A 60,948-nucleotide genomic window follows, 5' to 3' on the forward strand; every position below is an offset into this window, starting at 1 on the left:
TTGGGTCAGCCTTTATTAAATCCTCCCCAGGAGCTGATATTTTGGGAACAAAATATTACTGGTAAAGAGAAGCATGTGAAGTTTCCAAAAGCAAGGGAGTATGTAACCAATGAAAGGATAAAATTTCAAGGCCTGTACAGTAAAGCAGCTGTTAGATGATTTACTGGAAAATTCCTCCAAAACATAACAGAGGCTTCCTACTACAAAGGAAATATTTTCCTTCAAATCCATAATATTAAAGTTCACGATGTTATGTACTCAAAAGACCTCTCTAATAAAACCTGGGATTTTCACAATAACCTCCACCTTAGGGACTTGACTTTCTTTCCATCCCTCCGAGCAGCCAGGGCGCCACTGGTGTGAGAGTCACGATGTGTGTTCTCAACTTCAGAGATTCGTTCCTTTTGTGCAGTTTCCAGTGTCAATAACAGGCTAGGACTTCACATCTCAGACATACCAGTGACTCACGCTAAACTAAGCAAAGGAGATAACCTCTCACTTTCAATTAGAGGAATTATCTTAGACCCGCCAGCATGTGTGGATTTACAAGGCAGCAAGGACAAGTGCACAGCAATACTTGGGAGGGGAGGGGAGGGGTGAGGGAGAGAAAAACAGACTCTGGCCAGTACCTCCCCTTAGCTTTCTCCATGGGTGACCAACACGCAGGCGGACTTTCTCAGATGCTCCAGCACCTGAGCGCTTTGGCCAAGTCCTGGTCGAGGCCTGTGAAAGTGACCAGAGAGGGAAGGCGACTCCACAGAGCGGTGACTGTGGGAGCACCCCCGTGACCGAATGGGCCAAAAAGCTCTTAATAATTCCCCAAACCCAAACTTCCCCATCTAACCTCATCCTCGACTCTGCTGACCCACAAGACCGTTTATTAGGAGTTATCAGAAACCACTTGGGCTCTTAAGGTCGTATTTGCACATAAAATACCCTCTGGCTCAAACTTCAAGGAGGAGCCCACCTGTACAAAGGGCACTACTGAGCTTGCTGAGGGGTAATCACTCCCAGGACTTTGATCAACAAGAGAAAAGCAGAACGGTAGTGGAGGAAAGAGATGCTGTGACACAGGTCGAGGTGAGAACCAGAGGTGGCCCCTGCCACTTGCCTCCTTTCGGATTTTGAATGTGCCAACCAGTTCCAGCCCTCCTGTCCCTGGATGTGCCAGAGGTGTGGGCTAGGCCATCACAGCAGGAGCAGTGCTCCCCAGAAGACAGCCCTTTATCTGCTTACTGATCAATGGCAAGGAGGCTGCTCTGAGCCTTGTTTGGATATTCAGACGGTCAGAAGGGACACGGCTTCAATATGCTCATCTAGTTGATTGAACCTCCAGGCTAAACAATCCTACTTTTCTTAAGAAATGAACGTGGAAATGGTCCATTGGCAACAGGAACACTGATGCTGGAATGATCTGTTCAATAACTCTGACACGCCTCTATGACACATGAGTCAAACGTCCGGAGTTGGATTCTGACCTAAGCCGATACTGTGGGAGCAGGAGAACTGAGCTCTCCACGCACAGAGGCTCTGCCTTGGCCCCCGAGGCCACAAGGCAGTGAAGGTTTGAGTCCCTGTGTCGGTGACTCAGCTCTGCCTCTGCTCTGGGAAGATAAATTAGGCACCACGTGCTTTACTCTAGGTAAAATAGGTTATTCAGGGAAAAATGTAAAAAGACTTCAAAAAGATTCCGGTCAATATGAAAGGTCCCCTATCAGGAAAGGTGCATATTGGGGCCATGACAAGAACTTCTTCCTTCCTTGTGAAAAAATAGTATCCTCCAAGTTGCTGACAACTGTTTACTGCAGGGGTCCTTTGAGTTGGGCTGATAAGGAGGGAGGCAAACCCCACTTCCACTGATACTCTGCAGGCTGTGAGGGCAGCACGCCCCCTGCCCTGCAGCACGTGCTACCACCCCTGTCCCAGCTGAGGAGCAGCTATGAAGTCTGTTCTCTTCACAGCAGCGAATGGGCCCGGGGCCTATTATTTCCACGTGGTAGGAGATACCCTGGGATCGGCTGGAGAGTCGTTTGTCATAAGTGTGTTGGGCAGCTTCCCTTCTGCACTCTGTGAGGGTACGTGTCCCAGGCAGCATGCCCCCTTGTCTCCCTCTCACCCCCCTGTGCTGACAGACCCGTGGCCTCATTCAGGGCTCAGGCAGCAATGTGCTCACAGTAGTTAGGCTCAGGCCCAGGGATGACTCATGACTGGCCATTCCCCTTGGCCAGTCATGAGTGTAGGGATCAAGTCCAAAAGAAAAACAAAACAAAACAAACAAACAAAAAAAAACACAGCTTACAGGCTTTGGGAAAGGCTTTCCTCCCTCATAAAAGGAACCTTGACATGGCTGAGCAGCTGAATTAACCCTTCCCGCAGCCCTGCCTCTGAACTTCTTGTTTAGGGAGAGGATATACTTCCTATTGTTTAAACCCCATTGGATATGGTGAAAATTGCAATGAAAGGCATCCTTACTGGCCTTACTGGTTCTCAGTGGTAGGAACCTGAAGTTACTTTCCATCTCTGGAAGAGTGCTACAAGCCACAGGCTACCAGCTTCTACATAAGTAGAGAAAATAAGCACTCACTCGTGGTAAGCTGCGTGAATCGAGGCAATTGCAGCTGAATTTGCTCATCTGTAAAATGGTTTTAGCAGTAGCAACAACTGCAGAGGCTTATGATGATTAGTTAGTGCGGATAAAGTTCTTAAAATAGAGCACAGAGTAGAGACTCAATTTAAATGTCAAATGTCATTATTATGGAGATGAGGCAAGAAGGACTGATCATCCTGGGCTAGATTAGGGCTACCAACTAGAAAGCAAGAGAAGATTACAGCAGACACTGGTAAGATAAAGGAGACAAAAATTGCAGTTTAACAATGTCTTCCTCACACTCATTCTCTCCACAAGAGTATACGGGTGACCTGGCTGTGACAGCAGTTCTTGTCCCTTTCGTGTCCAGGGTTGGCTCAGTTTACCTGAAGTGGTAGACTGAAAGATGTCCCCAAAGATGGCCATGCCCTAATCCCCGGAACCTGTGACTGTGTTACCTCACATGACAAGAAGGACTTTGCATCTGGAGATGGGGAGGCTACCCTGGACCAGGGATCCCCAGCCCTCCTGTTAGGAACCGGCCTGCACAGCAGGATCCCCATCGCTTGTATTACACCCCCCAGGTCTGTGGAAAAAACTGTCTTCCACAAAACTGGTCCCTGGTGCTAAAAGGATGGGGATCGCTGCCCTGAACTATCCAGGGAGGCCCAGTGCCCTTATAAGAGGGCAAAGGAGATCAGAGTCAGCAATGGGAGGGTGCTGATGGGAACAAGAGCCCGCAGTGATGGGAGGAAGGGGCCACAGCCAAGGAATACAGGCAGCCTTTAGAAGCCGGAAGAGGCAAGGAATCTGATTCTCTCCTAAACTTCCAGAAGGAACTCAGCCCTGCCAGCAGCTCGAATTTAGACTTTTGAAGTCCAGAATTGTAAGAGAAAAAAAATTGTGCTGTTCTAAGCCAAAGTTTGTAGAAATGTGTTACACCAGAAATAAGAAACTAATATTTCTGGCTAACCAGGTGAGACATGCCCCCTACCTCCTTGTCTTCGTTTAGATATTCCTGCTGCAAGTAACAGAAGTCTCAACCCAAAGTGGCTTAAGGGATATGTTATCTTACATATTAAAATCAGAGTAACAGAGCCAAGGTGTTATAGGTTGGCTAATTCAGCAGCTCAGAGACCTCATTAGAGATCAAGTGTTTTGTTTTTCCAAATTCCTGCTCTGCCATCCTCAGCATGAAGGTTTATCTTTTCAGGTTGGTCCACTCATGGTCAAAAATGGTGGCTGTGCTTCAAATCACTATATCCCTCCACATTAATGTCCAAAGGTTGGAAGATAAAGTCACTTCTTTCATGTGTCCCTTTTTAGGTAACAGGAATAATTTCCCAGAAGTTCCCAAGTAAACTTTGCCTCTAGTGGCATTAGCAAGAATTGAATGATTCCTCTATTTCTAAATCAGTCACTGAGGAGAATGGAATTAACATTCAGCTCTGGGATAACAGAAGGGCCAGCCCCTCCTGAAAGTACTTGGCAGCCTACTTTCTAGGCTGTATCAGTAAGGAGAAGAGGGATGGTAGGTGATGTGTGTAGCAAACATACACATCCTCCATTCCCTCCCCAAGGTCCCCTTTGAGCAGACAACTGCATCAGAGAGAAAAACCTTCCAAAATAGAGGAAGGCTGTCCTTCCGGTGAAGTGTGCTAATGTCTGTAACCCTCACTCTCTTGCTCAAAATCTTCTGACCTGGAAGCACATTCATTTATTTAATATTTTTCTTTGCTCAGAGTAACTACTAAATAAATGTTTATGAATCAAGGGTCAATAATTGTCATTTTGTGCCTCTAGTGGTATTATTTTCTGATTGTTTGTTTCTCAACAGTCGGGAGGTATTTAGAACCTACTGGAGATTTTGTTAGCATAGATATTTGTATTAGGTGGAATAAAAATAAAAATACTAACTCATATAACATTTTCTCTGAGCCTGTCATTACACTAAGGACTTGATGTAACTCATTCAACCTTAGCTATATGAAGTGGTACTGTTTTTAATCTCCATTTTACAGATGAAGAGATTCAAACACAGAGAGAAAAACCATTGCTAATCCATAAATTCCTCTGAGGATAAGGTTAAGCGATGGCAAAGACTGGTCGTCTAATGATATTTTAAAAGGAAATAAAAACAATTTAGGACAAGTGGCCTGATCCATTGATATAAACTACAGGAGAATTTTATATTTCAAAAACATTGTTTTTGGTGTAAAATTAAATGACACAAGCAGCATTCAAACCTATACCAAGGGGTGGATGAAAACATAGGGCAAAGTGAAAAGTGTGTCTGTCTGTGGGAAAGATACCAAAAGAAAAAATAAAAACTTTATAAATTATGATCCAACAGTCATGAACTAGTGAAAAAACTTGGGATTTCAAAGAGTTGATTTGGAAGCAAGATCTTTTGGCTTCCCCTAGCTGAAGACCAATATTTTGAATGGCTTTTATCTGTTTCTATAATTATCTTGACCTTTCTCTGAACTAACACCTTCTTTTAAAAACACGTATGGGACACTGTGTTACAACCATTCTAGACAAAAAGGCGTATATTATGTTTTGGCTATTGGGCTTTTCTAATCACTATTGACTCATTTTGTTGTTATTGATTTTGGATATAATGGAGCAATGGTTACATTGGAGTGGTTACATTCCATCAGTTCTTGCATACAGATATAGTCAGTACTAAACTCCATGTTAAATTTGTTAGGATTCCCTTCAGGAGAGATGATGCCTGCAGATTCCATTGTGCTTTGTGGGTTGGCACTGCAATGGAGACTGAGATGTTTTTTCAATACTCTATAGAACAGTAGGCATTTTTACACCAAGGGAACAAAAATTACCTCATCTGAATCCTTTTAGAGGTGACAGGGTTTCAGTGAAGTTAGGTAGTTATTTAAAGATAAGACATTGTAGATTTCATGATGCAAAGTAAACGGAAGAATGCCTTCAAGAACACAAAATCCTGAAATACATAAAGGGAAGTAGGAGGCTAATTTATGGTAAATGCAAAGCATGAAACTCAAAAATTCCCAAAACAATTTGCATTGTGGCAGTATGTTGATTTAATTCTGGTTCTACTTAAACTGATCAAACATCCAGAAAGAAAAATAGAAAATGTTGTTCATTTATCTGGATGATTCTAAACAGTCATATACTTGACATAGTAGAACTAAAATAGTAATGATCCAGGTTTTCTTGTTTTAATACTTGACATCTAAAATTGTTCTTGTTTCAACATTTCCTAAAAGGAGTCAATGTAAAGACTTCATTGATGATTGTTAAGTGTATTACTCTTTTGCATTTAATTTTCCCAGACCAATTTATTGTTGCCAAGCATGTCTGGCTTGGCAGACATGTTCTATCCTCTGAATACCCAGATTTTAATTTGGTATTTCTATGGTACTCTGAATCATTGCTGGTAGAGTTTTAATTAGTCCAATGCATTGGAAACTAATTTGGCAGTATATACAAGAGTCCTACAATGTTTGGGTATTTGACTCAGGGGTTCTGCTTCTGGAAATCATTTTCAGGAAAGAACACAAAATTCACAAAACATATTTATGTTCAATAATATTTGTTTACATGGTAGTTGTGTTAGCCAAGATGAGATACAACCTAAACGCCTGATAATAGCAAGATGGTTAAGTAAATTATGATATATCCACTGAAGGATGTTACTGTCTCTAAAATTTATAATAAAATGAGAAAATTCTTAAATATAATGACAAGTACAGAGGTGGGCAGAAGGCAGAAGCAAAATTGTGTTCAGCATTTGATCATACAACATTAAAAAACATATTAAAGACTGAAAGAAATGTATCTCCCAATGTCCATTACAAAAGAAAGGATAAATAAGTTGTGGTATAGGCACATGATAAAATATTATAAAATTGTTAAATGAGTGGACTTGAGTCATATAAGACAACATGGATGAATCTTAATAAATATACCAAAACAAACTAAACAAAATATTACATTATTTAGATACACATATGTATACATGTGCATGTGTGTGCATTACGAAATTAAGAAAAGGAGTGGTGATAAACACAAAAATGTGGGACAGTAGTTATCTCTGGCAGGGAGGCACAGGGTTAGGAGGAACAGGGAAAAAACAAGTAGATAGAGGTCAGTTACTGGTAGCATTCTATTTCCTGACAGGGCAGGGGGTCTTTTGCTATTCATTATGTTATATAGTAATGAATAAACAAAATAAAAGATGTCCATGCCCGAGCCCATGACAACAGTGTGCCACAACTGAGAATTATGATTTATCCATTTCTTAACTTTGTTAGAAGATGAGATTATAAATGACTTTTTTCCCTTTATACATTTCTACAATTTCTATCATTAGCACTATACTTTAATTTTTTAAACACAATAAACAAATCTAGAAAGCCTGTAGATATAAAAATTCAAAAGACAAACTATACCTGAGGCTGGATGAGCTAGAATTACCAAATTTAAGTCAGGCAATTGAACCAAAAGCTTGGGTTTAATTAACAGTAACCTGCAGTTAGTGGTTACATTATGTAGACCTGATTTTATTTTCTTAATCCTGATGATTCCAATTCTTCTCTGAGAAAGTGACCACACTGGGGCCTAACTGTAAAGATCTAAAAATGTTATATTTTCTTATAATTAATTATAATAGCTAGTATCAATTATTACTATGTGCCAAGTACGGTGTTAAGTGCTTTTCATCCATAGTCAGATTTAATGCTCACACTAAACATATGATAGTTACTAGTATTGTCAAAATTCAACAGATGAGGAAACTGAGTCACAAAGAAGATAGGTGCCTTGCCCAAGATCACACGACCAGTAAATAAGGGAGATCAAAATTTGAGCCTAGACTTACAATGGATCAAGCCGCCTCCTGAGAACTAAAAAAGTCTTATCAAACGCTGATCTCAATAAATATGTACATATGAAAGTGGAAGTGTAATAAGTCTGAGAGAGGGCCCTAGAGTTTGGTTCTCAGAACCATGTGTGAGGGTAGATGTAGGGGCATGGTTTCCCAGGGCAAGGATCTGAAGATAGAAGTCGGAGAAGTATAGACCCCAAGGATACCTAAAAGGCGGGCTAGCTCGGTCCCTTGAGCAGGGCTCTGAAGGCCACGACTACGTAGGTTTATAGCCAGGCCTCACCACATACTAGCTTTGTGACCTGAGAAAGTTACTGGAATTCTCTGTGTTTCATTTCCTACGATTGTAAAATTGTAAAACAGTTGTACCTACCTCACAGAGTCATTGTGTGTATTAAATGAATCAACCTATGTAAAGCACTCAGAACAATTCCTGGCACATAGTACTCATGAAATGTTAGCTATTATAATTCTGGTGTATATTTTCCCAGTACATAATCTTTTCTGTCTCTCTCATTGTACATTCATCGGTTGCTTTGAATTATCTGGGAAATGAGAGAAGTTATAAATAAATACAGAATGGAAAAATAACCTTTATAATATTAATAAATCTACTTTTATGATACTGAATAGAGGCTTAAAAATGCATACGCTGGTTTTCTTTTGCAGTTGAAAGAACATAATTCTAGGACCAGGAGATGTGAATTCAGGTTCTGGCTCTGTCCGTAACTCTACAACCTTGGATAAATCTCAACTCTATCAGCCTCTGTCTTCTTGCCTGACAGTGGAGGTGATGATGCCAGGATCACCTCCCTGAATGCTTGATTCTGGCGTGCGTCAGCAGGTTTGTGCTTTCATTTCATGATCCACACTTGGTGAGCAACTGGTCTGTACCAGACTCAGTGTTGGAGGTGGGACATGAAAAGTTTGGTACCTTGAGGAATTCAGGGCAGAGGAACTGCAATCCTGACTGAAGAGTGTGAGCCTGCATGAGCCCGCAGGGCTGGAGAAGGTATGAAAGCAGATATTCCAATTCAAATGATGATTTTCGAATTCTAGATAGTACACCAACCACACAAGGGGGAATAATAGCTGGCATTATCTTGGCCATTCAGAAACTGGTCCTTTTTTTTTTTCCATCCTGAAACATATGCACATTTCCATGGGACTCTCCACCTATAACTGCCACCATCTGAAATATTTTGTTTTGCATTTGTTTTGAATCCTTTAAGATTCCACAAAACTAACTCACTTTCTCAGGACAGAACATTTGTATTTGTTTGGCAGAAATTTTCCCACCGTTCATGTCCAATTATTAAGTTGTTTAGATAGAAAATAATGATATTACTACTCTTTCATGCTTATCACCCTTGACATTTTCCAAATAGAAACTTTGTTCATTGGCTGAAATCCTGTTTAATACTATCCAACGTCAAAGACAGGTTTGGTACACCAATCTCCTTGGAGAAAAGGATGTGGGTCTCTAATTCAGTTACAGATGGAACTGAATTTGATAGCCCCAGACTATTTGCCAATAATATTTTTGTAGCCACAAATAACCTGGCAACTCAGCATTTTAGTTTTGAGTCAGGTCAGGAAAAGGTCTACTTTGGGTCTGATTAATTATTTGTTTGCACAGTTTTTCAGATGTTCATGTAGTGCCCAGGTGCACGTCCATCCAGAGCAGAAAAGCCCACCAAGCTGACCAAAGCCACAGCTAGGTGTCAAATTTTAAGGTTTGACCCCCCCCAAACCCCAAATTCTATGCCTGTGGCATCTATATAAAGGAATCAGACTCCCCCCCAAAAAATAATCTAAAGCTTTTTTGTTAACCTATCATCACAATATTTGATGTTGCTCAGACTGCACCAAATTTTTTTTTAATTGTTCTTCTCAAAATGTAATAAAAAGAGAAGTACAAATGGCTGATAAACCACAAAAAGATGCCTGGCCTCATAATGATAAAAGAAATGAAAAATAAAATATATTTCTCCTATAAAACTGATAATCTCCTGAAAATTGATAATAACCAACATTGGCAAGGGTGGGGTAACAGGATCTCTCACTTAGCTGTTGGGCCTTAAAATATTAGTAAAATTTTTCCAGAAGGAAAAACACCCTGATATTTTATGTATCCTTTGACCTTGAGATTCTACCTTTAAGAAATTATCTTCAAAGGAAATAATTATGAACGTACGCAAAGATTTGCCTTCAAGGATAATTGCTGTATTGTTTTCAATAATGAACAGTTAAAAAAATTAAATGTCCAAAAATAGGGGATTGAGTAAATAAAAGATGCTATATCCATACAATGATATAGTATATAACCATTAAATATGTTATAATATTTTGTGGCAAGAATATATTTATGATATATTAAGTAAAAGAGTCATCATCATTAGCAGCAGTTATCCCTAAATAAGAGATCTAATTTGATTTGTAAATTTTTTGTTTTTCTGTATTTTCTATGGTGAATGCATTTACCACTTTAATAAAAATTATAAACTATAATATAATTTTTAAAAACATATGAACTATGATGTAATGCTTCTTAAACTTGTATAAATTTCTAAATGTTATTAAAGCAAATAGATATTGGCATTCACCTTATGATCTCTGTGAGAGTAACTTTATTAAAAGTTATACTTTATGAGTTTTTATCAATTTAGTGTCAAGTAATATAGAATGTAATATTTGTTGAAGACACGGTAAACACATAGACATTTTATATAATCTAGTGGTTGTGCACTATTTCAGTGGAGAGCTGAGATTTGCAAACTTGCACTCCTGTCCATGGGAAGCACATGGAAATAATAGGAAGAGCTGACAGATGTAGGTACTTTGTAGTCTAGTCCAAAATAATAGGGGTAGAAAGCCAACACTCATTGGTATCCGGGGAGGCCTGCACTAAATTCCTGCCGCTGCCCCTCATAGGCTGTGTAACCTTGGCCAACTCACTTAACTCCAGCAAAATAGGGATAACAATAACATGCAATATCTACCCCTTCCAGCGGTTGTGAGATTTAAATGAGAAAAGAGGGCTAAAAGTAGAATTTGCACTACACGTGGCAAATAAGTACTCAATAAACTTAAGCTATAATTCCCAGCCATAGGTTCATCATGGGATTGGTACATCCAAAGCCTCCTGCTCAGTCCTCTGTGGCTAAACCAGAGGAGGAACGACAAACAGCAAAATCAGTCAACAACCGCCCACGTTCCTCCACGTTGCTCAGGTTCCCCAGGGAATAAAAAGTGCAGTCCTTGGAAAGGAATTGAACGTGGAAATGCCCTTGCATTCCTACTTTGTGTGTGTGTGTGTGTTTGCCTTAATGGAATCCTTTTGTTTAAAAAAAAAAAAAAAAGCAGTGGAAGAAGAGGCCCCATTCACCATAGTTAATATTGCCAAGCCTTGGGGAGTAATACACTCACTGCTTTGTGACCCAGAGCCCAGCAGGAGTTAGGCTTCAAGGGGTCCTCTTTGAATTTCATGATTTTTTTTCTCTTTTTTTAAGGTTGCTTAAATGTTACCAAACTCTTAAGTCCCTGGATGGATGAAAGTCGCTGAGTGAATTGGTAAATGTTGCTGAAGCCGGGGGATGAGGGTCCCAACACAAGGAAGGGCCTGATTTATTCAGCGCCTGAGCATGAGGAACAGTGACCTCTTTATGTGGTAAAATAACTAACCTGCTAGAACAATGATCACTTACAGGAAAAATGTAAGAAAAGTTGACTTAAACCAGGAAAACGTTGGTAAATTCACAGTTGCCTTTGTGTCAAATCAGTAATTGAAAACTCTAGCTCCATGTTCTTAAAGTAAAACCCCTCAGTCCTGAGCAGGGCAGGGAAAAAAAAAGTTTGCTTCCTGAGAAACACAAAAGCTTATTTTTTCAGATCTTAAAAAGAGATATAATTTAGAAAAGGGATAATCACAAGCAACACTTTCTGCTGAGAACAAAAACCAAAGCAAAAAAATATTTATGGACATTCCCAAGAAACCGCTATGGCAAATCTCACTGGAACTTTAATTCATGTGGAGGCTTTGAAACATCAGCACACAGCAGGAAATGAAAGGGCATTTGAAAAATAAAGGACAACTCCAGCTTCTCCTCTACCCATACCTCTATAAGTTGCAAAGAAAGTCCTTATTTTTAGCAAAATTGCTATCACATTTACAAACTGCAGTCTGGACCTGTGTCCACATCTTGGTGCCAACATGGCTCTATCACCGCGGATCCAAACCCACCAGAACATTTTGTTTTTCAGAAGTCAGTTTTCCCTTAAAATACATTCACGTGGAGAGCGGGGAATGAGAGCTGTCGTGGATAATGAGAAGTGGGGGCCTGAGGACAAGAGAAATCTGCTGGAGAGCTCAAGGAGTATACGGTGAAGAAAAGTTCTTTTTTAGCTCCCAGTGAATTCCTCAGCAATTAGTGGTTTGTCATGAAATGATAGCAGTTGCAAGAACTGTGGCCAGAGACCCATGGCCTGCCTGCATCATGGGAATATCCCTGGCCTCTGAGACAAAAGAAGCTGCATAGAGTTATGGTGGTACAAAATATGTTTTTCAAAGCTCTATAGGCCCCTCTTTCAATAATATATGAAGCAAACAAACAAAGCTAAGCAAAGAAAAATTGTCTTTGATCAGGTTTTAACAGACATTTCAAAGTAGAGGAATGTGTTAATACTGTAAAGTATTGTTTATGAACAAGGAAATATGTTTCAGTGTGCCAAGCTACCCTCCAAGAAGCATCTTAAACTCTTGGAGGAATAAGTCCAAGATAAATGGTTGTGGGATTTTGCAGGTAAGATGACTCTAACTTGCTGGCATTACTCAAAAAGATATATAATAAAGTGCCATGAAGAACTTCCAAAATCATCAGAATTTGTTAAAGACAGTATACTATTTTAGTTTTACATTTTTTGCGTTATTGCTAAAGCAGCTTTGCCCCCTCCCCCCATCAAATGCCTGATTGTAAAAGAAAGGCGTGCTTATCATAGATAACTGGAAAGCATGGGGAAATATCACCTATCATTCCGCTGCCCACGTGCTGATATGATTAGTATACTGGCATATTTTTTCTTGACTTTTTCCTACATGTATTTTTTGAAACTGGGTGAGATTACACTGTCTCTGTGTGTGTATGTGTGCGCAGGCGTTTACACGTAGTGTATCACAGAATTATCCAAGGTCGTGGAGCACACTTCACTATTGGCATTTGCTTAACTGTTTCCTGTTATTGTACATTTCTACACTCTTTGAGTGTTCTGTTGAATTTCAAGTAATGAGGAGCTTTTCTTGCTAAACCATGAAAGAATTGTACCTTATATATATATTTGTACATATAAGTGTGTGTCTCAGTTTTGGGTGCTGACACAAAATATTTCGGTTTATCTTATATTTATTTTCTTTGATGCAGTTCCTCAGAAATTAAGGAGACCCATTTTTATCTAGATTATGTAAAAAACTCCTAAAATCACTAATAGAAGATAAATAACCCAATTTTAAATGGGCAAAAGATCTGAATAGACATTTCATCAAAGAAAATATACCAGTGGCCAGTAAGCACATGACAAGGTGCTCAACATCATTAGTCATCAGGGAAGTGCAAATCAAAACCACAAAGAGATTTAACTTTATACCTACTAGGATGGCAATTATCAAGAAGACAATAACAAGTATAGGGGAGGATGTGGAGAAATTGGAATCCACATACTGCTGGTGGGAATGTAATTTGATGTAGTCACTTTGGAAAACATGGTGGTTCTTCAATGGTTAAACATAAAGTTACCATATGACCCAGCAATTCTACTCCTAGTTATACACTCAAGATAAATGAAAACATATATCCACACAAAAACTTGTACACAGCAACGCTATTCTTAACAGCCAGAGTAAAAACAACCTAAATGTTCAATAACTGATGAATGGGTAAACAAAATGTGATCTATCCATACAGCAGAATATTATTCAGCAATAAAAAGGAATGCAGTGCTGATATATACAACTATATGGATGAACCTTGGAAACATGATGCTAAGTGAAAGAAGCTAGTCACAAAAAATTATTTATTTTATGATTCCATTTATATGAAATGTATACACTAGGCAAAGCCATGGAGACACAAGTAGTTTAGTGGTTGCCTAGAGCTGAGAAGTTTGGGTTTTCTTTGTGGGGAGAGGAAAATGTTCTGGAATTAGATAGCGGTGATGGTTGTACAATTCTGTAAATATATTAAAAACCACTGAATTGTACACTTTAAATAGGTGAACTATTTGGTATGCAAATTATGTTTCAATAAAGCTGTCACTTAAAAAGAGTACTCAGAACATTGTGGGGAATGTTCAGACATTGGCTCATTTTTCATAGTTAAAATGTATCACTAAGGACCCACCATGTTCCTGGCAAGACAGTTTTCCTGGCTGCAAAGCACCGTTGGGTGTCAAATTTCTTTAAATGTGTTTGAGACGTTCTTATAGCCACAGGAGATAATTACTAAAGTTCCTACTCAGAAGGTTGACTTATAAATGCCTGCCTTTTTAAGAACTGGGTTTAGACTATGCATCCTGAGTGAAAGTAAAGAATTATTTTTAAGAGAAATTCATCTAATTCACAGAGGGTTTACTTTAGGTTCAAAGTAAATGTGAACTTTCTGTATCCAGAAACTGGAATAAAATTTATTTACATTTGCTATCATTTTGACAAAAACTCTCTACAAATCTCACATATAGTGAGGTTATTTCCACTTCTAACCATTCTAAGAATAAATGTAGTCTGGCCAGTTTAACTTAGATGGCATTTGTGTATTTGTTTAGTTTTCACAGGCATTTTGGACAGCCCACAAATGACACCTATTTGCGTAGTCACACAGCGGGGACGTGGCCGGGGAAGGGCCAGGTTGTGGAAGAACATGCGGGATCATAAATATTTCTGTGGTTATTTTTCAGAAAATATAATCTGCCTCTAGGGGTGACTTTTAAAGCTTATAATAGTCATTTTCACTTTTGCATGAATATATTTCAGATGCTTTCTGAGACAAGGTTTTCATAAGAGGGACAGAACCTGAGTACAAAGCCTTAAAGGAACTGGGAAGTGGGCAGAGAGGAAAGAAGGAAATGAGGCGCTTACAGAAGTAGAGACAGGTTTTATCTACCACCACTCTGGCAGGGCAACCCACCTTGATTTGTAGCTTCAAGGCTGGCCACACCATTGAGCCAAATTCACATAACCAAAAGCCAGCATCACAGGCAACACATCACAGGTGAACTCATCTTTCTCTCAAACATGCCCCTCCTCTGCTGTTCCCTATATTACTAAATTGACAACCACTGAGATGGTTACTCAAAAGAAAAACTTGAGAATCATCCTTTATATGCTCCATCATCTTACACACCCAAGTAATTAGGGAACTCTATCAGTTCTCTCAAATCTCACTTGAATCTGTCCCTTTCTCTCAGCTTCCTCAGCCACCACCACCTCTTGCCAGGACGACTGAGATAATCCTCCTAAGTGGGTCTCAGCCTTCAGATTTACCCCCTTTCAGATAGCCTCCACACCGTGTCCAAACAATGAAAAACATAAATTACGATTATGTGAAACTCTCATTGAAAACTCTTCACTGGCATCCCATGACCTTAATGTAAAAGCCAAACTGGTTGATACGGCCTCTGCCCACCTCTCCAGCCCCTTGTCTCACCTCTCTCTGGAGATCTTTTGGTTGCTTCAACAAATCAGGCATTTGGTGCCTCGGAGCCCCTTCTGCCTGAAGAAGGTCTTCTTAGGAAGGCTATTTAACAAGAGGTTTCTCAGATGTTATAGATAAAGAATTATGAAATTTTATACCAATTTCTGTTCCACATATAACAAATTGTGTGTGAATACAGGTACTCTGTACAATACCTATTGGCATGGTACAAATGGCTAACTAGGAAACACTAGTGAATTATTCATGTCTCTCTTTCCTATTTAGCAACACTACATTTTGTAATGCTGTAAATATTGCCATTTAGATGATTCAATCCTAAGTTTAACTGACTTTATGATACATTTTTAGTTTTTAATCAAGCATGTATAAATTAAAAGGTAACCCAAACATTTTCTTAAATAATACAGATTCTAATCACTTTCTCCTGTTTTGTAAAATTTAATCCTGGAAAATTTAATTCAAATCTGTTGTGATAGAAAGGGCAAAGGCGGCATTTGAAGTCAGGTAAACTTGAGCTCAAATCCCCACATATGGTAATTAGGTAACTTTGAAAAACTGCTTAACCTTTTTATTTACTTATTTTTTGCCCCACTGTGCAGCATGTGGGATCTTAGTTCCCCAACCAGGAATCAAACCCTCGCCCCCTGCATTGGAAGTGCAGAGTCTTAACCACTGGACCGCCAGGGAAGTCCCTGCCTAACTTTTTTGAGACTCAGTTTCCTCACCTACAAAATGAAGATAATACAGTCAACCCTCAGTATCCACGAAGGATTGATTCTAGGAACCCTGAGAACAGCACAATCTGCAGATGGCCGAGACCTTATAAAAAATGTCATATATGCATATAACCTATGCACAGCCTCCAGTATACTTTAAATCATCTCTAGATTACTTGTAATACCTAATACAATTGTCACAACACAAATTCAAATTCTGCTTTGGGGAAACTTCTGGATTTTTCTTCAAACATTTTCCAACTGCTGTTGGTTGCATCCATGGACGCAGAACCAGTGGCTACAGAGGGCCAACTGTATTCAATTTGCAGAGTTGTGAAGATTCAATGAAAACAGCATGAATAAAAGAGCCAAATATAATTCCTGATTCACAGTGGGGCTTAGTACACTGCATTCTTCCTTCTTTAATTTATATCTTACATATCCCTGAATAGGCATACCCACAGGCGATATTTTTTATACAGACACACACACCCATTCTATAAACACATACCATAAAGACCTTCCAAAATTAAACTGATAATTAGATACAATGTTGCGGGACTATTTGTGCCTGTTGTTTGGGACACGGGGGCAAAGCCAAAGTAATTAAATCTCGTATAAATTTAATGATATAAGTGGCCCCAGCCATTGGCCATTGTGATTATTCTATTTCTGGGAAGAAAGGAGACAGGTTTATTTGCAGTATCCCATGCTTAATCATTAGTATTTAATGAATGAGGACCAGAACTAATCAAAGAAGCAAACAGCTGATTACTGCTGTTTTGTCAAAGAAAGAAGTAATTGATGTTCGTGCAGGTTAAAGCGGCCAAAAAGGCCTCTAAATAAACGGCACAGCTCTTTTTCTCCCTTTATAACTTGTTTTCAATGGTCTTTAGTCTGTGATTACTTAAATATTCACTTATTTCAGAAGACTTTTTGTGCAAATCCCAATTAAAAAACCAATCACGTTCTTAATAAATTGGGCTAACAACATCTTTCAAAGGAAGAAACAAATAAATCTCAATGTTTCATCTCTAAAATTTGATTTTGTATGACTTTACAGGCAGTTAATTTCAATTATAATCAGGAAAGCCTAATAAATTTATTCATGATGATTAATTTATAGGGGAAAATAAGTCTGTGATATGCCTTCTGTGACATGGGGAATCTATTGTTTTCTTTGTTCAATAATACTATCTTATAATTTTCTCCACATACATTTTGCACTCATTTGTTTACTATTCAGTATAACCAGAGTGACTCTACAACCTACAATTGTATCTTTAATTGGTGACCCACTTGCATTTTACCATCTGGCTAGAAATATTGGTATAATTAGTACATATCTTTCTTTTGGCCTTTCAAAAGGGGTATTACAATCACTAAATTTAAATTCCAGTGGTGAACCACAGAGGGCGGAATCCTTCCAACTAATTATAAAACAATCCCTTTTTTTGCTTATTCTGAAAGTTGACCACAGCATAGAGTTGGCATAGGACCTAAATGTGACAGATTATTCATTTGATGCTGACTACACTTGCACCTAGCCTTGTGCATTAGAGAGACTGTTGAACAGTTTCCTTAGTAATATATTTAGAGGAAAGGACTTAATCTATTTCAATAAGCTAGAAGACCTATTTGCTTTCTGTAAGTAAAACTTTTACTTTTCTATATAATAATGATAGGAAATTGTGTGTGTGTGTGTGTGTGTGCATGTGTGTGTGCGTGTGTGTGTGTGTAGTGAGGAAACTATGTATATGGGAAAATGTTGGAACTTCTCTATTCTTATAGGAAGGCTTTGATGAATAAGAAAGAATTCAGAAGATATGGGAAGACCCATGGTGGTTAATTTCATGTGTCAACTTGACAGGGTTAAGGGATGCCCAGATAGCCGGTAAAACATTATTTCTGGGTGTGTCTATGAGGATGTTTCGGGAAGAGATTAGCATTTGAATTGGTAGATTGAGTAAAAATTACCCTTACCAATGCAGGTGAGCATCATCTAATCAGTCGAGGGCCTGAATAAAACAAAAAGGCAGAGGAAGGGATAGTTTGCTCTCTTTGCTTGAGCTGGGACATCCATCTTCTCCTGCCCTCAACATTGACCCTCCTGGTTTTCCGGGCTTCAGACTTGGACTGGGATTTATACTATCAGCTCCTCTGGTTTTCAGGCCTTCAGATGTGGACTGGAATTATACCATGAGCTTTCCTAGTTCTTCAGCTCACAGATGCAGATGGTGGAGGCTCTCAGCAACCAAAATCACATGAGCCATTTTCTATAATAAGTCTCCTCTTATATATATATATCTGTATACTACTGGTTGTGTTTCTGGGGAGATAGCTAATATAAGGCCTTTGCCTTTAGGTGAGGAATATATTACAAATGAGTTAAATTGATAGAGATGAAGGAGCAGTGAGAGTGCAGACTGCTGGTTCTGGAAGCCAAGCAAGGCATGGCCAGCTAAGAGTCCTCAGCAGAAAGCCATACTAATGACTTCCAATCAAGAAAACACCTTCGAGGTGTTGCCAAACCAAACTTGGGTCTGCTGGCTTGACGCACAGCAAAGCCAATCTATTGACACCAAATCGTGGTGAAGGAAAGTACAGTGTTTCTTGCAAGGAACCCAGCAAGGAGCAGAGGCAGCTAATGCTCAAAAGACCCAAACTCCCCAATGGCTATGGAGAAAGACAAAGTGAGGGAGACGGTTGTGGGGAACGTGATCAGCTCCTGTACAATTTTCTGATGGTGGGTGGTAAGGTAGCCAGATGAGGTCACAGGGGTTAACATTATCAATTTTCAGGCTCCAGCCAACTGGGGGACTCCATGCTTATCACCACTCTCTGTCTGGTTGGGGTATGGTTTCTGCAGAAAAACTGACTGCATTAGACCTTATCTTTGCCTTTGAGAGAGAACTGGGAGTCCTTGGGGCTGATTTATTACGTTATGTTTTGTTCTCTGCCTGACTGCCCTGTCTCTGTTTCTGCACTCCTTAGCTTTGCCAGTCATCAAATGCTGGGGCTTGTTTCTTTCTCTCTCTAATCATGGATGGCCTGGGAAGCCACAGTATATTTCCACGGTTTTTCTTCACTAATCACCAGTAAGCAAGGGCCACACTGCGGGTTCTGCCACCAGGAAGGCCTCTACATACGTCTACCTGGTTTCAAAGATACTGAGAATCAGAGTCTGTTGTATCAGAACCTAATGATGATTTCTAATAAAGGTGCAAAGCTCACAGTGCTAAAAAGAGTGCTAGTGAAAATGGTCTTACTTGGATCAAGAATTAGGAACCTGCCCTTTCAAATTCCTTCTCCAATATAAGAGCTGGTTCCCACAAAATAACTTGAATTCTATTCTTGGATAAGCCAGATCTTTAAAGATCTTTGGACTATATTGCTTTGGCATCTAGTACAATGTTTTCCAGTAGGTGTCCACGGATAACTATCCAGAGAGATGTTAGCTTGGTCAAAGTAGTTATAAAACACGATACATGTTAGGTTCCTCACTCGGAGGTTCCCAGTGTAAGGTCCCCAAGCAATCCTGCCGTAAAAATACATGTCTAACACTGTCGAACGTAGTGTTTCTAAAACATAAATGGGTATATATGCTTTCTTTCTTTGCCACACACCTAATAACATTATGAGAAATGTGAGTTCAGAAAACGTTGATGATTGTGTCAATTAAGATGCTTTTAGCTGCCAATAACAGAAAACCTGAAACAGAGCAGATTAAACAAATAGGACATTTTAAAAAATCACATACTGAAAAGTCAAGGAGATGACTGCGGCCATTGCTTCAGTGGCTTCAGTGGGACAATAACGTCAGGACCAGCATCTCCAGGATTCCCTTGTCAGCTCCTTCATAGTTACAAGATGGTGGAAACAGTACCCATTCCTTTGCGTATTTCATACTCCAAGAGCAGAATTAAGTAGTTGTGACAAGGCACTGTCTGCCCTGCAAAGCTTTTAAAATATTTAGCAACTGGTTTTTTACAGAAAAAGTTTGCTGACATTTTTCTGGATGTTCTAGACGATCTAGATATAAATGAAAGAATGTGTACCAGTAAGAATTGACAGGAAATGACTCTAAAATATATAAAGTAATATCATTGATAGAAATTAATAATTAATAGACAGATGTGCAGTAAGGAAATAAAATTTTTAGAATGAAACCCAGAGATTTCCAGCTGTGAAGTATGGGTAAGTAGTGCTGTGTTAACTAAGGGAGATGACATGAATCCAGGAAATTTGGGTGAGGAGGTAATAAAGAAAGGGAGAATATGATCATCATTTTACTTAGAGCTGTTCTACATTTGAGGATACTTATATCCAAATAAAGATAATACATGTAACTTCAATGTCTAGGAGGAAAACAGGCTAAAGAGAAAAATTGGGGAGTGAAAGAAAGACAGACAAGATGAAAAGGCAGAGGGCTATGTACCAGATGAAGGAACAAGACAAAACCCCAGAAAAACAACTAAATGAAGTGGAGATAGGCAATCTTCCAGAAAAAGAGTTCAGAATACTGATAGTGAAGATGATCCAGGACTTTGGTAAAAGAATGGAGGCAAAGATGGAAAAGATGCAAGAAATGTTTAACGAAGACATAGAAGAATGAAAGGACAAACACTCAGAAGAATTAAAGAACAAACAAACAGAGATGAACAATACAAAAACTGAAATGAAAACTACACTAGAAGGAATCAATAGCAGAATAACTGAGGCAGAAGAATGGATAAGTGACCTGGAAGACAGAATGGTAGAATTCACTGCTGTGGAACAGAATAAAGAAAAAAGAATGAAAAGAAATGAAGACAGCCTAAGAGACCTCTGGGACAACATTAAATGCAACAACATTCTCATTATAGGGGTCCCAGAAGAAGAGAGAGAGAAAGGAACCGAGAAAATATTTGAAGAGATTATAGTCGAAAACTTCCCTAACATGGGAAAGGAAATAGTCAAGTCCAGGAAGCGCAAAGAGTCCCATACAGGATAAACCCAAAGAGAAACATGCCGAGACACATAGTAATCAAACTTGCAAAAATTAGAGACAAAGAAAAATTATTGAAAGCAGCAAGGGAAAAATGACAAATAACACACAAGGGAACTCCCATAAGGTTAACAGCTGATTTCTCAGCAGAAACATTACAAGCCAGAAGGGAGTGGCATGATATACTTAAAGTGATAAAAGGGAAGAAACTACAACCAAGATTACTCTACCTGGCAAGGATCTCATTCAGATTCAATGGAGAAATCAAAAGCTTTACAGACAAGCAAAAGCTAAGAGAATTCAGCACCACCAAACCAGCCACACAACAAATGCTAAAGGAACTTCTCTAAGTGGGAAACACAAGAGAAGAAAAGGAACTACAAAAACAAACCCAAAACAATTAAGAAAATGGTCATAGGAACATACATATCGATAATTAGCTTAAACATGAATGGATTAAATGCTCCAACCAAGACACAGGCTTGCTGTATGGATACAAAAACAAGACCCATCTATATGCTGTCTACAAGAGACCCACTTCAGACCTAGGGACACATACAGACTGAAAGTGAGGGGAGGGAAAAAGATATTCCATGCAAATGGAAATCAAAAGAAAGCTGGAGTAGCAATTCTCATATCAGATAAAATAAACTTTAAAATAAAGAATGTTACAAGAGACAAGTAAGGACACTACGTAATGATCAAGGGATCAATCCAGGAAGAAGATAAAACAATTATAAATATATATGCACCCAACACAGGAGCACCTCAATACATAAGGCAACTGCTAACAGCTATAAGAGGAAATCGACAGTAACACAATAATAGTGGGGGACTTTAACACCTCACTTATACCAATGGACAGATCATCCAAAAGGAAAATAAATAAGGAAACAGAAGCTTTAAATGACACAATAGACCAGATAGATTTAATTGATATTTATAGGACATTCCTCCAAAAACAGCAGACTACACTTTCTTCTCAAGTGTCCACGGAACGTTCTCCAGGATACATCACATCTTGGGTCACAAATCAAGCCTTGGTAAATTTAAGAAAATCGAAATCATATCAAGCATCTTTTCTGACCACAACGCTATGAGATTAGAAATGAATTACAGGGAAAAAAACGTAAAAAACACAAACACATGGAGGCTAAATAATACAATACTAAATAACCAAGAGATCACTGAAGAAATCAAAGAGGAAATCAAAAACTACCTGGAGACAAATGACAATGAAAACACGACGATTCAAATCCTATGGGATGCAGCAAAAGCAGTTCTAAGAGGGAAGTTTATAGCTATACAAGCCTACCTCAAGAAACAAGAAAAATCTCAAATAAACAATCTAACCTTACACCTAAAGGAACTAGAGAAAGAAGAACAAACAAAACCCAAAGTTAGTAGAGGAAAGAAATCATAAAGACCAGAGCAGGAATAAATGAAATAGAAACAAAGAAAACAATTGCAAAGATCAGTAAAACTAAATGCTGGTTCTTTGAGAAGATAAACAAAATTGATAAACCATTAGCCAGACTCATCAAGAAAAAGAGGGAGAGGACTCAAATCAATAAAATTAGAAATGAAAAAGAAGAAGTTACAACAGACACCCCAGAACTACAAAGCATCCTAAGAGACTACTACAAGCAACTCTATACCAATAAAATGGACAACCTGGAAGAAATGGACAAATTCTTAGAAAGGTACATAACCTTCCAAGATTAAACCAGGAAGAAACAGAGAATATGATCAGACCAATCACAAGTAAGGAAATTGACATGGTGATTAAAAATCTTCCAACAAACAAAAGTCCAGGACCAGATGGCTTCACAGGTGAATTCTATCAAACATTTAGAGAAGAGCTAACACCCCTTCTCAAACTATTCCAAAAAATTGTGGAGGAAGGAACACCCAAACTCATTCTATGGGGCCACCATCATCCTGATACCAAAACCAGACAAAGATACTACAAAAAAAGAAAATTACAGACCAATATCAGTGATGAATATAGATGCAAAAATCCTCAACAAAATACTAGCAAACAGAATCCAACAACACATTAAAAGGATCATACACCATGATCAAGTGGGATTTAACCCAGGGATGCAAGGATTCTTCAATATATGCAAATCAATCAATGTGATACACCATATTAACAAACTGAAGAAGAAAAACCATATGATCATCTCAATAGATGCAGAAAAAGCTTTTGACAAAATTCAGCACCCATTTATGATAAAAACTCTCCAGAAAGTGGGCATAGAGGGAACCTACCTCAACATAATAAAGGCCATATACGACAAACCCACAGCAAACATCATTCTCAATGGTGAAAAACTGAAAGCATTTCCTCTAAGATCAGGAACAAGACAAGGATGTCCACTCTCACCACTATTGTTCAACATAGTTTTGGAAGTCCTAGCCACGGCAATCAGAGAAGAGAAAGAAAGAAAAGGAATACAAATTAGAAAAGAAGTAAAACTGTCACTGTTTGCAGATGACATGATACTATACATAGAGAATCCTTAGGATGCCACCAGAAAACTACTAGAGCTAATCAATGAATTTGGTAAAGTTGCAGGATACAAAATTAATGCACAGAAATCTCTTGCATTCCTATACACTAATGATCAAAAATCAGAAAGAGAAATTAAAGAAACATTCTCATTTACTATTGCAACAAAAAGAATAAAATACCTAGGAATAAACCTACCTAGGGAGACAAAAGACCTGTAAGCAGAAAACTGGAAGACACTGATGAAAGAAATGAAAGATGATACCAACAGATGGAGAGATATACCATGTTCTTGGATTGGAAGAATCAATATAGTGAAAATGACTATACTACCCAAAGCAATCTACAGATTCAATGCAATCCCTATCAAACTACCAATGGCAGTTTTTACAGAACTAGAACAAAAAAATCTTAAAATTTTATGGAGACAGAAAAGACCCCGAATAGCCAAAGCAGTCTTGAGGGAAAAAAATGGAGCTGGAGGAATCAGACTCCCTGACTTTAGACTATACTACAAAGCTACAGTAATCAAGGCAGTATGGTACTGGCACAAAAACAGAAATATAGATCAATGGAACAATACAGAAAGCCCAGAGATAAACCTATGCACCTATGGTCAACTAATCTATCACAAAGGAGGCAAGGATATACCATGGAGAAAAGAGAGTCTCTTCAATAAGTGGTGCTGGGAAAACTGGACAGCTGCATGTAAAAGAATGAAATTAGAACACTCCCTAACACCATACACAAGAATAAACTCAAAATGGATTCGAGACCTAAATGTAAGACTGGACACTATAAAACTCTTAGAGGAAAACATAGGAAGAACACTCTTCGACATAAATCATAGCAAGATCTTTTTGATCCACCTCCTAGAGTAATGGAAATAAAAACAAAAATAAACAAGTGAAACTAGTGAAACTTCAAAGCTTTTGCACAGCCAAGGAAACCATAAACAAGATGAAAAGACAACCCTCAGAATGGGAGAAAATATTTGCAAATGAATCAACAAAGGATTAATCTCCAAAATATATGAACAGCTCATGCAGCTCAATATTAAAAAAACAAACAACCCAGTCCAAAAATGGGCAGAAGACCTAAATAGACATTTCTCCAAAGAAGACATACAGATGGCCAAGAAGCACATGAAAAGCTGCTCAGCATCACTAATTATTAGAGAAATGCAAATCAAAACTACAATGAGGTATCACCTCACACCAGTTAGAATGGGCATCATTAGAATATCTACAAACAACAAATGCTGAAGAGGGTGTGGAGAAAAGGGAACCCTCTTGCACTGTTGGTGGGAATGTAAATTGATAGAGTCACTACCGAGAACAATATGGAGGTTCCTTATAAAACTAAAAATAGAATTACCGTATGATCCAGCAATCCCACTACTGGGCATATACCCAGAAGAAACCATAATTCAAAAAGACACATGCACCCCAGTGTTCACTGCAGCACTATTTACAATAGCCAGGTCATGGAAGCAACCTAAATGCCCATCAACAGACAAATGGATAAAGAAGATGTTGTACATATATACAATGGAATATTACTCAGTCATAAAAAGGAACGAAATTGAGTCATTTGTAGAGACGTGGATGGATCTAGAGACTGTCCTACAGAATGAAGTAAGTCAGAAAGAGAGAAACAAATATTGTATATTAACACATATATGTGGAACCTAGAAAAACGGTACAGATGAACCAGTTTGCAGGGCAGAAATTGAGACACAGATGTAGAGAACAAATGTATGGAAACCAAGGCAGGGGGAAAGCCACGGCAGGGGTGGGGATGGTGGTGTGATGAATTGGAAGATTGGGATTGACATGTATACACTGATGTGTATAAAACTGATGACTAATAAAGACCCTGCTGTATAAAAAGATAAATAAAATAAAATTCAAAAAAAAAAGAAAAAAAAATTGGGGAGTACCTATGTGCCAGAAAAATAAGATATGGAACCTGAAAGAAAAGCACGCACAATTGAGAAAAAGTTCCAACTTTTTATGAATGTCTCCTTCCTACAAATTCAATTGTCAAGTCTGCACACCATTTCTCTCTCATCACACTTCATGCTTTCTACATGGTGATTTTATTCATCTTTATGCAACACACAGTGCACTGCCATGCATTGACATTTTCTAAAAGTATCTGTTATTACTTACACGAAGTGAACAGACCTTCCTGTTTCCAAATTTGTGTTTTTTTCCAGCAGAAAGGATCTAATAAACATACCTGTATTGGAAAGGGAGTTCAAAGATGACGTGTGTCAAAGGCTAGAGAGCCTCCAGGCAAGGAGGTAACAAATTTAGAAATACTTTAAAACAAAGACAACCACAAATTTAAAAAAGTGCTTTTTAATCCTTAACCAAAAGGATAATTAAGTAGATGTAATTTGTTTTTTTACTAGAGTATTCATAACAATGTAGGTCAATATGCCTTAAGCAACATGATTATTGAATAAAAGTTAAGATGGACAGCAGTTGTAATTTGTGTGAAATTTATACTTGAGTTTAAAGTTCTTTAAACTTTTATAAAACTATAAACTGATAATAATTCCCCAAATTGGAAGTCAGATAACTTAATTTTAATACAATATGAAATTAAAGTACACTTGTTTACACAACAATGAATAAGGACAAGTTTCCAAGTCAGATATCAACGGAAAATTCAAAAATAAACAGAGGAAATGTAAACAGTTATAAAATACCAACAGTTATAAATGTTGCTTAAAGCAAGCCTATTCAAAATATGGTCTATGAACGATTCGTGACTCATCCAAAATGAAAGAAAGAACTTGTGCCAGAATGAAAATCTATTTTGTTACTAATTGGCCGACATTTTTTTATAACAAGACTTTCTTGATAAAGGAAGCAATGTGTTGATTTATATTCTGGTACAGGTGCCTCATCTCATTACTGACTGGAGAACAGGTACTGCTTACTTCTTTAAAGTGTCATTATAATTTTACTGCTTAGAGTTAGGTAAATTTACTGTGGGGGAAAAAAGTTAAAATGAGACTTATGATTGTCACCTATACCTCATCTTTTTAATCCCATCTATACAGGGCTCCTATGCGAAAAGCAAATTAAACTTTATAAACTCACCACAATTTAACATTAATCTTCAGATGTGTTACTGACATCTATTCACCTCTTGTTTTCAATCTTGGGAGGAAAAAAATAAGAATTGAGTTATTTGTTAATAAGTTCTCTCTAAAAATTGGTTTATTTTCATATTTCAATCAGAGAAAATAGTTAAATTCACTTTTATGAAAAAACTGAATTTTCATACTGTTTGCATAACCTACTAGTTGCTTTTTTACAATAAAAATTGGTAGGAAAAAAAAGGTATGGAAATTTACAACTCTGTGTATTCTATTAACTAAGGGGAAGGAGATAAACTATTTAAAGATTTCTCAGAATAAAAGAAAACTCGTATAAAATATTTTTTTAAGAAACAGTTTATAATTCAAAATTCGAACATTTCTTGATTTTTGCTTTTTAGTATGGCATAATTCCTCTGGAAAGTTAAAAATATAATATGGTCTTTTGTCAGAATAATAATTTCTTTCTCCAATGACCTTCTTACTAAGCTTTACCTGCATTAGCTTAATACTGAAGGCAAATAAATGGGCAACAACAATTTAGAAAAAACTCATCAGTTTTAGATACACGAAAGCCCAATTTAGCTTCCGCAATGATTAGTTTATTGAACCGATAAACTACTTCTTAAAGAAGTTAAATGTATATTTACATGTCTTAAGATGAGATCCTTTGGCACCTGAGTTGAGTACAATATACCAGAAGGAAGAATCTCTAAGAGAAAGTTGTCTAAGGACCATATTTCATCTATCTATACATATATACATACACCTATACAAATACATATACACATGTGCACGTGCACACACACACACACACACACACACACGAACAGAAATAACTTTTCCTTTAAGAAATGCTGAGGATGTAAAAAGAATTCATTTACCCAAGTAAAGTGATCTGACCATTATTGAAAACAGTTTTAAGTTATTTGGAGTCTTACCAAGTTTCAAGAAGTCAAAGCTTTTACAGTAATATATAATTCAAACGGAAAAAACCAAAGGATTTCTTTTGACAAAACCTAATTTCTTTTGATACAGTAACATGGTCATGAATTTACAGTTATCTTAACATGGTAACATAACAGAGTTTTTAATAGTCTCCAGGTGGAAAGTCATCAAAGATTACTCAAAAAGGAGTAAATCTTCCCTGCCTCCGGCCAATTAGGACCAAACATAGTCACCGGCCACCCATCAAACATTCTGCTGTCCCTAGACTGTGACTTGCACTGGCCCCAGCAAAAGACCATTAAATGCCACTCTGCAGATCTCCTGCTAAGCCTCCTCACTCACTAGGAATTTTACACAAGAACTTTAGAAGAGCTTGATGTCATACTGCTTTATGAGCATATCCAGCTTGCTACTGCTGACTCTGGCACTGTGTTAATAGTACTACTGGTGCCATGATATTTTTTATGCATACTTTTAGAACTCTGAATAATTGGCTTCTATTCTAAGACTTAGAAGATACCTAAAATTCTGTAAGTTGCATAAGTCTGTCAGCACTTTCTTCTACATTCAATTAATAAATATGTTTGGTTGACTGAAAACAGAGCATACTCAGTTTTACCTAAGCATCTTCTACTCTAGAGATTCTGGAGGATGAAAATCCTCTACACCTCTGTACCCTGTATTCTCCATCTTTTACACCTTGTTAAATCTGACGTATGTTGAGAATGGGCAAAAGACATTTGAGTTAAAAATGATGCCATGCTGCTCTTTCCTCTGCTTCAACTTGTATAGAATATCCCAAATCTAGTTTCTAACCCCCTCTCTGCTCTGGTTAAAGGACCTGTCTCATATAGCAGACCATATGTAATGGAAATCTTATGCAGTTTCAAAATATCCATGATTGAAAAACATTTTCAAGTGTAAAATATCTCTTGAGCATCTATAAAATAATGTATATTCTTATTTAAACCTGACATTGTTATCCTAAACAAAATTTTGTCAGTAGAGGCATGGTATAGAACTTACCTTGGAGAATCTATTAAATTCAAATGTCTTCATTTTGTTCTGTTTACATCAACCATAATATAACCCAAGTTACTTTTCCTGATATGTAAAACATTTTAATAAATCCATTTGAACTTGAATTCTTTCATTAACATGTAAACTCACATGTACAATTTTATTTTTTGTCACATATTTAAATATTTTCTTTGAGAGCTGATATCTCAGTACAGGAAATGAAATTATGCTAGTAACTAGTAATTTAGCATTAAAACACTTCCCTAAATTCTTCTATGCTAAAGTGCATTTACAATATAAACATGCCATATATGAAGCTATAAACCACAATCTCACACTGAAGTGGATTTCAAATCCGACATTCAGTTCAAATGAGTCAAAGAGAAAAGTGCTAACAGAGCAAATCTGAAACAAGTTCATGGGGATTGGGCAATGAGTCATCAAAGCGGAACCTTTTGGACACCATGCTGCTATCCTCCGGGATATTCTCTTTGTCTTCTCGGTCACTGCAGGTTCCATTACAAGAGGGTTTAGAAGTCTTGTCTTCAGAGGACCTTACTGTATGATCCTGACTTTGAGAGGAACTGGAAGTTTCTTCAGGGTGAAACAAGTTTCCAAAGTCCCACTGCTGGAGCCAAGAATGAGAAAGGCAGATTTCGGCTGTTGGTCTTTTCCTTTGAATGAAAACACCAAGGGAAAATTGAGAACCAAAACTCAGGTTGGAAATGTCTGCAGTTCAATATATTATAGACTTATTTTTTATTTATTATGAAAATAACACACACTTATAGTACAGAAGGGAATAATAATAGGAAAAGTGGAGTACCTAGAGTTTAATTCTGACATGTGCTGAAAATTCAATTTATCATGGAGCTTACGGATGAGACTATCTAGTCATAAAACTGGGAACGTATTTTAGGCTCACAAATAAAAATTAGTAAAATTATAAAGACTCCTGGGTTTACAAACCCTTTGAAGGAAAATATATGTAATTTATAATCTCTATTATTATTTTGTGTTCTTAAAAAGCAGTTAACTGTTAAATCTTGAAAACCAAGGCTATTCTTCAATGACGTTTATCCAACATTTTTAGTTTTTAAATTTTGTTTTTGCTTGTGAAAGCAATATGGTCAAATATCACAATATTTCAAAAGGAAGGAAAACACCTATTTATACTCAACTCCAACCTTAACACACCCACCATTACTATCAGAATGTAGGTTTCCTTAGCCTTTGATTTTATTGTTCATTTTTTCCTGATAATAAAAATTAAGGTGCTTATTATAGAAATTTTAGAATCTAGATGAAAAAATATTTAGGAAAATAAATATTGTTTATAACCAGAAACAAACAGTATTATTGCTATTTCTAATAAATAACTATTCATGTTCAAAATAGAGCCAGTGCAAGTTTGTTCAGACTTGCGTTAAGCCAATAAAATAATTAACAAACCTCTGAGGGTTGTTTTCTTAAACAGATAAGGAAACTGAGCCCTCCAGGAGATTAAGTAATTGTAGGAGATAAAAGACCTGACAAGCAACACAACCAGGATCCCAGCCCAAGGCACTATATCACAGCTTCTGCATTATGTACCGCCAGGCCGTTTTAAAGTAAATAGGAGATTGGGATTGACATATATACACTAATATGTATAAAATGGATAACTAATAAGAACCTGCTGTATAAAAAAATAAATACAATAAAATTCAAATAAATAAATAAAGTAAATAGGGCTGATCCAGGTAAAGAAAAAGGAGGTCAGCTTTTTCTTTTCCTGCTTTGAAGTTGCCAATGAATGAGGTAAGAGTCTTAAGACATAGTTTCATGTCCCTTCTTTAGTAGGTGGTCAAAGAGCATCTGCTCCTTAAAAATTTGACAATCAGTAATTTGGACTTGTTATACAACTGTAGTTATTTAACTATAAATCATTCATAACAAAGTCTTATCTTAAGCAGCCATGTGTATTGTAAACCTTATACTTCTAATTATTTTAGGGAATTTCAGGGATTAGTAGCAGGTTGAGAGAGAAATAACCCAAATCTTCTCTTCAGTTCAAGACTTCCTGTTACATATTTTGTATTGTCTATGTTTGAACTTACGGATTGTTATTTAATGATCTCTCATACCACCTCTCTCCCCATTTTACCTGAAACTTGAGAGCATACATCTAATAATTTTGTACTGTTTTAGAGTATATCTTCCTTAATAGTCACACATATAATTCATTTTATAATAGTATTTAAACAAATTAATGTTATTACTTACTCTGGATTTTTTACTAAAAGGCTCTGGATGAAGTCTGTGGCCAGCTGTGAAACTGATGAAAAAGTTTCTTCTGAATAATCTACATTAACTTGGGAAATATTGAGGTATGTTTCTTGATTATCTTCTCCCACAAATGGGGATGTATGAGTTAACAACATATATGTTATTATACCAACGTTCCTGAAAAAACAAATAAGGGAGAAGATGGGAACTTAAAATGTGTGCTAATCTTAAAACACCTATATAAAGTCAAATTGATTCTCAACATATCCCCGTCCTCAAAACTTGTACAGTTAAACTACAGATTTTAAATTGCTTTTCAAAGTTCCTACGGTATACTACTAAACTGAAATAATTATGTTATCTCAAAGTTTGCCTCACAGAAAAATAATATGAGGGAATGCACATGTGTGTTATATAATTATAAATATGATGTATTAAATACATATCATTATATCTACAGTCTGCCCTTCACACAGATACCTATGTTATCAAGTACACAAAGCTGCCCTGAGCAGCATTTCCCAAATGGTGTCCAATGACACAGTAATGGTCTGTGAGACATAAACAGGATACCATGCAAACAGAATCTGCAGGTTTGATAAAGCACAATATTGGGCAGGCAGATTTTTTTTTAATTGCAAAACGTTTAGAACCATAAATATGTTAATGACAACTCCTGTGTTCAGGAACCAGAAAAAGACAATACATATAGTACCTATTTCACCCAATTATTTAGCCACAGGACCCTTTTTTCTTGGCAAATCCATTACAGTCCCAAACATAGGACACAGGGAATAAGTCTAAACTCTTCTACTTGGCCTTACGGAGTCAGTCTTCCACTGTGGTCCCAAATGAAGTTCCAGTATCAATGCCAGTTCTACTCTATGACATTCTCTGTGTCAGCCACACAAACTCGCAATACCTGAGAAATATACTCTCATAAAACTAAACTTTTGCATGGCTCTGACCTCATTTTTCTGCTGAGCAAATACCTTCCCTAGTTCTCCTATACCTAGACCAGATGTCTCCCAACTGGTGCTTGTCTGCTAATTCCCCCATGCTTATTAAATAGCATTTTATCTTTTTTATAGAACACGTAACACAGTACTGTGGCTATTTTGTTCTTTTACCAGAAGCGGTCTTCCTCCAGGAAAGGGATTTTCCTATTTATTCCTGCACCTTTGGCTCACAGCCAGAGTGTTATTAAAAAGAATGAACAGGTAAATGTTTTCCTGTGGCATAATAATGATACTTGAATAAAATCTTTTAAAGAAAGCTTTATTATTTACTTCTGGAACCAAAGAACCCTAGAATATATACTAGCCAGCTTTTAATAAAGGCATTCAAGTGATTAACAAAATCTTACCACATGTCTGTTGCTGTGGTAATAGGATCATAGTTCAGGATTTCTGGAGCTGAAAGAGAAAATAAAATTCAATACTGACAAATTTAAAAATGTGAAAATTACTTTATATTAAACTGGATTTAATTTTAAAGAACTACCAATATGATCAGTAGAAATTTAGCATAGTATTAATTATCCTGTGATTAGACATTTAAACATATCTAATGTTGAGAAAATTATAGAACCAGATGGTTCAAAAGCACCAATTATATTCTTGAAGTAACCAGTAGCTATGTAGTATTTTTTTAACCATTGAGATTAATCTCAGGAGAAACAATTATGAAGAAGTAAAATGTTAGAAGCTAGAATCTTTTTATAGTTTAAGTTTTATCACTCTGTTAGGAATTAGTTTGAGTTATTTTATTAGACTGATTTAAGTTTTTCTTCCCAGGGTAAATAGAATCATATGCATTTACAATGACATTATGAGCAAATTAAGCTTCATGGAAGTGCTTTAGATTTTCAAGTAGATTAAATATCCCCTTAAACTACAGAAAACCTAGTTTCCTAAGCAATTAATTTTCCACTGTCTCCTCCCCCGCCAAAAACATTTTTTAAAAGGTGCAACATAAATTGTCTATACTTTCTAAACATTACCATAAATTTCAAATTAGTAGAGTCCAAACTAGGATCCATGATTGAATAACTTTTTTGTTTCACAGTATGGTTTCATAATTTTTCCAAAGAGAGATTGTTTCTTAAAGCTTAACAATTTTGTTAAAGCCTTTGAGTCACATATGTTGTCAGCCTCCATTGCACCACCTACCACCTTTTCACATACATCTGTGAGCTGTTTTATCTACAATTACAATCATTATTCTAGGACATGGTAGCCTCTATTAGCATTCAAAAGTTAGTAATTTGCTTTGCTTTTCATTTTGGGAAAGTCAGCTGCCTAGCTGAGTAGCACTTGTTCTGTTTACTTGTATTTTTTCAGTGCCTGCATGGGACTATCAATATGAGCAACAACAAAAAAATGTAAAAAACTTGTTACTATAAATTAAAATACTTTATGTACTTCTTCATACAAGTTAAAAAATCGTTCATCTGCATGATCTTATTTGTTGATTTAGTACACTATTCCTAGATTATCTAATTATAGGTTCTTTTTGACACCCCTATGAAACAGGCTTCAAACGCAGTAACATTTGCTTCTGTTTTCCTCTTTTTCCATTTTTTCCTGCTCCCTAACTTCCCTTTTACCTATTTTTCTCTATGTACAAAGCTTTTACACACAAACATTAAACTTTTAACTTATATGTCCACTGTCCTGTAAATTGTTGTGAATGTCTCAATTCGCTACAGTCCATTTAAATGTGTCATAAGCAAATTTCAATGCACTAAAATATTTGAGCCAAATATATCCTGGAATTATACACCCTAAAATATAGTTCTATACAGATATCATTTAGTTAATACATTTCAAGATGGTATAGAAAGTAAAAGGAAATTCTTACCCAAGTATTCTGGTGTTCCCATGATTTCCCGAAGTTCACATGCATTCCCTATTTTTCGAGACATTCCAAAATCTACAATTTTTATGTCCCCAAGAGGGTATATGCTGCTCAGTAATATATTCTGTGGCTAACAAAGCACAACAAAACAATGATAAGTAATACAAAACAATAGAAGAATACTAATCTCAGATCAGAGGTAAATTAAGTGGAACTTATAGTTTAGCTATTAAACATTTTATTGAGTCATCCATCGAACACTTACTGAACTACTACTTAGGAGAAGCTATATATTCAATGATAAATAAAGTAAAAAATATACTCCAAGAGGCTTCTTTGTTTGAATAAAAAAGATAGGTACATAGATTAATTGATTATGAGAGATAGAATACTCAGTAGTAAAGACTACTTAATTCTGCCCATTAGAAAGTCCAACAAACCTTTGCAGTAGAGATGATGCTTAAGCTGAACCTTAAAGGATAAATAGAACTATGCCAGTTAGAAAAGTGTTCTGGGGAATAGCATGACAGAAGGCTGAAGGAATAAAAATGCATATATTTCCAGGAACATAATGGTTCAATACACTGTGATGGTTCTGGGTCTGACCATTCCCAGGTTTCTACATGAGATAGAAAGAGGCGTGGTGGGGTAAATGAAAGGGAAATTGTCCAGGAAGAAAAGAGTCCAATGTTCAAACAATAAGAGACAGTTTGATCCAGATTTTAACGTCCTTGTATGGCTGAAGAGGAAGGATAAGGAGAAAGGATAGTAACATGAGAGGCTGAAGTGGTATCTCAGGGATTGGGAAGGGGCCTGAATGGTCTGGGGGCGGTGGGGGGAAAGGAGAAGCCAAAAGACTGAAAGCCTCAAGGGAAAGATGAATGAGTATAATGGGAGCAAAGGAGTGAGGACTAGAAGGTTACCTTCAAGATGGAGATCAAAACTAAGTATTTTAGAGATAGACAGTTTTATAAGATAGAAAGGTCCAGGATGTGGCAGTAAGAGTGGGATGGAGTGACATGATGGTAGGATTAGAACATATAGTAATGATGGTTTTTAAGAGCCCAGTGATTAATCTGAGCTGCTCACACATGCAGTCTTCTCTCTGCCAATACAGAATTAGTCCATGTAGCAAATGTGCAGTCTAGACAAGCATGATCTGACTGTTGTTTCCTCTCAATACCAGCCTGCAATTAATTGTGCAAAGCAAGAGCAGAGAAGGAAGAGATGTAGTGTTACTTAAAATCACATTACATTACCTTTAAATCAAGGTGTACAATGTTATTCTGATGTAGATAATAAACTCCTTCAAGTATTTGTTTAATGAGTCTGATAATGTCATTTTCAGAGACCATTTCAGCCAACTCAGGTAAACACAGATTGAAAATTTCTCCACCTGCAGCACTGAATAAAATTCAAATAACAGAAACTTGAAAAATCATTGACCTAAAAATGACAACTTTTAAATACTGTATACCTTTAAGTAAAAGACATGGCCATCGAAACTTTATTCTCTCTATATACACACATTTAATGGGGGGGTGGTCCTGGGTGGGGGGGAATCTTTAAGGAATAAAATAAATAAGAATATTTCAAATTCTGGTTGCTAGTACTTATTTATGAGCTCAGCTCTGTTCTATTTTACTCATTTATTCATTATATATAAATACAGTTATCAGCTATGTATAGATACAGATATTTTGATCCTCATGACAATCAAGTGAGGTAGGTGGTTATCATTCCCATTTTACAGATAAATAAGTACAAAGAGGTTAAGCTACTTGTACAAGGTCACATAGTAAATGGGGGTTGGGGGGACAGAATCTGAATAATATGGATGAGAATCTGCATTCTTTACCAATATCCTGTATTGCAGCTTCACAAAGAATACTTGGGGCCAGAACCCATATCTTAATTGTTTTTTTTAAGAACTGAAAATCTAAGAATGTTGACAAAAAAAGCATTATGAAAAATTCCTAGGTTTGGAATAAAATGATTTAAATTTAAATCCTAAACCTGCCATTTATCAGCAATATAATTTAGGATCAATCACTTATTTGAGCTTTCACATCTGTAAAATAGAGATATTACTGAACTCAACAGATTTTATTTTGAGGACTAAATCTAAATAAATGAGATAAAATTTGTCAGCCAGCACATCGTGCAAAAAAATCTAGATGGTTATTAATCAAATTTATAAGGTATGTTTGGGAATATCTCAAGTAAAGCCTATTCTATGTAATAAAATAGAAACTCATTTATTTCACAAGACACTATTTTCCCCCCTTTGGTTCACTGCTGTATCCACAGCATCAAGAACAGTGTCTGACATGTAGAAGGTACTCATTCTCTTAGAATGAGTTCTTTGCTAGGCCCTTTATAAGATACATCTGGTAAGAAGTCAGACCAAATCATTGGAAAGTATAAGAAAACTGTATAAAATACTGACGTATATCCACTATTAAGATATGGAACATACCAAAAAAATATGGAAAATACCAGAAAGGTCTGAATTCTTCAGTATCTGGCAGTATATGGCAGCATAAATTCATTCTTGAACACTTTATATGTATATACCAACATTTACATTACACTCACTAAAGTTAATTCAGTAGACAGAACCCTCCATTAATTCTAAAATTCAAAATAGAATCTAAGAAAACATATGTAAAGCACTTCCCAGTGCCTAGACCTAAGAGGAGAGCAGGTTGTTTATAGAAGCGCCTACTGAAATCAAGACTGCCTGGCCTCCACTCTTGACTCTGCCACTAACGAGCTACCTGAACTGGGAGAAAATGTGTTTCTGTTTCTTCTATTGTAACATAATGATACATAACAAAAAATGATAGCTCCTGCTTCAATGGCTTGTTGTAAGAATTATTTTAGATAAACCATGTAAGGTACTGAGTACAACCAATGTTATAAGCATGAAAGCAGATCACCTGTAAGTATTTAATACAGTGTCTGACACATAGTAAATATTCAATAAATATTAGCTATTATTATAATGAACCAACTAATACTAATTCCAAATCTAGCCAACATCCAGCCTTTCTGAATTTGGGGGCTTCTTGTTAAACTCTGATTATGAAGGCAATTTTAAAAGTCTTTGCTAAATTTAAATTCATTTTTAGAAATACTTATACATATAAAAATGCACATAATATATTCTTAAGTGAAAAAAAGGGTTATAATAGAGTATACTTAGTAGATCACAATTTTGTTTCTACAGGTATACATACATAGACAGAAAAAGAATAATTTTAAAATACAGGAATATGCCATAAAAGTAACCACAGTTTACAAATGATTTCTATTTTCTATACCTTCTAAATTTAACACAATAAATAGGTGTTACTTTTACACCAGGAAAAGTATCCTAAGGGTTTCTTGTTTGTTTATTTCAGTAACAAGATCAAACAAACACTATGATGATCAGCCAATCACACTGTCCCTACCTTTCAGTTTGGCAAGCTGACCAATGCCTTTTGTAGGAATGCCATTTTGCCCACAAAAGAGCGAAAGCTCTTCACCATAGCTCTCCATAGGAGAAGCTATGGTAAATAGAAAATGAGGAGGAGTTAAGAGGAGGGGAAGAACAGATAACATAAGAAGCAGACCGCAGAAGTTAGTGGAAACTGGAAACTGGAAGCATAAATGGAAGCAGAGTGGAGTAGCAGACTAACAGACCCTTTGTTAAAACAAGGCACCCAGAGCGGTGACTACAGAGAAGAAAAGATATGTCTGTAATCAGAGAAGCCACCTATATCATTATCATTGCCCTGGAAGGTAAATTCAGGTATTTCTACTCTTTCTCTCTCTGTTGAAGAGTTGGCCACCTGAAGGAACTCAACCAACAATTTAGAAATTTGGAGTATTCACGTTCTTTTGCTTATGTATTTGTATATGTGTTGTGTACACTGTCACGTAAATCTATGTGCTATATACTACTTAAATCTACATTTGCCTTTTACAGCTTTCTAACGCACAGTTTAGATATTAGTAGGGAAGTAGAGAATTATCCTTTAGAAGAACTGCCATAACAATAAAGTTAACATGTAAAAGATTAAAATCAGAATATTTTCCTATCCAAAATAATAAATTTCCCTGGGTACTAGAGAGCCAAGATTTTCAGTAAAACAAAGCAATATCTCCCTCATCCATACTACAAATCTATGCATATAGCTTTGGAAATCATAGTAAAGATTTTTAAATTATTTATTTTTAGTGATCAAAATGGAGTAGTTTTAAATTTTTTATATTGAGTATCTTTCAAAATTATATCCAATGCTAATGAGGGGAAACAAAACCCATGGAATTTCAGAATGGAAAGAAACCAGCCAGAGTATTTCCTGTCTCTAAATTAGAATATGTGAAGTAAATACCAATCTCCCTTTTTGGAGGATTATTTTAAAAATCAAATGAAAATATAAAGTGCTTAGCATGGTGCCTGCCATATAGTAAATGCCCAACGTATATTATTGTTGAAATGTTTTGCTATGGTCCTCATCATGTTCTACTGGGTCTATAATATTTACTTAAAGATATTTAATAGGCAACGTAAGCTGGTAATTTCTTGACAGAAAGAAATTATTGTTTCTCTTCCATATAATTTCAGAGTTGACTGGATAAACTTATATTTATCCTAACCAATTTCCCCTATCGAACTTTGCTATATCTAGGACAAAGTTCTTGTTCCACATTTTCTAAAGATTATACATACATATTCTTTATAATCAATTTTAGTTAGCTCAAAACTCAGCATTGAAAACTTAATGTGCCCAATTAGATAACATCCTTCCAGAAGTTTTTTAAAAAAACTTTGTGTATATTTTATTTAATTATCCAAAGATGCTTTTAAAACACTTGTTATAGAGAAGTTGTTGCCTCACGGAGAGTGGAGATGGTTTGACTCAACTATCCTCAAAAATTTCCCCCAATTTATAAAGATATCTAATACTAACTCCAGAATAGTATTTATATGACTTTTCAAATAGTTAAAGAAAGGGCTAAAAAATAATTTAGACTTTATAACCGGTAATGAAATACTTTCCTGTGGACTAAGTATTAAGATAAAAATAAAAGATTTAGTAATTGTTAAAAACTGTTACATTGACTGCAAGAAGTTAAGTTTAATTCACAAAAGTAAACAAGTTAGTTTGGTTCAAACAATTGGTTTAGGTTAAGTGAAGGCAAAACAAAACACAAAAGCAAAAATAAAACAGAGCTATCAGAACCCATAGCTTAATAGTTCCAAAGAAGATTTAAGTTAAAGTCATATAATTAACAAATAGTACCTTTTTAAAGTAATTCTGTACCATCCATATAAAGAGAAATTTGACAACACCTAATACAAGCACATATGTATTTACTCCCGGACCTTGCAGTCACATTTATAGGAATTTACACCAAAACTCTACCTCCACAAATGATGGCCATCCAAAGAAGGCTGAACAAATGGTACACCATACAGTGGAGAACTATACAGGCATTTAAAAAATAGCAATAATAATATTAAAAAAGATGCCTATGAATATGAAATGACTTCCAGGATATAATGTTATTTGAAAAAAAAAGCAAGGCACAAAAAGGCATATATAATATGCTATTTTTCTGTAAGAAAGAAAGGGAAATATACATATATACAAATTTGCCTATATTTGCAAGAAGAAACACATAAAGAATGAGCCAGAAACTAATAAATATGGTTACCTATAAGGTTGAGTGGGAAGAGAGTGGAAAGGATAGGAATGACAATAAGACTTTGTAGTATACTTTTATAATAATTCAAACAAATAGCATCAATGGTTACCAAAATCACTAGATAAAAAGCTGTTAAAGAACAGAATATTCACAGTGTTAAAATATTACCACATAGGTTACTTATTAATTATAAAGGGGAACATGTTCCTTACAATGTGGAGGGCTGGCAGACTCCACCTTAGCCATGTTCTAATTAGAAAAACCAATAATGGAACAATCCGAATGTACTTGCCACCTCATGTTTTACAATAAGAAATACACATGATCATCCACAATGTCCCCTTGCCAAAAATATTTAACCTAAATCTAGTCATGAGAAAACAAACACACGAATCCGGGATGTAGAATACTTCATGTGAAAACAGATACAGATTTCCTCCCAAAAAGACAATGTCAGGAAAAATAAAGTGACTAAAGAAGTTTAGCAATCAAATATAATGTGTAAGTCTTGATTGGCTCTGGTACTGGAATTAAAAAAAAAATAGGTCCATAAGACATTTCAGGGATAATCCAAAAAATTTAAATATGAACTATATATTTGATGATAGTACCGGATTAATATTAACTTTCTTAGTTTTGATACTGGTATTGGTTATGTAAAAGAAAGCCATTACTCTTCAGAATAAATACTCTGGCAAGTGAAGAAGAAATATCATGATACCTACAACTTTCAAATAGTTTGGCAAATATGGCAAAATGCCAACATTCGGTGAATCAAGCTAAAGATTATAAGAGTGTTAATTGTACTGGTCTTTCAACATCTCTGTAGATTTAAAATTTTCTCAAATAAAAAAGTCAGGGAAGAAAAATGAGTATGCAGAATAGTTTGAAAAGAATATCAAATTGGCAATAGTAATTAGAGTAAAGGATTCCACTGTTTTATTTTTACCACATAAAAAATTATGCCACCTTATTTTACATAGCTAAACCTGCCCAACACATTTTTACCTTTGGTTGTGATTGTGTGATGTGACAAGGCCACCTCAAAAGTGATAGGCATAGTAATAAATTTTAATAGGTCCTAGTTGCTCTGGTAAGAAATTAAATATATTTATCCACTCACATTTACTGATTGCTTGCTACATTTCAGCCACGAGATACAGTTCAGCCCTTACAGAACTCAGTTTACTGGGTAAGGTATCTGAATTAATTTTCAGAGTATGAACAAGGTCCATCCATAAAATGTGTTAAAACTTTTTGATGTATTTTGTTGTTGCTATTAGGAAGAGAGGATTTTATGAAAGTGGTCAATGCTCCTATTGTATACTCACTCTCCAAACCTAGTATTCCATTAAGTACTGTTTTTGAAAAATATTAGCTACTGTTCACATACTTCAAATATGCAGATGTCATGCAAGTAGATAACTTTTTAAAGGTCAGCTTAAGAATTTGACAAAAATAAACCAAAAATGTATGAAAATGAAATCCTATTGGAAGAATCCCGGTCTTCTCTGCAATTCTAATTTATTTTGAAGGTACTATAATATACCGTAATTGGTATGTTGCTGTTCTGGGAGATATACATAGTATTCATTCTTAAACAAACTACTTGTAGGTTTAGCATTTTGCAAAATAAGTATTTTCATTTACAAGTTCACTCTAGGCAATCATCTTTCCTGGTACAAAAATATTTAGATTTTTAAATAAATATATAAGCAAATCTATTCATCCCTTAAAATAACTGAACCCTAAAACTTGACTAATATACTTTTATTTTATTTATTTTTTTTGCGGTACGCGGGCCTCTCACTGTTGTGGCCTCTCCCGTTGCAGAGCACAGGCTCTGGACGCGCAGGCTCAGCGGCCATGGCTCACGGGCCCCGCCGCTCCACGGCATGTGGGACCTTCCCGGACCGGGGCACGAACCTGTGTCCCCTGCATCGGCAGGCAGACTCTCAACCACTGCGCCACCAGGGAAGCCCCTGACTAATATACTTTTAAATTCAAAAAGGCAATAATGCAGTTAGCTACTAAAAAGAATTACTATATTTATAATTTTTTTTTTGCTAAAACACCTCTTTAGCTTTTTTTTATAAAAACTATTTTGTAATAAACTATCAGAACCTAAAGTACACTAAACATAAACTTAGCTGGTCTCTACTAAGTGTTGCAAATGTTCAGATACACATTTTACATAATTATAATAAATGTGTCAGACTGTCACATTTTAGAGTAACACATCAATAACAACACTGTTTTAGAGTAACATGTCAACATATCGGTTAACAAGCCAGTTAGTTTAACCATATTCTATCCCGACTTGACAAATTATTGAAATCTAGGTGTTTTCAACTTTTCACTGACTTGTGGGACGAGATATATATTTTTTCTTATTGCTATAATTCCTAACATAATGTTTTGCACATCACACATACTAAATACATGTGTTTTTTTTAACAACCTATATGGTTTACCTTTCATTCATGCAAGTTTACCTTTTTATTCTCCTTGGGTCACTTCCTTGGATGTGCTCTTCAAATAACTGAATATACAAATTATTTCAATCCTATTTGCCCACCAGATTGTTTTGCAGAAAACCTCATCAATTTTCTGTGCCATTAGCAATGAAAGTATACTCATTTCACCATATTCTGCAAACACGGTATTGTCATTTGTTTACCGAATGCTGTTTAATTAGTTTTTGGGTATGTGTGTGAGGCTGCACATTAAGTTTTGTGAAAACATATAAATATACACTATGTTCCTCTAATATTTTATCGACAGGAATCTTTACAAGTTCTTGTCTTACTTTTATCATTCTTGTTCTTGACATTTCAAGCAACCTTATCCAACAATTAAAATAGGTACTATAAATTTACTTCAATTTTTAAAAATGTATACTTACTGTTCCAATATCAAAATGATTTCATTTGTATTTTCATAGACTTCATGAAGATTAATTACATGGGGACAGGACTTTGCCAATTCAAGTACTGCAATCTCATGCAGAATCTCTGCTTGACAATCCTGTCCTCTTCTTCTCTTTTTCAGAAATTTTGCAGCATACTCTTGACCAGTAGATTTTGATATACATTGTCTAACCACAGCAAATTTTCCTCTGGGGGCAAAAGTGAGGACAATCAATTTTAACCTTTCCATAGAGAACAATATTAGTATAACACAGATACTGTTATACCTCCAACTCTGTCCATCCTTTCAAATATTCATGTCATCAGGAATTTATCTTTGTTCTCTTAACCTAATCAACTACTGCATGTATTTTTATAAAATTTATAGTACTATCACATGAAAATATAAATGGCAAATGTAATAACAAGATAAGACAATTATATTTATTCTTTACTATCATATCATTAATATGATATATTACCATTGTAGGGGGAGATCTAATTTGCCTACCAACTCCATGCCATACTCTTGATATAAATTATTGTATTTAAGTATCACAACAATCCTACATAGTAAATATTATTCTGTTTGGCAGACTCCAGAGAAGATATGTATCTTGGTCTATTTTCAAAGACCAAGAGTTTCACATTAACCCTCTATGAAAAATTTTAGCTTTCCTTCAAATGAAAAAAATTAAATGCAAAAATGGGTATTTGACTTATTTACTTTTATTAGTGTAATCATTCTGCCTTTCAACATCACTTTTAACAAGTTTTGAAGCTTTCTATCACAATTTGTCAATTGTTCTACCAGAGTATCTCTTAGTATTGCTCAGTACCATGAAGCTTATAACAGATACCAAAAGTATATACATCTTACGGAGAGTATCCAAAGACACTTCATGATCAAGTAAGAAAATTCATGGTTATCAGTAGCTACGTACAAACACACCATTAAGGTCATATTTATCATTTTAGGAATAAACGCGTTTTAGCTCTCTCCAATAACAGTGCTCAACATTTCAGCCAAAATTTTAAAAGACTGGCAAATGATGTATTCTAAGCCTATAGTCGCCCAAAATTTAGTTTCTCAAAGACCTAAGCTACTTTGAGTCAGACTATTTTAAGAAACTAATAAAAGCTATTGACTGCCTACCCAGAAAAATGTACACATGCCCTTATATCGAAGGTTTTACATATAATTTCAGATGGTTTTCAGATTTCAAAGACCATCCATAAACTTCCTAAGCCTGGTCCAGGGGGTCCAAAATTAACACCTTCTATCCTAAGGCTCAAATGACTCACTGGATACTAACAAATCAGGTATAAATAAAAACCTATCTTTAATACACTTGGGATTTGGGGTGGGAGTCGGGGACAGAATAAATTGCTTGACTGTGTTTTTACTTGCTATTCTCAAGCGGCCGGATGACAAAGATCCCTACTGTTTATATCCCAAATTTCCTCAAAATTGGTGCCAATGAAAAGCACTGGAAACCAACCTGAGAAGGTATAGTTACTAATGCAAAAAACTATTTTTTAAAAAAGTGGCCAAGCTATAATTTGATTCTTTTACATTTATCAAAATAAATATCAACTCAGAAAATTTGCATGCACAAACTTGATTTTTTGATAGAACTTTTCATTTAAGATTTGAGAATGCTTAATTTATTATTTTACTTATTTATTTATTTAACATCTTTATTGGAATCTAATTGCTTTACAATGGTGTATTAGTTTCTGCTTTAGGAGAATGCTTAATTTAAATTATATTTTCTTACTACATACAATATGAATACAAATCAATGCATTTTAATGAGCACACACAAAAAGTTAATCAGTCCCTTTGTTTTATACTCAAACTGCCCATGTTTTATAGATTTTATGCTGGATAAACTGAGTCAAACTAAGAGTAAATGACTCATGAAAGGTCATATATGGAAATGGAGTACCACGACTTAAATTGTAGAATGTGAAATCCTAGCTTTCTCTTCTGACCATTACAAAACAATTTCTCCCTTTAAGATAGTTTTTTTTTAAAGAGGTAAATTCACTTTTGCCAACTCTTAGATTTAGAAGTGAAAATTTGTCTAAAACAAAAAGGAAACTTTGAGTTTTATGAAGAAATTCACCTTGTAAAACTTAGGAAACAAACTAGTTAGCCAAGAAATCTGTCCATCTGAAAAAGTTTACAGTACTAATTGTGACAATTAAGTTCTGCTGTAATTTTACAATTATATCTATAAGCCAGAATTTTCTCAGGAACAAAGAGCAAAATTAAATAATAACACTTTTACCTAATTGTTTCAGGTATTCTCATGAGGCTTACAAGTATAGTACTCATTAATGCAAAGCAAAGATGACCAAATGATATTGGTAATAATTTGCCAATGTTCACCACTAAGTAAAAGCTCCATGAGGGCAGAAACCCTATCTGTCCTAATTACTACAGTAATTATAAAATCTACACTTCGCTAACTAACACATAATAGGAACTGAGTATCTGTTGAATGAATGCAAGAGTTAGGAACCTACTATAGTACCATACATTGTGCTACTTTGTATACTGTACTTAAAGCATTTACATTTTTAAAGTTTATTTGAGACTCAAATAAAATTTTACATATTCATTTATGTACTGTTAAATAAGGTAGACATTTTTACCATAATTATCAGATGACTTAGGGAAAAAAAGCAAGTATTCGTTTTCCATTCTAAAATGCTAATTGTCATTTAGAAGTATCAAAAATAACATTTAATATATAATGTTCCTATATCAAATTTAACAGAAACATTTAAGAAAATTTAAAACCCTTAACAATAGCACTTAATTCATACCCTAAAAAGGCAAGGCTGTCTAGATTTCCCAGCAGCTAAAAGGCCTTGTTAGTTACCCTTCTACATTCTAGAATAGACAATAAAATGTGAAAGGACGGGGGAGGGTAAGCCACAAAGGAAGCTGACGTTTATTTTTGCATCTGCCTCACCCTTCTAACCACAAGAAGTCCTATGAAACCTTGATTCAGTTGGGGGAGGGGTGGAAAAAACTTAACCAACATGTTAAAAAACAGGAACAATGCAAAGTTTTGTGAGAACAATCAAAAATGAACTGTTAACTTTTACATATTTTCTTCTAATTTGCTGAAGAAAAATAACTTCTAAAACACTAACATCTTAAAATTAATTAAAAAACTGATTTATAAAGATAATTTTGTAATCACCACATGCTAGAATTATATGTTTGTATGCTTCAAAATGTACGCGCCTCAGAAGAAACAAGATTATGATACTAATTTTCATTTTGCAAAAGTATGGGATAATATCAAAATTGGTAAAATACTGAAAGAATTTAAAGCAAGTTCATGGCAGATGAAAGGGCACGATTTCCAATTTATCAAGGTTTACTAATTAGACACATCAATATTTACCATGTAACTCATTAGCCCATATCAATTAAAAGAAAAAAGTTAGGTCTCTTTTATGAAGGTATTAGAAGATGAAATATTAGCCATCTGAATTTGTTTTCATCAGATTCTACCATGAATTTTTGCTCTAAAATGTTGTATACTGAGTCAAGTTTATGACTGTGATTTATGATGGCACCCCATTTACAAAACTTAGAATTATTAATATTGTTCTCAAAGTTTAAGTTCTCAAAAACCCTCAAAGAAAAAAAATTAGTCTTTCTAGCTCCGACACAGGCTATCTCAATAAAGTTTTGTTGTATTCTAGATGATAAGATATTGACAATACTGTGTCCATTCTAGACTTTCTTATTTTAAAACTGATGATGAAAAAAATACAAAGTGGTCCAGAAGAGGATAACTGGATCAAGGAAGGCTCTCTGAAAATCAGGTCATAAGATGACCATTTAAGGAAACTGGCAACATTTTGCTATATTCAAATCTCTGAAGGGTTTTTACATGGACATTATATGCAGCTACAAAAGGAGAACTATGTATAGTGGGTAGAGGTTAGGAGAATAGAAAACAAAATTCTGTGCCTAAGAGGTGCCCACAAAATGGAACAGACCATTCTGAGGTAGTGAGTTCCATCACTGAAGCATTCAAATTGAGGCTGGGTAAAACACTTGTCAGGAAAATTTTAGAAAAGACTGCTGCACTGCATAAAAAAATTACATTAGAAGGCCACTGACCACTGAAGTCCTTCCAATGTAGATTCTATGACTATTTAATGAATAGTGAGATACAACTAAAAGAACACTTACTCTTGCCTGTATAATGCAAAAAGAAATAGTATAGATTTAGAACTAAACTATTTCTTGAAAACATTCTGAAAGGGTTTTGAAACTATATTTTATAAAAAAATAAACCATTAGAAGACTCAAATATTTTGCACACAAAATTAAATAAATGTGACAGGAATACTGAAATATGCTTTCACATTTAGTTCTTAGTCTGATGAGGCAGATATTATCACCCTTATTCTGCAAAAGAAAGACTGCATCCAATATCTGACAAGTAAAAAAGCCAGGACTAGCCTTTATCCTTGACATAAAAGACCACCAAGAATAGAATTACTTGCCATGGTTCAGTCAATTTTTGTTTTCACATTGAGATTTTCAAAGATAAAAAATCATTCACACTATTTTACTGTGCATCTATCAATAATACAAACACGGACTTTTACCATTTTAATGTAAAAATCAAACTGAAGACAGAAAATGATCATCATCCTACCACCCTTTGTTAAGTGTTTTTAATTTAAAGCTCAAAATGCTGAATAAATAACAAATTATTTGATATATCTTTTGTAACTTTCATATATATTAAAATGGTAGTGCTAAATGGTCTCATAATCTCAGTTCACTCCTTGGTCTTAAGGAATTTACACCTTCGTTAAACCAAAACAGATTAGTACCAGTGTAAATACAGGTTTTACTTACAGTACATGCATTGTTTGTCATACAGAATTATACTATCTAATATGAGTTAATTCATTTTGCTTAGAAAAGAGAAGGAGAATCTCCATATTTATTTTTTTTTAGCCCAGCACAATATCCTAAGAATTAAAAATTTTTTTATTCAACAAAAACTTCTATGGTATTCTACTAAATACTTTACAAATATTAACTAGTTTAATCCTCACAACAACCATATAAAATAGATAACAATTATCTTCATCCCTGGGTCTCAGATGAGAAAACTACAAAACCAAGAGGTACAGTAATTCAATTGAGGTTAAATAGTAAATGGCAGCGCCCAAACTTGGATGTGGCAGTCCATTGTGCTAAGCTGCCTCTTCCCATGCACAGCCTCAAGTAAGAACCCTGACTTCCAACCATGGGCTCTGAAGCGAGGTGGGATGTATCATATATGCTCACTAACCCTCTACGGATTTGATTTCCAAGTCAGTTAAGACTAAACCCTGTATAACATCAGCAGAGATGAGGACTTTTCTTTCTAATCACTGCAAAATAATCATCAAGTGAGTTTTATAGACACAGAAATCCTAAATGTGAATTTAAACACATACACATCAAAAGTTTCCTTACCTTCCTAGCTCTTTGGATGTAAGTGTATAAAAATTACTAAAGTTTTCCATTTTAATTGGAGTTTGAGGAGTTGTAGTTAGCAAGCCCGAAATACTTCGACACTCAAATCTTCTCCTCGACATGTTAGATGACTCTTAGGTAGGCTTCTTCAGTCACTTATTTTTACCTATTTAAAAAAAGAGAAGATGCAGGATATAACTTAAATGCAATTAAGAAAAAAAAAAGATGTTATCTCAGATAGGATGTGCGTTATATTATACAGCTCAAAATATAGCTATAAGATACAACCAAAAAAAAAAAAAAAAAAAAGAAGAAGAAAGAAAGAAGAAGATTTAAGAACATATTCTACCCAGAAGGAAGAAAAACAAAAGGCATACACATAAACTGGTATCTCCTCTATGGTACTTGAACTAAGTTACTGACTTCATTTCAGAATAAAACTACTGAAAAATCCTGTAAGACCTCCCAAATTCTTTAAAAAAACAGTTAAAATAAAATTGTAATACAATCATTCAATTTCGTTTTTAAAAAACATTAAAAATTTTTTTTTTAAATTTCATTTTTAAACTGTCATTCTTTAAAGTTATATCTTCACATAACAAGATAATTTAACACAGCATGATTATAACACAAATGATCATTCATTTTAAATTTAATTTCACATGGCCAAACAAATTTGACGGTAAAATCACATATTGTGAGTTATGTTACTGACATGTGAATGACTACAAGAAAGGGACTTGTTTCATAGGCCTTAGAGGCAGAACACAGCACAGAGCCTGCTATGCATGAAGAGCTCTATAATTTTGTTGGATGAGTGAGTGACCACACATAAAGCCTTATTCTAGAGTTCTAATCTGTAACTGAAGCTCATATTTATCTGGAACTTTTATTTATGAGTATTCAGTTTTAACATTAAAACTACTATTTCATATTAATTGAATTCATATAATAACAGCAGACTATATATTTAAGATATGCCTGACTTTTCTGCTATGCCTATCTAATAAGAAATCCAGTATTCTTCTTCTAGCACCCTCTTATAAGAGGGTGTAGTTAGCAAAATGTGTCTCTGACACATTTTTCCTCCCCTTATTTCCTACTTGACATGTTCTGTTCTTTATCTTCCTAAATTCAAATGCCATCTATATTCAACTTAGCAAGTACGCAGTATGATTAGAGGGGAGTGTTTTCAGTTTCTGTGGCCTTTGAAAAAACAAAGCCCTAACTAGTTTTGAGGTACATCTCTAGTATTCCAAAAGTAGTGGTGTAGAATTCTGAAAATAACATTTGGACTGAATCACATCTGGGTCTGAATCCCATTTATTCATCATACCAGCTATGAGACATTTAACTTTGCTAATGTTATGGGGTGAATTATGTCCCTTCCCTCAAAATTCATATGTTGAAGTCCTAACCCCCTAGAACCTCAGAAAGTGACTGTATTTGGAGAAAGGGTAATTAAATTAAAATGAGGTCATTAGGGTGTGCCCTAATCCAAGAGGACAGGTGGCCTTATGAAAAAAATGAGATTAGGATACAGAAACACGTAGAGGGAAGATCATGTGAAAACATAGGGAGAAGCCCATCCACAAGAAACCAGCCCTGCTGACACCTTGATCCCAAAATTCTACTCTCCAGAATTGTAAGAAAATAAATTACTATTGCTTAAGTCACCTGATGGACAGTACTTTGTTATGGCAGCCTAGCAAAGTAATACAGCTACTTTAAAAAAGAAAGAAATATTTCAAATGTGTAGGAAGGGATACAAATATAACAAACACTTGGGGCTTTCAATCTTATTACTTTGCCATATTTTGTTTAAATTAAAAATAAATAAGGCAACATAGACACAGAGTAGGTCCCTTCTTTCCATTCCACTAGCACTGGGTAGGAGAGCTTATCATCTCCTTGCCAACATTTGCCCCATTCAGACAGTTTTGTGGTTTAGTTTGCATTTCTCTGATTACTAGTGAGGACAGCTTCAATTCTGCTGCCCCTGAAGTATGGATGAATTATGGAATGTATCTGGCAGTACTCTAAATATTAAAAATTAAAATATGATGAACTCATGTAGAATCACACTGGTACAGTGCTAGTCATGAAAGCACATCATGATTGTTCAATCAATAAATACTGTTACTATTCTACTGAAAGATACTCTCCGCACAATCCTCTGCCATTGTTGAACAGCTGTACCTATATTTCCACATACAAAACTCTCACCCCAAGTTAGCTTAAACTCAACTCTTAAATTCTGTCTTTTTATTCTGTTTTGATGAACTATTTGTATACTTTTAGCTCTGATGGAACTCAGTTTCATTGGTCACATATTCTTCTCTGAAAAATCAATACGGTTACCAATTTCTATGCTCAACCTTTTTTTCTTCAGGTCATCTTTGGACTTTTAAGATTTTTTCCGCTAAATTTAAGTCTATGAATTTGCATGCTTATGACCACATTTATACATAGAAAGAAGGGATATACCTGTATTATAGATACAAATTTGGCTACATTCCCAACATGGTTCCAAATCAGGCCTTAGGAAACATGAGCACAAGAACATGTCAAATTCACTCATATAGAGAGAGTACAGGCTCTTGATTCTAAGATGTTCACCTCATCTAGATTCTAGAATCTAAGATGTTTATCTCATACTGTAATATATCAGCTAAAAAGTGATCTATTCATAAGAATCTAGTAGAATGGAGATATATTTTATAAATAATTATTTTCTGCTCTCAAGTTTCAAAAGAATCAATATGGATCTTAGATATACTCAAAGACTTATGTTTAATGAAGCATGATATATAATAGTTAAAAAAATAAAAAGCCTGTAGAATGAATGAATCCCAAAGTCCAACAATAGGGAAATGGCTAAATATACCTAAATAGGATATTATATACCTAATAAAAATTGTGCTTTCAAAGAATATTTTTTTTTTTTTTTTTTTTTTTTTTTTGCGGTACTGGGGCCTCTCACTGTTGCGGCCTCTCCTGTTGCGGAGCACAGGCTCCGGACGCACAGGCTCAGCGGCCATGGCTCACAGGCCCAGCCGCTCCGCGGCATGTGGGATCTTCCCGGACCGGGGCACGAACCCGTGTCCCCTGCATCGGCAGGCGGACTCTCAACCACTGCGCCACCAGGGAAGCCCCAAAGAATATTTTTAACTCATATAATACTAAGTGAAAAAAGGAAGACAAAACTTTACATACAGTATAATTTTGTCATATAAGGTATACGTATTTGTTATATATAATTTTTGATATGTTACATAATTTTGTTAAATATAAAAGCAAATAGAGGAAAATACTGGAAAACTATGGCAACATATTAACAGTGGTTATCTTTGGGTGGTGAGATTATGGCAGTATTTATATTTTCCTGTGTTTAAGTTATCTACACCAAGCAGGTATAGACGAAAACTAATAAATGCCTTTGGGTAAAAAAAGATGGCTTTGAATATATATGACTAGACTCTAAACGCAGAAACTTACCCATTTTTAACAGCAAAACATATCTCTTTACACATTAAGTGTTACTTGGCTGGAAGTTCATGAGCTATTATTGCTCAGGTTTTTTAAGGCCTCAACGTTTTCTCTGCATTTATTTAGAGCATATGGTATTCATTATCCAAATAACATGTCTGTTCTTATGCAAAGACCATATAAGCATTTAGGGTAAATACTAAGCAAGAATTAATACCTTGTTTAATACTGCACAGAAAGAACAATTTCATAAATTCTGAATTAATGTTATAGTTATAATTCTATATAATGAATAATAATTTGTAACCTTAAGACATATGCCTTTATTATATCACTTGGTGAAAATCCAGATTCATCCCGGGATCCCTCCAAAAAAAAATCCAAAATGTGATATCCAAAATATAATACTAATAGGTATTAAGTTTTGTAATACCTATTCAGTTATATTAGAAGGAAAAAAAACTTACCTTTTTTAAAAAAAGGATTGAAATAAATAGTGATAATAAAAACAGGGCCTATTAATCAAACTACTTAATAGTATTTCCTAATTCTAGACATTGGCTTAATTTAATTTTTTACCTAACAAATTTTCCTCCCCTCACATGTACTGTTGGTCATCATAATGGATGAATGTACCATGGTATCTGTATATTTGTATGATTATAAATGCAGCTGAAAACAGTGTTGGGTAATCAGCAGTTTTTAAAATACATGTTAGTACAAAAATCATTTTCTGAATTGTGATAAATTTTACTCTGTCTCTGAATATGCTGGAAACACAAGCCATGTCTCAGAAAAAAGGAAAAGCACATTTCTGAAGGTTGAACTTTTAGCTTATCTACTTATTGCAAATATACGTATATTACAAACTGCCTTAGGGATCCATATAGCATCACTTAAGTGTAGCTTCCTTCTATTTACTGCACTTACACCAGTTGCCACGGCCTAGATATTTTTTCCATTTCCTCTCCTTTGGCTAATGTTGCATATAGTGGAGCAAGAATGTCACCTTTTTCCACCAATCCCTCCACAAACAGCTTGCTGCCCTTCATATAAGATTTAATCCTTGGGCACAAGCAGGTTATCAATCAGCTGTCTTTCCTTGCATCTTCCTAAATTTCCCACTGAATCCTCTTGAACTCCAACAATCACAGACCTTTTCTTGTTTTCTACCATAATTCACAGACCTATAACTGACTCTAAATTACCAATAGGTCTCACTCCATTTGAAATGCATCTCATAACACTATTAGGCTATACTAATAAAAAATCTCAAGGTACTTAGTACGTAAATTTGTGTGTGTGTGTGCGCACACATGAGTAGGTACACAGTTATAGACACAATCAGGCACTAAAAACAGTAAGAGGATAATAGAAGAAGGCAAGAGACAATTAAGCTTCCAATTACACAGTACTATCAATACTAGGAAAAATGGCACCTCAAGTTTATTTGCAAAGTTTTTTTTATTAACTCCCATTACAATAATCACAATAAGAATTCAGATATGGATCAGTGAAGGAAGGAAAAAAGGAAATGTTAGGCTTGATCTGGGCCTTTAATTTACTTGAAAGGAGAAAGCAAATGTGATGTGATCAAAAGTAAGAAAAACAGTCCCTATAAACCTATAAATAGCTCTATTTAAAAATATTCATCACGGGCTTCCCTGGTGGCGCAGTGGTTGGGAGTCCGCCTGCCGGTGCGGGTGACGCGGGTTCGTGCCCCGGTCCGGGAGGATCCCACGTGCCGCGGAGCGGCTGGGCCCGTGAGCTCCGCGGCGGGAGGGGCCCCGGCACTGAGAGGCCCGCGTACCGCAAGACAAAACAAACAAACAAAAAATATTCATCACGATATTCATTTCAAGGTTATCATATAAAAATGTTTTATAAAATAGAATACAGCATATAACACTAAATAAAAACATCTAGAGAATTAAATTATCTGCTTTGATCCGTGCATTAGCTTCCCAGTAGCTACAAGTTCAAGTCCTTATAGCATGCACACAAAAGCCTTTGAGGCCAGGTACACACCAGCTTCATTTCCTGCCACACTTGTAGCTCATCTTTTGCCTCCACATCTCTCTTATACTCTCCTGTCTGAACATCCTTTCTACCTTTCTTTAAATGCAAAAACTCTTCGTATGCATCCTTCTTACCTCAACAAAGAATGTCATCTCCCCCAGGAAGCTTTGCCTAAAACCCACAGGTTGCCTTTAATGCCTGTCCTTTACGCTTCAAATAGGAGGAACCTTGACATACCTCTTTACCTCAACATGTAACATGTTAGCCTGCAATTATATTTAGTGTCTGAAGGGTTGCAACCATTTGCTTTCATGCCTAAACTCCCAGCACGGTGTCTGGCACCTGGTAGGAATTTTTTTTAAATGTCTGATGAACTGAATTCTTAAGAATTATGAAATATAGCAAGAAGAATTTTTAGGTACATCTCGTATCTTCAAGGGTTTAGCAGAACTTGAGATCCATCTTGAAATTATCATATTGGAGCTTCAAATGCAGCTAATCTCTGCTTAATTCAGTATTTGACTAAATATAATAAGAAATATTTTAAATTGCTATCAGAGAACTTCAGTTCTAAACAGGATAGCCATAGTCTGGAAACATGGATAAAATTATAATATCATATATTGTAATATAATACCAACGGGCCATTTATTTTGTATTTACCTATCTTTCCAAACTAGGTGGCCACATGATACTATACCTACTTCAGCTAAGAATATCAATATTTTAAGAGCTGCCTCAATCAGGAAATCCAGACACTTGTCCTGCCAAGGACTGATAAATCAAGATCTTCATGAAGTAACTTTGAAAGGCAATGGAAAGCAAAGTAAGGCACAAGATGAGAGGGGAAAAAAACTTTTTCTTTCTACATTAGCATTTATAGCTACCAAGTTTTCCCTAGGAAACAGAGGAACTGTAGATTTATTTATCTAGAATCCATCAGAATAAAGGAAGAACTTTCTGCTAGTGTGGTAAAAGGATCCATTTTTAATTAGTCATTGATCAGAAGCAAAGTTATTTGTGTAGGGAAAGGGATGATGATGATTTTCAATTTCAAGGAAGAGACTGTTCCTTATATGTATTCTACTAACAGGTTTGTTTGTTCTATTAAGATTGAATAGAAAGCATAATTCAAGAATTTAATCCTTTGAAAATCACAACAGGAAGCCAGCTAACTGACTCTAGTCTAACTAGTCTATCTAGTATATACTATCCAAGGGCTAAAGTCCCAGGTAATGACCCCAGGACTGATTCTGTACCATGACAGGTAAGTCCTGGTGCTGTCTCTTCTACCTTCAGAAGAAGAATTAAACCCTATAATTATGGACCAGGATGGAAAGATGTTGAAAACGGAAATATAGTGGGCCAACAAACATACAGTGCTTGTCATTCATCAGATGGAAAATTAAGTTTCTGTTGCAAAATAAAGCAGTTTACTTACAGCATCTCTGAAGTACTGTTTATTCAGTAAGTATTACAATGCAAAACGGAATATGATCCTCGGATTACAGATGAAACTATCATCTCACTGTCAATATTAAGATTTTTAAATGCTTCAAGTATAACGATTCCCTCTTTTGAAGAAGTGGCAAAGGGTCCAGGGTGCAGCGACACATTGCATATAAATATTAAAAGAAACTGACTAGTTTAGATGTTTAAAGTGGCACTGAAGTTCAAGGTTAAATATATTTGGGGGGAAAAAGGATAAATTAAAGAAATAAAAAATGAACAAAGTATGTCTTGAAAATTACATTTGTCACAACATATTTATATAAAAATATGCGACTTAATTCCTAAGTACATTTGTTAATTATTTGTCTATTATCTATTAATGTCTATTATGATAATAGACATTTGTCTATTATCAAAGAAATATCCTTTGATAATACTCTATAATAGAATATAAAATACTTAAAAACAAAACCATTGAGGGACGTCCTTGGCGGTCCAGTGGTTAAGACTTCACCTTCCAATATGCAGGGGGTGTGGGTTTAATCCCTAGTCTGGGAGCTAAGATCCCACATGCCTCGTGGGCCAAAAAACAAAAACCCCAAAAACGTAAAACAGAAGGAATATTGTAACAAATTCAATAAACACTTTAAAAATGGTCCACATTAAAAAAAAAAATCTTTAGAAAAATCATTGAATTTTGTCATCAATATTGTGGAAAATTAAAATAACTAAAACATATAAAGTTTTCAAAAGTGGAAAGTAAGTACATAAATGACTTAATGTCTTTGACACAATCAATACCCACAGAACACAAAGAATTCTTTTTAAAAAAATTAATCAAAATCCTTTAAAAGCAGTACCTCTAGAAGCACTGTCCTACGTAGCTGCCAATTTTTTTACAGGAAATATGCACTGCAATATAACATACGTGCAACTGTAAGACAATTTTAGGATTAAGTGAAAGTGTCAGCAATTGATTTCCTTGATTCCTGGGTTTTAAATTAGGTCTCTAAGAGAAAAACAGGGAAATTTTGATAAGGAAATTCTCTCTTATAATTATCAAACAGCTTCAAAAACAAAGCTTTTAAAACATATTTAACTGTTTACTTAACACCAGTAAAACACTGTCAGTGCAAGTCTAAAGATAAAATTGTAAACATGCCATAAAATGCCTGTACCTTCCTCAGCTTTGCTGTTAATACGCTGACACAGTGATCAATTTGTCAAGTCCCAACGTTCCTAAAAACTGATTCTATCTTAACCAAATTGTAATTCACTATTCAATGAGCCCAAGAGAAACTACAACCATTCTGTCCACACACAAAAATGAAAGGCCTTCAATAACACAATTTTTACTTTTAAAACTTGAATATATTGCCATGTAAATACATTTCACTTCAATTTCAGATCCATAATTTAGAAAAATGATGTAAAATGTATGATATGTACCTCAAAAATAAAGCAGCTATTAACAACTTCGTTATTAAAATATAAGAAAAACTTTAAAAAACTGAACATCTGCTCAGAGGAGGATGAAGGGGGAAGAAGAGAGATCTTAAACTAGGACATTGCTTCTATGGACTAGCTTTTTCAAAAACACACAATTTTACGGGTGTGTGGTTTAACATTTATAAAACAAACATTCTGGAAGTTGTTGAAAACTACTTCTGGACAGTTTACTATAAAACTATAAAATGGTGAATCAATGACAAAGTAGGTTTATCATCTTTTTCTTTAATAAAATTGTGCTCCCGGGCTCAAAATGCCAAGTTACATTTGCTGCCACTTGCCCAATCATCTCAGTAGACCATGCTGTCTCAGGGCACATTCTCAAAGGCTTGAGAACCTAAGGGGGTGACACCATATCAAACATCGCTGCTTATCATCAGTACCAGGGATGTAAACATTACGTTGGCAAAACAAACAGTGAATGTGACACACCGACCTAATATAATTGAATTCTGATCAGCATGTGGCTTTAAAATGTTTTCTCTTCCTTAATTTCAATTTGCAAATTGATGTTGGAGGGCCTCTAGTCCCATCACAGGCAGCGGAAGAACGAACATCAGCTACCAGCTGCCCATAAAGTCTCTTTCAACTTCGTCTCTACTTGCCCCCCTAAGGGAATTCAAATGAAGAGCTTTTCCCTACACCAAAACAAAGAGCTGGGTAAATGTCAAAATCGTAGCCGTCACGTAGTTGTATAGTTTGAGGATGGGTCGTGTACCCTTTGCGGTTTACATGGCGTCAAAATAAAACCAGATCGCTAAAAATCACAGAAACAACTACAACTCGACTTCTCTATTCACTGACTTTAAAAAACTGTTCACAATAGTAACTGAAAATCCCCCACAAGATGAGCACAAACTTCTCTCCAGACGAAAGACAGCTGTGAGCAGGACGTGTCCATGAGTCCAGATGTGAACACGTCCTGTGCCTACACCACAGCTGTAAACTCGGCAGGGACCTGAAGGGACCACGTTGACGCGACGTGGAAGGGACGCGATCGAGCCGGTCGCGAAGGGGGCCCCCACGGGACGCGACCCAGGGAGAGTCCGTGCCAGCCAGGCGACGGCGCGCACACAGTCAGACAGACAGACACACACACACACGAGCGCGCGCGCGCGCTCCCCGCGCTGAGAAGGGTACTGGGAGGACCAGCCGCCGCTCCCAGCGCCGAACCCGAGGGAACCAGGGAAGCAGGACTCCAGCCGATATGCGGCGAGGGATTCGGAGCAGTCGGGCCACCTAGGGGCGGCGGTGTCTGAGCCCATCTTCCCCAGGCCAGGGGTCAGAGGGGACCCCGGATCCGCCCACACCGCCTGGATCCCTCCTCGGGACCCCTCCCACGTTCTGGGTCTCTGTTCCACGGGTAAAGGGGGCTGGTTCAGGGGTTTGGAGTCGCAACCCCCAGTCCACCCGGCAGGACCGCGGACGCGCGAGGCGGAAGACACTGACCGCTCAGGCAGCAGCAGGTTCTCCCGATGCTGCCCCCTCCAAGGGGGCTCCAGTCCCGCCCCACGCAGGTGGGCACGACAAGACGCGTTCTCCAGCTCTAGCTCCGTGAGGTGCCGGGTAGCTCCAAGCGTGGCAGGACCCACTTTTACTCTTCTGGACAACGGCCAACAGTTGTGACCTGACCTCCCCGTGAGGTGGCTCCCGGCTACGGCGGCGAAGACGGTGACGGAAGGTTACAGTTGAGGTTTGAAAACTGCAGCCGCGTTGCGGGGCAGAGCTGTAGGCTAGAACCCACCCCCTCAGTCGCGAGAGCCAATCCGAGCGCGCATGGAGGGCTGGGCTGTCACGTGAGGAGAGGGCGGGGCGCCAGCCAGCGGCGCGTGCTGCGAGGCGGGGCTCAGTGGTGAGGGGGTGCGGCCGCCGCCCGGCGGTCGGAAGCTGGGCGGAGCTGCAGAGCAGGTGGGGCGCGCTCTCATAATTGCTGCGAGAAAGGAGTGAGTAGGGCGCCAACCTGACCGCGCACGGGGCTGTAACTCCGACCCAGTGCATCCCGGCCTTCAGAGTGGCAGTCCACGCGGCGTGAATATCTCAGACTGGGGAGAGGGAAGAAGGAAAGTTAGTCGCTGCTTCTGACTCATTCCCAAACTTCTGTGCCTGTTTTCTGACTCTTCCCGGTCGTCTTCCTTATCACCTGAACACACTCGGCCAGTGGAGAGTCCAGTTTGCTCGAACTTGGCAAGCATCAGCATCGCTGGGGGATTTATGGAACTTGGGCCCCACCGCTAAAGTCCGCTCCAGCGAACTGAGTTCTTCTGAGGCATGGTTGAAGGCAGTGAAAAGAGAGTCCAAATAAGATGAATTGCTGTTTTTGCATATAGGGTACTAAGGGAAAAGATGAAAGCTCCTCAGCAAGCTACTCAGGATCTGTTCTCTCTTCGAGAGAATGAAAAATCTGAAAGTCCTGTGCAAGACACAACTGCGGGATTTTTGTTTGTTTTATATAATCTAGGGTTGGTTGCAAAGTATATTTACAGTAATTGTAGAAGACTATTGAGAAAATATGTTGGGAGGGGAATCGTTCTCCTTGAAAAGACTTCAACACTCAGTCAGCATTTAAAGAGGAGATTTTCTTGTTCTATCCCAGTAAGCTGAGCAAATTGTCATCAAGCCGTCCATTTGCTCTTCCGTACTGTATGCTTCCCAAGATAAGTGCTTAAAATGCCTCACAGTCATCTACTCGTCTCCTTGCTGTTACTTAACTAACTCATCCCGGTTTCATGTGTCTAGTCCCTAAACATTGTCACTTGCAGAGTATTGCTTCCATCCATCTCATTTCTTGTTGCTAACAATTGGACTGACAAGTTAAGATGGAGGGGAAAAAAACCCTGCATGCTGAAATGGACTTTTCAGCTATTATTATCTAAGAATCCACAAACAGTGAGACTGTCCCCATCTTTTCTTTTATGAACACAAGGGTGGTTCCTAGAAGTCTCAGCACCAGCACTGGAACCAGTAACCTCCGGAAATCTCACAACCGCAGCATGGCGCGGTGATTTCTGTTTTGCCCGTGCACGCGCGCGTGTGTGTTTAACTCTGGACCTCCTGAGTATCAACACTTGATCAATAGCCAGCTCTTAGCAATCTCCTCACACTCAGTCTATCTTCCCTTCTGTCTCTAATCCCATGTAACCACATCACTTCACACCTAGATGCAGACCTTTCTCTCTCCCGTCACTGCCTTAAACCAACCCTCCGTGTGGTCACAGGTCCTCTGCTCTAACCAATCATCCTGCTGGGCTGATAGGCCTTTTCATGTCTTGTTTTCTCCTGCCTCTGCCTAGGCTCCAACTTTTCACCATCCTCTTCATCAGCACCTGTTCATCAATTTCCAACTTGAAGAAGTTACCCCCTCCAGAAATCACAAATCTTTGCTGATTTCTACTTTCCACTCCCAGCCCGATCACCTCTTTTCCCTCTGTCCCTGGGTGCAGGGCTTATACTTGTTCCCTGTGTTTCTCTTATGCCCCTAAATAGATTGTTAACCCTTGTGCCTGATGTCAGATTTGCCAGCTAGGATTTAGCTCAGCTACTTACTTGGTCTCAGGCACTGTGGTTCAAGTAACGAGGGACTCCTGGTGCCGAGGAGGAGACTGTACCATCTGTGACCTTGCAGTAACATTCAGGAGTCAGCACATCCCTTCATCCGACCTCATTTACCTAAAGTCATTCATAGCCGTGTCAAAGGTGCATGTTCTTGCTCTCCTTCCCTTGAGTGGGAAATCCCCATGTGACCTAATGGTCATTCTGTAGTCATTGCCTCTGACTGCACAGTTCATTAAATTGATCCTTGAATGCCACATACTGACCAGAGATGGTGGTTGTTATGGGCTGAATATGTTTCCACCAAACTGATACACTGAGGTCCTAATACCCAGTACCTCAGAAAATGACTGTATTTGGGGACAGGGCCTTTAAAGAGAATTAAAGTAAAATAAAATTGTATAGTTGGGCCCTAATCAGAGACAAAAAGATTACACCATCAGGAAAATGAAAAGGCAGCCTACTGAATGGGAGAAAATGTTTTCAAATCATATATCTGGTAAGGGGTTAATATCCAAAATACATAAAGAACTCACACAACAGTAAAAAAACCAATCCGATTAAAAAATGGGCAGAAGATCTGAATAGACATTTTTCCAAAGAAGATATACAGATAGCCAACATGTACTTGAAAAAAACACTCAACATCACTAATCATCAGGGAAATGCAAATCAAAACCATAATGAGATATCACCTCTCACTTGTCAGAATGCTTATTATCAAAAAGATAAGAAATTACAAGTGTTGGCGAAAATGGGGAGAAAAAGGAACACTTTTGCACTGTTGGTGGGAATGTAAATTGGTGAAGCCACTATGGAAAACAATATGGAGTTTCCCCCCAAAATTAAAGATAGAACTGCCTTATGATCCAGAAATTCCACTTCTGGGTATTTATCTGAAGAAAATGAAAACATTAACTGGAAAAGATATATGTGCCTCCATGTTCATTGCAGCATTATTTACAATAGCCAAAATATGGAAACAACCTAAATGTCCATAGATTGATGAATAGATAATGTTGTACGTATATGCAATGGAATATGATTCAGACATAAAAAGGATGAAATCTTGCCATTTATCCAATATAGGTGGACCTCGAGGGCATCATGCTAAGTGAAATAAGTCAGAAAGACAAAGAAAAATACTGTATCATCTCACTTATACATAGAATTAAATACAAAACAATACACAGTCACACACTCACATACCCA

General features: G+C 36.5%; 1 protein-coding gene across 2 annotated transcripts; it reads right to left on the reverse strand.

Moving 5' to 3' along the window:
* Positions 1–7,903: 7,903 nt before the first annotated feature.
* Positions 7,904–57,910, reverse strand: STK17B (serine/threonine kinase 17b). Of its 2 annotated transcripts, XR_013828696.1 has the most exons (12): positions 57,637–57,910; positions 47,719–47,884; positions 42,200–42,412; positions 34,851–34,995; positions 33,595–33,721; positions 32,099–32,147; positions 30,730–30,909; positions 26,498–29,138; positions 25,556–25,625; positions 19,640–19,911; positions 15,155–15,244; positions 7,904–8,005 (listed from the first exon to the last, which is right to left on the reverse strand). XR_013828696.1 is itself a non-coding variant. In XM_079924200.1 (8 exons), exons 2-8 carry the CDS (start codon positions 47,838–47,840, stop codon positions 28,856–28,858), a joined length of 1,119 nt encoding a protein of 372 aa, XP_079780326.1. In that variant the 5' UTR covers positions 47,841–47,884; positions 57,637–57,910; the 3' UTR covers positions 25,888–28,855. The 2 variants fall into 2 exon arrangements, 1 of the variants encoding a protein (XP_079780326.1); XM_079924200.1 differs by lacking the exons at positions 7,904–8,005; positions 15,155–15,244; positions 19,640–19,911; positions 25,556–25,625 and having other exon boundaries at positions 25,888–29,138.
* Positions 57,911–60,948: the final 3,038 nt, after the last annotated feature.

Source organism: Stenella coeruleoalba, assembly GCF_951394435.1.
Source record: "Stenella coeruleoalba genome assembly, chromosome: 6".
Classification (NCBI taxonomy): Eukaryota; Metazoa; Chordata; class Mammalia; order Artiodactyla; family Delphinidae; genus Stenella; species Stenella coeruleoalba.

Coding starts and splice junctions, on each gene's coding strand:
- STK17B (XM_079924200.1), bottom strand. CDS start 47,840: ATGTCGAGGAGAAGATTTGAGTGTCGAAGTATTTCGGGCTTGCTAACT. Junction 42,413..47,718: donor ACATCCAAAGAGCTAGGAAG/GTAAGGAAACTT, acceptor TTTTGCCCCCAG/AGGAAAATTTGCTGTGGTTA. Junction 29,139..30,729: donor CTTTTAGTAAAAAATCCAGA/GTAAGTAATAAC, acceptor TTTCATTCAAAG/GAAAAGACCAACAGCCGAAA.